The following is a 71,069-nucleotide window of genomic DNA, read 5'->3' as shown; positions in this document are numbered from 1 at the left end:
GCAGCAAGCCTGCTCCACGGACGTCCTGGGAGGGGACAGCACGAAGTGTGGCCCTCTGCCTTGAGCTCCGAGTTGCATGCCTGCTGACTGTACTAGCTCACCATCGTCCTCGAATGCTTCCATTTTGTCAGCTTGTTCAAGATCCGAAGCAGATTGATGCAAGAAAAGAGGTTCCTCCAGCAAAACTGGTTATTGTCACCTGCTTCCTGCAGGGAAAAGCCAGGAATGCCTGTAACTCTCACAGGTGCAGGGTGCTCAGTGGTTTCCAAGGCCCTCACACCTCTCTCGGAACTGCCAGCTCTCTCCTCGTCTATAGCAGCAGCCCTCGCCTCTCCTCAGCCCAGGGTACTTCCATCCCAGAGCCTGGCAGGGATAAGGGAGTCCCCTAGAATTTTTCTGCAGGAAACACGGAGCATGATTTGAGGGGGCTGTGCCATCAGCCTCCACACCCGGGGCACCCACACCCAGGCTCCCTCAGAGCTGTGCCCCACAGAGATCCAGTGTGGGAGAGGGAAACCACTCGACCAGGTGAGCTCTGGGTCAGCAGCCCCTGAACACCACACTCCTGATGAACTACTCCCTGTATCCAAATCTTGCCACTCTGCAAGGTCCCTCCTCCGGCCCTTCTGTGCAATTACACTGCTTTAAAAGCCAGCACCCAACGGGTGACCTCATCTGTGAGCCCCTCTATCTCTGTATCGGGGGAGGCAGGCCCTCCAACACCCCCCTCACGCCAAAGAACAGCATGACTCACCAGACTCTCAGCAGTCAGTTCCGGCAGCTCATGTACCACGCAGTGAGGGTAATCCAGGACAGAGATGCTGCAGGGAGAAAGAGAAGCCGGGCGACCACCGTGAGCAAAGCTAGGGGCTGGAGAGACAGCTGGGACGTGGCTGGCTCCCAGCCTTCCTCCTTACTTGCTGGGAGTGGAAGCAGGACCGCCTAGCCTGCATTCCCCTCATTTCCCCAGCTAGAGGATGATGAAATCCCCGTTTCAAGAGAACTTATATGGTCCCTCTATGACCAGAGACCAGCCTGTCATCTTGTAAGGTTCAGAGAGACTGCTTTCCCAACAGCAATGAGTCTGGGGCTGGGGCAGAAGATTTCTCTAGGCAATTAATGTATGCCAAGCCCCTAAAGGAGACGGCGTCTGGCCCACAGCTCACTCAGCGGTGTACCGTCAAATACAGCTGGTACCAGGCGATGGGGACAGGGGTAGAGTCAGCAGATGGGTCCTTATGGTGAACACGGCAGAGCTCCGTAGAGAACAGGAGGCCCGGCCAGTGTCCTCGAAGAAGCACACAACAGTGAGAGGGCCCAGGATGAGAACCCTCCCACCCAGGCACAGACTGAGTCACCTGTCACTAGACTAGCTGGACTCAGACCTGACACACTGGCATTTTCCAGAGCAGAGACCATGACTCGTCCATCTTTGTGTCCTGACGTCTGGCAGAGTGCTGGCTTGTAGGTGCTGAATGAGCTCAGGAGAGGCCAGCCGGGCCTCTGGCCATCCCTACCCCTTCCTGATCCCTCATCCTTATCACCTGTTCTTGGCGGTGATGTAGGACATAATGTTTTGATTGAAGAACTTTAGGATCAAAGGGATGCAATTGGCAAACACCAGGTGCTGGGCCATGTATTCAAACTGAAACCAACAGAAAAAAATAAGCATGCCCTTTAGGACCTCACCCTCCTCCCTCCAGTGATAAAAGGCCTTAGTTGGAGGACTGGATCTTAAAACATTCATGCAGAGCTCAAGGGGGTTTGAAGGGCAAGGCCTCCGTTCTTCGGGGCTGGAGGAGCAGCGCTGCCTGAGGCCCTGGCCCAGTGAACAGAAAGGAAGGCCCCGCAGGTACCTGGTAGACGTGGTTCAACTTAAAATGCTTGAGCAGCAACAGCAGGACAGCAGAAATGGCCTTAACAATGACCTCTTTGTGGCGGTTCACATCCACCCCCAGCTTCATGCTCTGCAACACGGTGGTGCTGGAAACACAATTTCCGGGTGAGCCACCAGCATGGGCAGCGCTACCCTTTGGGCACTCGCAGGAGAGATGGGATTCCTGAGCCTTCCCCAGGCAAAGCCTTCCACCTCACCACCCACCCTGTGGACATCTCTGCGATCAGGGCCAGGGCTCCTCCCACCCACCTCAACAAGCAATCCAGCTCAGCACAATTTGCTTCCTGGGGGGCCTCAAACACGTTCTTAGCCTATTGCCCTGCTTTTCCTCCCAAAATGAACTTCTCCTTTTCAAGATCTTCCTACACTTTTGCCATGAGATGAACTTGGGTTCCTCAAAGTGTATTCTGGGGAACGCTAGCACACTGAGATGTTTCAGGCTATGGAGAAAAAAGGGCTTTGGAGTCAGATAAATGGAAGAAGCACTGAGTTAAATCGGTTTCTTAATTCAGAACTTCTCACTGTAAATCTAAGAGGAGATTTAATATTTGACTCTGGGACCCTTCTTCCAAGGACCATCATGATGGCTTAGTGTTCTGGGACACTCCCTTTGGTAGTAGCCAATCCCTGCCTCCTCCCTCACACAGCTATCACTGCCAGACTCAAGGGGCCCAGCCCCCAAGCCCCCAGGGAGCCGGGCTCAGAGCTGGCACGCAGGAAGGAGGTCAGATCAAAGCCCAGGTCCTTCTCAAAGCAGAAAATGATCTTGTTTTGTACTCTTACATCAAAGCGATGAGGTCAGTGCCTCAGGGAAAAAGAACCCCTAAGGATTTCACTATCAGCCAGAGATATCCGCAAATACTCCACATGCCAAATCACCAGCCAATAGGAAAGAATCCTACACCCAGCTCAGGTTCAGCTGCTGGCTGGTAAACTGTCCAGAAGCTAAACCTACAGGTCCTGGGTGTGTTGCTCAGACAGCTTTCGAGGGAAGGTTTTAGGATATGTCGAACACAGCCTGATTCATTTCATAGAGGAGAAAACGACTTTTCCCTAGTTCACTCAGCGGCAAAGTCTACACTAGAATCCAGGCCAACCACACTAAGCCACTTCCCCAACCAGTAAAACCAAATATTTAATCCAATAGATACATTTTCTTTCTTCTAAGTCAGGAACACCCTAAACTTAACCTACAGAGAAGTTGAGCCAAAAAAAGAAAACAACTGAGCAAGAGTGGGACCGAGAAGAAACCGCTTCCCCTGGCTCCTCTACTTGGCGGCCCCTAGCCTGCTCCATTCACAGGAATACTACTCACGGCATCTCCTCAGGCAGGACGTCTGCTAAGATGTTGATTGAGTCTGTTTTGGCTTTCGAGGTGGGGGCGGCAGCCAGCAGGATCTTCAGCAGCGCGATCTGGGGAGCAGCAGACCGAAGGCCTGAGAAGTGGTCCTTCGGGAGGTGTTCGGGCAGGCGGCAGGAGGGGCTGACACCGGCAGGGCATCCTCTCAAGGCCAGTGTAGCAGGGAGGGCGGTCCCATGGCAGGTACTGATGGGCACTGGAGAGGTCCAGACCCAGAGCACTCACGAAGAGGAGGCGACACCTCAAGAGCAGGAGCACTCACCATGTACTGGGGCAGGCTGGGAAGCAAGCCTTGGTAAAGGGTTTCCGCGGGTACCTGCTCCACTTCCTCTTCTCCCTTGTAACACAGCAGGTACAAATACAAAACCCCAGTCCCGACTCTGCTCTCCTAAGCCAGCTTGCTAGCTGGCTGGAGGAGAATCTATTAAGTATTGATGTAAATGATGATGTCGGTAACAATGGCAAACCTTGAAGAATACACGTGCTACACGTGCCAGGTACCATACTTGTAATAACTCACTTTAACTTTACTACAGCTCTATGGAGGAGGGACTATCATCATTCCCATTCTACAGGCAAGGAAACTAAAGCACAGAGAGATTTGGTAACTTGCCTAAGTTGCCACCTACTGAGTGGTGGAGCCGGGAGTCAGAGGCAGGTGACTGTGCTCTTGACCCCCACCCTAGACATACGCCAGCCCTGGTGTGGGAGCGAGACTGGGAGTTTTTTGAAGATGGGGCCTGGAGCAGCTCGGTAGTCTGGGCCCAGCAGTGCCTGGGAGCTGCTGGCAGTCCAGTGGCTGAAGAAGGCCTCAGACTCACCCCCGAGAGAGGAGAGCGAAGGTACTCCTCCTCCATCTGTGCCTGTACCTCTGCAATCGACGTGTACTTGTGCTGGAGAGAAAGAGGGAACGCCTCTCAGTCTCTGGCCAGAGCCCTGCACCCTGGCAAAGACCCCAGGCAACTTTCCTCAAACCCGAGCTTCTCAAAGAGGGCTAAGTCACCACAAAGATCCCTAACTCAAATCCTGAAATATTTTCTAAGTGGGCACATACTTAAAACCAGTCTAAAAGCACACATTAGACACAAACTAAGGGAAAGGGGTTTTTCAGATAGCTATAAAGACAGAAGAAAAAACTATTAAAGGGAGAATCAAGTACTCAGGAGCAAGTACTCAAGTACTCAGAAGCTAGTACTCAAAAGCCTAGCCGCACAAGGCCCACTTCGTACTACAAATCTCAAACACACACTTCAAAAACATACCGACATTCACACGCCGACATGTTGTCAGGGAAGACATCCTTTCCCCACTCTTGATGCCTCCTCCCATGTGGAGAGACATGTGTGTGTAAAAACTCCTGGCCTCCCTGCTTCTTCCCACACGCTCTTTCCTCACTTTGCTGACTGGCAGGTATGGGAGGAGGAATAGGACTTTCTGAGCCCAACCTCCTTCTCTCTTCTCTTTAGAAAAAAAAAAAAAAAGCCTGGGCTCTCTTCTGCTCCTCAACCAGGCTTAGCGTAGTTCCAGCCCTGCCTGGCCCTGGCTGCCTAATTCTGGAAGTAAAGCATTGGGATGCATATCATTACCATGTTCTTATGGCTCACTCTCCAGTAGCTCTATCAGCAGTAAAGCTGGTGTTTTGATCTCCATCTGCCCACTTCTCGATCTTGAATGCTTTAGAACTAAGGCTAGGAAAACTCAGGCCCCTTAAAACTCCAACTATCAAACATATCTTTTTTTTTTTAATTTTTTTTAAATGTTTATTTATTATTGAGAGACAGAGAGAGACAGAGCATGAGCATGGGAGGGGCAGAGAGAGGCGGAGACACAGAATCCGAAGCAGGCTCCAGACTGAGCTGTCAGCACAGAGCCTGATGCGGGGTTGAACTCACAAACTGCGAGATCATGACCTGAGTCGAAGTTGGACGCTTAACCGACTGAGCCACCCAGGCGCCCCTCAAGTATATCTTTAATAATGGCCCAGTTCAGTCCCCAACAAGAACTCAGCTAAAATAAGTAAAACTTACAAAGAGCTGTGTTAAAGGTATGGCTGTGGTCCACCCATTCCCCCGCCCCAGGCTCCTTCAGGCAGACAACCATCTCAAAAGGTTTAGCCCAACAGGCTGTTCTCACTTTACTCACTTGGGACCAAAGTAGGCCAAAAGCTCACCCAAGGCCACCTACCTGTTTCAGAGTCTTAATGCTTTCGTGGATTGGCCTGGGCAGCCCCACCACTGTGTTCGTGTCACTGCAGAATAAAGAAAGCCCTGTGTTGAGCTGCGACATCAACTCGCCTTGATCCACAAACACCAGAGGCCAGGAGAGTGCACTCCCGCTACCTTCCTTCAAAAGGAACTCAGATCACACTCACCTGCCTAGAGTGTAACCAATAAACTTGCTACGGCTGGACTCGAGGAACATCTCAATGTCTTTCTCTCTGCCAAAGAGAACAAAGTTTTTATTAAAAGTTATTTCAAGGTGTCATGGTTAATAAAGCATAGAAGCTTCAGAAACTGCAAAGCCAGAAGAAAAGGTCTCCCACCACTTTTTTTTTAAGTTTTCATTTTTCAGAGAGAGAGACAGAACATGAGCAGGGGAGAGGCAGAGAGAGAGAGAGGGAGACACAGAATCCGAAGCAGGCTCCAGACTCTGAGCTGTCAGCACAGAGTCCGATGCGGGGCTTGAACCCATGAACCAAAAGATCATGACTTGAGCCGAAGTCAGACACTTAACTGACTAAGCCACCCAGGCGCCTCCACTGTTTTTCTTTTTAGTAAAAAAAAGAAAAAAGAAAATCTTCACACTGTCTTAATGTCCTTCATAACGTTGTTGGGTCAATAACCTGAAAGTGTATTATGTGTATGTAACCAGTTTACCTGTAAAATTAAGGTGACACATCAAACTTAAAGCACATGTCATTCAGATACCAATAACAAGTTTGTCAAAAGAATTTCTCAAATATGTAAAGTTTTTTACAACTGGATCTATACGCTTCTGATATTTTCATATGAATCCTGTTCTCCTGCCTCAGACAAGCAGCACATGTCACGTTTTCTGAAGACTTGCGTTGTAATCCCATCCACAGATCACTGAAAACTGGGGTTTCAGATGGAAAAAGTGACTTCTGCATTGCCCTTTCACATACTCACCTATTTCTTAAGTTGGTGACTTTTTAAACAGAAACCACTCATATCCAGGTACCTTCCCACCTGATTTATGCATACATATCTTAAACACCTTACCTAGGATTCTAAAGCTCTCCCTTAGTCTTTAATTTTTCTGTTAAAAACCACATACAACCCCAGGGTGAGTGGAGATGGGTTCAGTTAAGTGTCCTTGTTCTCATTTTTCCCTATTCCCCCTTCATTAATATGGCTAACCAAGAGCTAATTCATATTACTGATTCAAGAGCCATACACGGGTCTCTCTGCCCAAGGCTGGCACCCTGAGGCCTCTAGGCCAACACAAGGTACTTTAAGAGAGCTTCATCCCAGAGCCAAGATCAGCCTGGCCCTGCAGAGGACCTCGTGTGGTGACTCAGGCCTGGGGCAGGCTTAGGGGTGGAAGGCCTCTGGTTTCAAGAGCCAGGAGTGTTCCAGGTGTCTGAGGCTCACCTGACCTTGGGAGCCCATGGAAGCCCCTTTGGGCAGGTAAGCCTGTCAGTCTGAGGGTGCTGCAGTGGGGGAGGCATCACTTCATCCCGTTCAAGGGGGAATGTCTCCCCCTCCAAGCTGTTGTCATCATCATTCTCCTCTTCCTCTTCTCGAGAGTCATCAGCCTTGTAAGGATCCCGCTCGTTGAAGGCATCCAAGTTGTCCTGTTTTATCAGTGCCTGAAAACAGAGGGAAGGGGAATCGGACAAGTGCCAAGCAAGGAACCATAAGAGGGCAAGGAGGCTAGACAAGCCATAACACACAAAGGTGGAAGGCAGAGCCAAGGGCAGTGGAAAAACCAGAGAGGAAGTCAAGGTTGGGCCCAGAGGACAAATCCTCTCTTGCCGCAGTGCCTCAAGAGTGCCATGTGGTGAGTGTCCACTCAGAGACACAGCGTCCCCCAGCCTGGAGGCCTTCATTTGGATTAGCTGCTCAGAGAGGACTTCCAACAACCCCGCTCACCCAGGGATCAGGCTGCCACGCGATGTGCCCCTTCAGACCCTCAGGAGTCACCGGGGACACCGGTCACCCTCACCTTGTGCTCCCGACGGCCCCGCTTCTGCTGCTGCTCAATCAGGTCTGAGGCAGACGCCGGCGGGGAGGCGGCCCTCATGTTGCGGATCACCTTGATGCTGTCCTCAGGCAGCGGGGGAAGGCCCAGGACAGTGCGCTTCTCGGCCTTCATGCTCTGCAGCTCCTCGAAGCCGCCCAGTGTGCACTGCATCGCGGACGAGGGGCGGGGCCGGGGTCACACATCTACAAATGGGTCCCTCAGCCCCGCGTCAGGCTTGAAAGCATGCGTGACACCATGACCTGCATCAGTCTCTGAACCAGGGACTAAACCCACTCACATGAGAATTCAGCGACACCAACGTGGGAATGGAGAAAACAGACCAAGGGAAGGAGATATGCGGGCTGACTGAGCCGGCACACACGGGTTTAGCTCTGCACGTAGGATATATACTCTTCGTGCCAAAAAAGCAAACTCAGGAGCCTATCCTTTCAGGTTTCTAGAAAAGCCTGTGACTCACATGCTTCCAAAGCTGTACCTACCAGTCTTTCAAATTCAATTTGGGAATACATCATTAGATACTCCAACATCCCCCTAGAAGCCAAAACCCCAGTGGTATTCAGCTTTTGTCTCTGGCTTCAGCGAGGCTTTGTGAGGAACCAAGAGGATGTCTCACCAAAATATAATGTGCACACCACTCTAAAGAGATCCTAAACTCACGAGCCTGGCTCTGCAGAGTTGGCCTGCTCTGGAAAGAGGGAGGTGAGCCCCAGGGGGAGGAGGAGTCCCGACGGCAGCTCCACTCTCTGCTGAGGTCTCTCGTCCAGGTGGGAAAGGCGGCGAGCTCGGCTGCTGACAATGGCCCCAAGCCGAGGGTGCTGGCCATTCTTTCCCTAGCCAGAAACAGGCTCCACACCACACCCCGAGGAAGACGGCGCTAGCCCAGGGCTCGCTCTTGCTTCCTTCAAGTGACCTCTGACTGAGGGGACCCAGTTACACCAGCTCTGATTCTGCCTCCAATCACTTCACTGACTCCAGGTTCAGAAGCAGCATGTCTGGCGGGGGGAAGGTGTTTTATGACTCCAGGAGTCAGGGAGCCAACAATCTATTTTGACTCAAGGGCCAAGTCCTCTTTGCCTGCAGTGAGTCAAGCGTGCTATCTTGTTTTAAACCAAAGCAGTCAATTACATGTTAATTTATATACAGATTTTCATACAATTCAACATTTAAAAGGATATACAGTGAAGTCTCTCTCCCGCCCCAAGCCCTAGCAGCTGAGTTCCCCTTCAAGGGGGTACTCACCAACACTGTCTTCCAGAGAAGTAAGAGAACTTTCTTCATGGGGAAGTGAGGGGCATGACCGCTGCAAAATTTGGTCACCATCCCAAACAGCATGATGGCAAATGGTTCGTTGTTGTACAGGGGGGAACCTAGAGGCAACACAAAGTGATCAGGGCCACCAGCAGGAACAGGACCCTCCCATAGGCCAGCAGCCTCAGCTCCCGGGCAGAGCCTCAAGACGCCAGGATCTCCAGGGCCCTACCCAGCTCAGCCCTGAAGGTCTGTCGCATGGTCCTCCACTCGGCCTTATCGCCCTCACACTCCTGGTGAACGGTCTCCACAATCAGGTACATGATGTTGAGCAGTACCCTGGGAACAAAAGCCAGTCATAATGGTGAAGAATGGGGAATCAAGGGGCGTCCTGGCTTCCTCACATTCCAGCTGACATGAGGAAAGCTCGTGCACAAAGGCTAGTTGGTGGCGGACGGCTGTGACACGGGGAGAACTGAGAGTCTCACAGGGCCCCTCTTGGTGTGCCCTTCTCACCCAAGTGCTAAGGTTACAACCAGATCTTACCCTGCTTTGTATTCTGGCACTGAGCTAAGTGCTCACTCAAAGCAGGTGCTTAATAAATAAATGGTTGCTGAAAGCATTAATATGAACAAGAACGGCCATAAGCATTTACTGCCCTAAGCTTCCTGGAGCAGGAAAAACACAGAGGTGGGCACGAGCTGTGGAAGTAGCTGCCGGATCAGAAGAAGCAACGCAGGGTCAAGGCAACAAGAAGCAAGGGTTACCACACTGGCGCGGGAATCGGGAGCGAGCGGGCGGTGCCCCAACTACTGTGGGGAACACCACAAACAGCCAGTCTGAAAACTCCCAAACAGAGACAGATTCTAAGCCTCACGGAAATGGGAAGGTGATCTTACTGTTTAGCAGCCACTATTACTTCCCGTGCGGCCACAAAACGCCACAAAGGAGGTGGGGGTCGAGCTACCCACGGAAGGCGGAGCCCAAGGAACCACGTCATGTGTTTCACCAAACACAAAATAGCACACCGCCAAGGTCTCGGCAGCAGCGCGGGCGGGAGGCCGCCCCTCGCCACAGCTCTAGTAAGCAGCTTCACCCGACGTTTCCTTTAGGAGTCTCCTCCGAGCCCCCCCTAGGGAGGGCCCTCAGCAGGGCCGCCACGGGCCACACTGAGTCAGCATGTGCAGAAGGAGTGCACACGTGGCGAGGACACCTGAGGATGCCCTCCTGCCCCTGCTCCGATCTCATCCTCAGGGAGCCCAGGCTCGCTGCCTGCTCACCTCAGGTCTGTGCTGTCAGCCAGGGAGATGGCCGGCTTCCTCACCGCACTGCTGCAGGCGGCACTGTTGCTGCAGGAGAGATTGGGGAGTCAGGCCCTCCTCCAGGAAGGAAGATGAAAAGTTCCCCTGACAAGTGCTGGGGAACAAAACGTTTTATCGTGTGTTACGACTGCCCAAGAGGCCACAGTTCAACGTGACCAGAAGAGAGCTGGGACCGCCCCCCCCGCCCCGCCCCATGTGGCCCACTCGCCCTTCTCAAAAGCAGTTGGTTCTGCAAGCTCTGTCCCCTCATCCCCTGCCTCCCCTTCCCTACTCAAGCTCCCCAGAAGAACTCACTCTATCTCCATATTCAGAAGCTCCACCAAAGCATTGAACGTGCCCACCTCCAGGAGCAGAAAGATGTTGTAGCGCATCCAGGACTGCACCTCTGCCTCTGAGCTACACTCCCCAAAGGTGCCTGCGAACACGGGGCACAGCTGAGTCCCTCCCTGTATCCGACAGGGCGGTGCCGGGGTGCCTGGGGCCCACTCGGTACCTTGGGCAACGTAGAGGATTGCTCGAGCCACCTTGAGTCTTTTTTCCCTGGCAGTGACTTCCAAGCCATCCAGGAGCCTCATGGCATGCGTACGGTGCTGGTTGGTGTCCAGCTCGGTCCATTTCTTGTCTGTTACTGCAGGGCAAGAGACCACTTACACAGGAGCCCAGAAAAATCCTCGCAATGGAATGCGTACAATGTTAACTTCCCGAATTCAGGCCTGCCACAAGATCAGAAAACTCAGAAAGATAAGTTACTCTCTTACAGCAGCGTAGGGCCACACTGCTGCTCTATGCATCTGAGTTTTCAGACTGAAACACTGCTATTTTTGGTGCAATTTCAATCACATAAAAAGTTATTTCCCCCCAATACTCACACTCTGAAAAGCCACCACCAGAGCACCAGCAGGCCCACCCTGAAGGTCACATGTGGCTTTGAACAACTGTGGTTCAGCAGGTTTCTTAGGTCAGTCCAGGGTGACTCCAGTCACTCAGATGACTAAAAGAAACCCTGTGGCCCTCATGGTGCTGGGTCAAAGGAACCAAGAAGTGAGGGGAATCCTCTCACCATGGATCCGGAAGTCTTCCTCAAAGCATTTTCGATTCATCAGGAATTCCGGCCCTTCCGTGTAGCTGTAAAGCTCTGTCAAGAACAAAGCCCCATCAGCTCCATGTCCACGTTCTGTAGGGGCCTCATATGTAGCAGAGAACGTAAGGCATTTGTTTCTAAGCCCCATTCTGTCCCTCGGTCACAGTGACTCCGGGCCTGTCCAGTTACTAAGGGGGTCTTAGTGCTCTGACGGGCCCGACAGAGAGAGTGCCGACTTCCCCTGTAGCAGATAATCAGAGTGCCAGTTACGGACAAATCCAGGCATTTCCAGTCCAGTGCACATCGATCCTGCCACGCCACAGGCTGACTGCCACCATGGACACGTGTCTCTCCAGTGGCTACTATGAAGCAGCTCAGGCTAGCTCACGTTACACATGAGCGGCAGCGACAGATGTGCACAGATGCAGGCACGCTTGTCGGCACGCCCCATGACCTGCCGCCCTAAGAGACACCACCGCCAGGCAGGCAGCGGATGGCCGAGGAGCATGACCATCTGTGATTGGGCCATGGTCAACCGACCTGACCGCACAGAGGTGCTTTGCCAAAGTAAGGGGAAAGCCAAAGTTATGAGCTATACAAGGCTTGAATCCCATAATTAACGTTTTATCTATCTATCTATCTATCTATCTATCTATCTATCTCATTACTAGGCTAGCCAGGGGGGAAAATGAACTCCAAAATGACATTCACTCTTAATTGTATTAAAGACCAATATAGGAAAACACTCCCAAATAACATGAAGGTCTATGCTTTACCTGAGAGCTCTGCAGCCCACTTGTCCGTGTCAGCATATTCAAACTCGAGATCTGGAGACTCGGAGTAGCCCTTTTCAGAAAAGGAGAGTAACGCAAAAGACCATTGTGAGTATTTTCCAAAGGAAGAAACACATATGCGTCCAGAGACACTGCTGGGTTACAAGACACCACCGCCTCCACTCCTTTGAGGTTTTATCACATTTCGCCTCCTGGGCTAGCTCAGGCCTCCCGATTAAGACCTTGCACAGCACCTTCCACTTTTCCTTAGAGCGCTTACAACTGACCATTATATACCGGCACGTGTATTTGTTTTGTGGCTGCCCCTCCACGAGAGTGCAAGTTCCCTGAGAGCGAGAACTCTGTCCACCAGTCTGCTCACCAATGACTCCACAATGTCCAGCACACTACCTGGCCTGAATGAGGGCATGAATGACGAGTTTATAGTCAAATAAATTCTCATTACATGAGTGAACACAAAGCTTCTATGTGTTCTGTGCAGTGAATGTACCATTCCACATGGTGCTAAGATTCCGGAAGCCTCACTTCTTTCTGGCTAGTAGGCCATCAACAGCTCAGGACAAAATGCGTATTGACGCTCTCAGCTTTCCTGCCCTTCTCTCAAATTTCAGTGAGAACTGACAGACAGAGAAGGTAGCAGCCTAACAGAATGGTCTCCCTCCCACACACAGGAGAGAATCTGACAAAGAGAATCTTTTCACTGACAGGGATAGGTGATCACCGAGGAGGAGAAACACCATCTGGGAAGCCTGGTGCTCGAAAGATAGAAGAGGTGATGAACAGGTAGAGCCCTCAGGCTTAATTACAAGCTACTTGGGAAGACAAAGACCACCCACAAAGTGACATAACAAACCCACAGAAACTGGAAAAAAAAAAAATGAAGAACTCTACTCCATCAGAGGCAACAGAAGGTACACTTTCACAAGTTACTGAGCTTCAGTTTCTTCATTTATGGAATGGGAATGACAAAAATCTATCTTCAAGGTGTTTTTTTGTTTTTTTTTAATGTTTATTTTTGAAGGAGACAGACAGAGCATGAGTCAGGGAGGGGCAGAGAGAGAGGGAGACAACAGAGTCCAAAGCAGGCTCCAGGCTGTGAGCTGTTAGCACAGAGCCCGACGCGGGGCTCAAACCCACGAACCACGAGATCATGACCTGAACCGAAGTCGGACGCTTAATTGACTGAGCCACCCAGGCGCCCCAATCTTCAAAGTTGTTAAGGCCGAATCAAAATTATGTAGCACACATTGGGCGCTCATCAGGTGTCAACCTCCCTGTCCTCCAGGCATTGCTCAGGCTCCCAGCCCACAGATTCCAGCTGTGCCCCAAAGAGCTGAGTACAGCACCAGGATCTCTAAGAAAACGAACTGAAACAGGCCTCTCAGACTGAACGTGTTCACTGACTGGCCTTTCATGTGTTTAGTCTCTATGGAAATTAAAGGGTAGAAAGAGACATTTAAATGCACCGAAGGGTATTTATCTGATCATTTGTGGCTACTTAGGAAAACTTATCACTAGTTTTATTTATTTATTTTTATTTTTGAGAGCAAGCAAGGGAGAGGGGCAGAGAGAGAGAAAGAAAGAGAATCTTAAGCAGGCTCCACACTCACCATGGAGCTGGACATGGGGCTCAATCCCACAACCCTGGGATCATGACCTGAGCCAAAACCAAGAGTCATTGCTCAACCAGCAGTCACCCAGGCACCTCCACGGCTAGTTTTAAACTAAAACTCCTCTTCTTGGGACGCCTGGGTGGCTCTGTCGGTTAAGCGTCGACTTGGGCTCAGGTCATGATCTCGCGGTTCGTGAGTTCGAGCCTGGCTTCAGGCTCTGTGCTGACAGCTCAGAGCCTGGAGCCTGCTTCCGATTCGGTGTCTCCCTCTCTCTCTGATCCTTCCCCATTCGTGCTCTGTCTCTCAAAAGTAAACAAACATTAAACTAAAACTCCTCTTCTGATGAAGGCAGATTCACCCCCACCACTTTCATAATCCTGTATCACCCCACAATGCAAAGGCTTCTAAAAAGTCAGATTCATTGCTTTTTCAAATAATTCGCTTCAAACTTAAAGTACCTCTATTTTGGACTTGGCAAATTCTGACACATTTTACCAGAGGTTTGCACTCGCCAACAAAATACAAAAGCTTGAGAGGGACTGATTTCACCTATCTAAAGATGGTATCCTCCGCCTATGGTAGGACCTGGGACACTGCGCTTGGACAAGGAGGAATTCCCCATCACTAATAAGCGCCTCACTGCTGACCAGCCCGAGTTATCTCAGGTGGAGACCTCACGGTAAAAACTCTGGGAACGTGCTGATTAAGAAGCCCTAAAGTGCTGTGACGCGTGTGTCTTCATTCATGAAATCTACAATGGGAGGCAGTGGGAGGAATTCTTTAACTCCGGGTGAGGTGACTAGTCAGCTCCAGACTACGGTGTCTCCGGAACCAGAGGAACAGCCCACTAGCAAGAGAGGGAATGCTGAGCTCTAATGCATGTTTACAATGTATATTTATGACTGTTAACAGTTCAGCATCGGACGCATCAGGCACTGTCAAACTAGGGCCAGGACCTGTACTAGCTAAGGTCAGAGTGAATAGGCAATGTTACCCCTCCTACACTCAAAAACGCCGGGCGCGTAGTACCATTAGTGATAATTGGCTCCGTCCGGTTTTGAGCTCCCTTCCCAGCCCACACACGCCGCCCACCGCGCGCTGCAAAGCCCACAGGTCCAGCGGACAGAGATGATTAGGGGTCAGGATGCAGCCGCCCGCCCCCTGGAGCGCACGCAGACCACTGACTCCTCATCTCCGAACTGGGACCGGGAGCGGCTTCCCCAGGGGCTGGGGCCCCGAGGCCGCACCCTCAGCCCCCGCCCCAGAGGAACAAACGAGCAGTCGCCGGCTTCGGGAGGTTCTCCCAAGCGGCGGAGCTCGGGGATGGGACCCCGGCTTCACGCCCCCGGCTCCGGGGGTGCCAGCCTTGCTTCCTGCTCCTTTCTCTGTAAAATGACAACTCCTCCGCCGGGCCATGTCCAACCCTCTGGGAAGCCCAGCTGGAACCCGAAAGCAGCCCCGGGCCCCTCGCAACCGCCCGCCCGGTGCCGTCCTCGCCCCCCGAAGCTCCTGACCTCCGAGTCTTTGCGCTGGTTGCGGTTGAACTCCCGAGCTTTGCCCCCGGGCAGGAGGCCTCCGCCGGCCCGCGGGGCTCCGGGTGGAGGCTGCGCGGTTGCCGGTGGCGGAGGTGGTGGCGGCTGGGGCTGTTTGTTGTTCATGATCAGCGGGCCGGGGCCGCCGGCTGCCGGCTCCATCTTGGCTGCTCCACACCCCCGGCTCAATTCACGGACTGTAGGCGTGCTACAACTCTCGCGTGATTTCCCCCAGGAACCTTCCCCGATCGCCATATTAAGTGTGGCGGCAAGTGCTGGAAGCTATCTTGGCTGCCCAACATCTCGCGAGATTGCCTCTGCCGCGACTCTTCTCTCTCTCCAGTCTTTTTGGTTCTCACCTCTTTCAGTCCCGGTTTAGGTGCAGTTTTATCTGTGAGTACTCCCGTAGCTCCCTCGGTCAGTTTAGTTGCCCCTGCCCTTCTTTAACATAGCTTTGCACTTGTCACTGCTATAGCTCTGTTCCAAACGTTAGGAGATATAATAGTGAACAAAATGGACACGATCCCAGTTTTCACGGAGTTTACATTCACTTGGGGGAAATACGGGGAACAAATGAAAAAGTCAATAAAACAGATTTGTGATAAACATGCATTCATCATCATTCAATAAACACTAAATGCTTCCTGCACTTTCAGGCAGTGCTATAGAATGGGGAACAAATCAAGTTCCTGCTCGAATGGCACGTAACTTAGTACTTAGTGGGAGAGGTAAACAATGAGCACACCGATACGGCATTAGAGAAGTAAGTGCTGAGAAGAAACAAAAAGAAGTGTAACAGATTAGGAAGTGGCAGTGATGATGGGACGCATGGCTATATTAGGTTGGATGCCCCGGGAAAACAAGCCTGAGGGTGTGATTTTAAATGAGTTCTGAAGAAGCGCCATGGAGACAATTCAAGTGGAGGGACCGGCCAGCTACAGAGCCCCTGAGGTCAGTGTGGCAGGTGAGGGGATTAGGGAGAGGATAGGAGATGAGGGCCAGATACATGCAGAGCCATGAAGGGCATGAAAATTTTTTGAATTTTATTCTAAGTGAAAAGGAAAACCATCAGAGGATGTCAACCACGGAGGTGTATGGTCTGATGTTTAAAAGACCAGTCTGGCTGCTTTTTTGGAGAAGGGATTAGAGTTGAGAGTGGATGAGGGTAAACAGATTAGGAGATTATATAGATGAAAATGGGTAGGAGATTATATAGATGAAAATGATGGTGCTTGCACCAGAGTAGTTATGATATTTCTACATTGTGTGGGTAGATTGGACAGGATTTAGTGAAAGGCTGGAATCCTATCAGCAGGATACAGAGGAATAAAGGATGGGTCCTAGATTTTTGGTCTGAGAAACTAGGTGAGTGGTTGTATTGCTTATTAAAATAGGGAAGTCTGGGAGAAAGAAAAACAGGTTTAGGAGGAAGATCAAGATCTCAGTTTTGGACACGTCACATTTGAGATGCCCATTAAACATCTTAGAGGTGATGTGTCATAATTACCTGTTACCGTGTGGTAAAGTCCTTAAAGGCATTTTCTCCATCTTTCTCTCTCCAGAGCGCCACTTTTGCTGCTCCAGCTCGATTCCCAGAAAGTCCCTGTGATGCAGCTTTGGCGAAATTTCCACCAGGGTCCCAACTAGTAGGTGCTTTAGAAGTCTTTGCTGTAAAATAATGAATGAATCTAAAGCCACTCTGTTGCTTCTTCTTCCTGCTGATCTTCCTGTCCTTTGTCCCTGTTTCTTTTCATATCCAGTAACACACTTGGTAAATTAGCATTTCATCCAAGCTGGGCTGGGCCAAGGTGACAGGAAAAATGAAGGAATTTGCAGGAAAGGGACCCATGCAGTTCTTGGATAAAATCAGCAGATCCCACAAAACCCAACACATAACTGCTTTCTAGTTTTAGTAACTGGTTGGGCCAACGTCTAAGACTGGCCTACCACAAGCTCTATCTCCTTGGGGGGAAAAATAGGCCTTTAAACACCCTATATTGCTTCAGCTACATCCAGGACAGGGAAGGTTTAAGGTTTTAGTTCAGTTATTCCCCTTGTAGTAATAGGTCCTAAGGACACAAAGATTTAGACAAAGATATATGTATGATGAGATGTTCCAGACAGTGGTATTTTCAGCTGTGCAAAATTGGGGCCAACCTAATTTGAGAAATAGCCAATAAGAAAATGGGTAACTAGATAATGGAGCACTGACAAAACAGAATATACAGAAACCATTGATATTTGTGTTTAATAATTAAGAATTTTTAGAGACCCTTAGGAAAATGGTTCCTTCTCTCCTCATCTGTAAAATGATGATAATCCCCTGTTTTATGAGACTATGGATCAAATGAGCTAATTTATGTGAAATCATTTTGATCACTATAAAGCATTTTTTAAAAAAGAATTATTGGGGTGCCTGGGTGGCTCAGTCGGTTGAGCGTCCGACTTTGGCTCAGGTCATGATCTCACGGTTCGTGAGTTCAAGCCCCGCGTCGGGCTCTGTGCTGGCAGCTCAGAGCCTGGAGCCTGCTTCAAATTCTATGTCTTCCTCTCTCTCTCTGCTCCTCCCTGGCTCATGCTCTGTCTCTCTCTCCTTCAAAAATAAATAAAAACATTAAAAAAAAAAAAAAAGAATTATTGCCAAAAGGTGAAGCCTAGGTGAGAAGGCCCTTCCTCTACCATAAGTGGTTATGGTTCAAGAGACCGGAGGAAGTTAAATTTCATATCTGAGTCATTACAGCATGGCAGGGGCTGTACCAAGAAGACGGTGGTTGTCCCAGTTAGGCTCTGGAGTAGGAAGTTGACACATACTGTGTGCCTCCAGGGTGTCATCTACTGAGCAAGATGCTTCACCTCCGTCTATACCTAACTGCATGCTGGGAGGCAAAGTGAGCCTCTTTCTGGCAATTTCTGACTTAGCCCTGGTCAGGTTATTACCAGTCCATGAAATGCTGCATATTAAAGTCATGACTTGTGGGGCATCTATGGGCCAGGTCTTAACCTCTATCTAGTTGCAATGCCATATGGCGTTTTCTCCATTAATGACTATGAGAAGAAGAAAATATGGATAATGTGTTAGTTAGTTAGTTAGTTAGTGAATAGGGCAAATAACCTGAATCTTGTCTCTCAAAGGAATCAGCTGTCTGTCCCGGGACATATTAATTTATAACTTCCTAGCCTTCTTACATGCAGTATGGCTTAGTCAAAAGAGGACACAGAGATACATCCAGGGGAGCCTGGGTGGCTCAGTCTGTTAAGGGTCCGACTCTTGATTTCGGCTCAGGTCATGATCTCACAGTTGAATTTGTGCAATTAAGTCCCACATCAGGGCTGACAGTTCAGAGCCCACTTGGGATTCTGTCTCTCCCTCTCCTGCCCCTTCCTTGCTCATTCTCTTTCCCTCTCTCTCTCTCAAAATAGATAAATAAACTTAAAGAAAATTAAAACACACACACACACACACACACACACACACACACATCCAATGACTGCTTTGACATCTCACTTGGATAGCTAATAGGCATTTCAAACTTAACATGTTACAAACAGAACTCCCAATTGTCCCTCCCTTTACCCAAACCTGCTCTTCTCTTGCTTTTCCTCATCTGAATAGATGATATTACCAACCGCCCATTTTTCTCAAGCCAAAACTTAAGACACATCCTTAATTTCTCTCTCCTTCCCCCTTCCATCTAGTGGGGCAGTGACTTTCCCATCAAAACCTGTCGTGGCGCCTTCCCTGCCCTTCACGAACATCATTCCTCGTCTTCCCTGCTTCCCTCGCTGCTGTTGTTTTCCTGCTTCTCCCCACAGCCAGACTGAGCTTTTAGAACCACATATCAACTGGTGTAATTTCTTTGCTCTCACTCTGCCAAGGCTTCCCACCTCACTTAGATTTAAATTGTAACTCTCTACAAGGCCCACATGGGCCCAGCAGGGCCCTGCCTGCTTCTCTGACCTCAGCCCCTACCATGCTCCTCCTTTAGCCTCGGGGCCCTCCGCACTCTCTCTCTCTCTCTCTCTCTCTCCAGCCTGCCAAGTTTGCAGCCATCTCAAGGCCTTTGCACTAGCTGGTTTTTTGCAGTGAGGGGAGCAGGGAACTTGGGATGTTCTTTTCGTAGATAGTAACAATAACAACAGCAACTCTCTATATGTGTTTACTATATATATATGGCGGGCACCATGCCAAGGACTTAAACTCATTTAATCATGGTATTTCTCCCATTTTGCAGATGGAGAAGCCAAGAATTTGAAAGGTAAAGGGTTTGCTCAAGGTCACATAGTGTCTTAGGTCAGGTTCCCTGGAAAACAGGCTCTGAGGCAGAGATTTAGGAGGTATGTTGGGGACTGATCCTGGTAATAACGCCTGTACAAAGGTGGGAGAAACAGGACTTGGGAGCTGGAGGAGGGAGAAGTTCAACTGTGACACAGTTGTCACAGAGATCTCAGTGGATCCTTCAGGGTTATCCCATATTGGAGGCCAAAGGGCCAGGCCTTTATACTCCTGCATGGACAAATCCTTGGGCGGCAGACTGCCTGGGAAGGGGGTATATCCTTGGGCAAGGTAGCTCTCTTTACCAAAAGCAACAGCTGGAGAAGGACTTAGCTGCAAACTGCTAGCAGCCAACACTCTGTGCAATAGAAGCAGGAGAGCCCAGTCCTGGAAGGAGAATTTGAGCCATGCATCACAGCATCCAGGCCACATCAGGCATTAGTTTCTAGCTCTGTGCAGCAAATGACCCTAACATTTAAGGATCGAGACAGCAAACATTTATTATCTCATAGTTTCTATTGGTCAAAAATCTGGGGATGGCTTTGCTGAGTGCATTTCGCTCAAGGATGTTAAAGAAAAAAATATTCTGACACTTTGTTAACATAGTAAGGAAGACTTTAGTCAGTACCCTTGCAATAGGTGTCAAGGCTGTCAGTAGGTGAGAAAGATTGGGCTCAACTCCAAATCCAGCAAAGATAGCTGGGGATTTGTAGCCAACAAGTGGAATGAGGGGGTCAGTGGATGAAAAAAAGTTACCAAGAGGAGACAGCTAGGGCAGGGGGATTCTTGCTAAACTGACTCAAAAGGAATTCTTGCTGAAGGCAGGCCAAGGTGATCAGATATCAAGGATAGAGAATGAAGAATATGATCAGATATCAAGAGTGAGGAGATTCTTGCTAAACTGACTTAGTGGGATTCTTGTTACATTTTGGCTATGCAGGCCTGGCAAGGATCCCCCCTTACTCTCCCTCTCCCTCTGCACCTCTCCCCTGCTCTTTCTCTCTCTAAAGAAAAGAAAAGAAAAGAAAAGAAAAGAAAAGAAAAGAAAAAAGAAAAGAAAAAGGGCTCAGAGGAGCCTGACTCCAGTTTGGACAAGCAGAACGTCTTTTTGTCAAGGTCTGTCATGAGGTTACAGTCAAGCTATTGTCCAGGGCTGTGGTCTTATCTGACAGCTTGACCTGGGGAGGGGAGAGATGATGGGACATATTCAAATGATAGGCAAGTGTTAAAATCATAGGGGGTGCAGGGAAAGGCTTCTAGGAAGCACCAGGACTCGGTCTCCCCACCTAGAGCAGAGTTGCACTGGCAGAATCTGTCTGATGTAACTATTTTGGAACCCTGAAGTTTGTTGAAGGCTTTGCAACTTCCAGGGGAAGGGCTGGAGAGTAATTTATGATTAACTTTGATCAATTTCAGCTTTTAGTACACAATTTACCCATCCCCAGTGGCTTGTTACTATTCTCTCTTTTTTTTTTTCTATACGAGACTAATACATTTAAAAAATAATTGGAGGTGCCTAGGTGGCTCAGTGGGTTGAGTGTCTGTCTGGCTCTTGATTTCGGCTCAGGTCATGATCCCAGGGGCATGGGATTGAGGCTTGTGGCCAGCTCGCGCTGCTTAAGATTCTCTCTCTCCCTCCCTCTCCCCCTCTTGCAAGGGCTCCCTCTCTCTCTCAAAAAAATTAAAAAAAAAAATAATAAAGAAAAAAATTGTTAGCGTGAAAACCAGTATTACTGTATCTTTGGTTTGTAACTCCACACTTTGTGTTTTACATAATTTAGAAGAATAATGAATTTTAAAAAATTATTAGTCTGTTTTGGGGTATACAATGTATAAAGATGATATTTTCTAACATCAACAACCAAAAGGGGTGAGAACAGAGTGAAGGAGCAGAGTTTTTGTATATTATTGAAGGTATATGTTCAAATTAGAGCATTGTAAGTTTAGAATCTTCAGTGTAACCCCATGGTAACCACAAAGAAAATAGCTATATAATACATACGAAAGGAAATGAGAAAGGAATTTAAACAATTCACTACAAAAAAAAAAAATCAAACACAAAAGAAGACCGTAATGCAGGAAATGAGGGACTGTAAGGCATATAGAATACAAATAGCACAGTGACAGAAGTAAGTCCCCCTTAATACGTAATTACTTTAAGTGTACATAGATTTAACTCCCCAGTCAAAAGGCAGAGATTGGCAGAGTGGACAAACACATGACCTAACTATATGCTGTCTATAAGAGACTCACTTGAGATCCAAAGGCACATCTGCAGATGATGAAAGGAGTTGAAAGGAGAGGATGGAAAAAGATATTCCATATAAATAGTCACCAAAAGAGAGCAGGGATGGCCATACTAATATCAGACAGAATCGATTTTAAATAAAAAAAAAATTAGAAGAGACAAAGAAGGACATTATGTCTTAATAAAAGCCTCAATACAGCACGAAGCTATGATAATTACATTTATGCACCTGATGAAGACCATCAAGATATATAAAGCAAACACTGATAGAATTGAAGGGGGAAACGGACAGTTCTACGGTGACGGTTGGAGACTCCGATACCCCACTCACAATAATGGTTAGAACAACCAGACAGAAGATAATCAAGGAAACAGAGGGCTCAAACAACACAATAAGCCAACTAGATCTAACAGGCACACAGAACACTCTATCCAAGAAAGGGGAACCCTCTTGCACTGTTGGTGGGAATGCAAACCGGTACAGCCGCTCTGGAAAACAATGCGGAACTTCCTCAAAAAATTAAAACCAGAACTACCCTACGACCCAGCAATAGCACTATTAGGAATTTATCCCCAGGATATAGGAGTGCTGATTCATAGGGGCACATGTACCCCAATGTTTATTAGCAGCACTATCAACAATAGCAAAATTATGGAAAGAGCCCAAATGTCCATCAACTGATAAATGGATAAAAAAGATATGGTTTATATATACAATGGAATACTACTTGGCAATGAGAAAGAATGAAATCTTGTCATTTGCAACAATGTGGACAGAACTGGAGGGTATTATGCTATGTGAAATAAGTCAGTCAGAGAAAGATGTCATATGTTTTCACTCATATGTGGAATTTGAGAGGTTTAACAGAAGACCAAAGGGGAAGGGAAGGAAAATTAAGTTTCAAACAGAGAGGGAGGCAAACCATAAGAGACTCCTAAATACAGAGAACAAACTGAGGGTTGATGGGGGTGGGGGATTGGGGGGGGCGGGGAAAATGAGAGATGGGCATTGAGGGCATGTGTTGGGATGAGCACTGGGTGTTGTGTGTAAGTGATGAATCATGGGAATCTACTCCTGAAGCCAAGAGTGCACTGTATATACACTGTATGTTAGCTAACTTAACAACAAACTATTAAAAAAAAAAAAGAACAGGGGCGCCTGGGTGGCGCAGTCGGTTAAGCGTCCGACTTCAGCCAGGTCACGATCTCGCGGTCCGGGAGTTCGAGCCCCGCGTCAGGCTCTGGGCTGATGGCTCAGAGCCTGGAGCCTGTTTCCGATTCTGCGTCTCCCTCTCTCTCTGCCCCTCCCCCGTTCATGCTCTGTCTCTCTCTGTCCCAAAAATAAACGTTGAAAAAAAAAATTAAAAAAAAAAAAAAAGGACACTCTATCCAACAACAAAAGCATACACTTTAGTAAGCCCACAGCATAGATACGAAAAAGCCACAGGTGGTGGTTTGCTCCCCATTGTATGTGTGACAGAGAAAGACAGTTCCCTTCTTACCATACCTATTAGATTTGAGATAAAGTCACCTTTGCTTAAAAGAAAAGTTCACACTCAGCTATCCCCTATGTCGACAGATTTGCATGAAAGCAAGCTGTAGGAGCGAGTGCACCTCAGAGAAGGCTGTGCTCACTTAACCTTCAGTAGAGCAGTATGCTCATATTTATCCAGTTCAAGCTCTTTCTCCTTTCCCTGATGAGAAAACACCTCTAAGTGGCCCTGTGGAAGTAATTTGCCCAGATAGAAACACAAAGGCCAGAGAATCATTGAAGAGAATGGACCTTTCGTTTGGTGTTTATGCGCTGAAATGGTGGCGTCAGTAATGAACCTGAGTGTGAATTTCTGTGGTTTAAAAACAACCAAATCCAGAGCACAAGGGCTCCACGGGTCATCAGTAAATCTTTGGGGCCCCAAGAGTGGGTAACTTTGACCTGGTTTGGTTCTGGCTTTGGGAAGCAGAATTCTTTACGCCAGGAGGCAGCAGGTTCCCTGGGCTGTCAGGGCCGTTAGCAAAGACATGACATCTGCAGTTTGGGTCTTCATGCCCATGCTCTTTCCTCTGCTGAAACGATCTTCGCTAAGAAATAAGAACCATAGGGAAACTGCCTGAAAGTACCCTTGGGGAGTTTCCAGGTGACTCAGAAGAAAGGCCACAAGGGAGCCAGAAAGACTGGAGGTCAAATCCTAGGTCTACCTGTCAGTGGCACTGTGACCGGAGATACGTGGTTTCCTCATGGCTCTGAGTTTGTTTCAGCAGGTCTGGGGCAGGATCCTGGGATCCCTATTTTTCAAGCAATATTGCCTGGTGTTAAGCATAGACCCTGAAGCCGGACTGTCTGGGTTAATTCCAGCTTCACCAACTTGGGAGTTGTATACCCTCGGGCAAGTTACTCCACCTCCCTGTCTCAATTTCCCCATCTGTACTATGGAGATAATAGTAATATCTGTCTTATAGGGTTATTGTGAAGATCAAGTATGCTTATTGTGTAAAGCATTTAGAATGGAGCCAGTTAGAGCAAACACTATGTGTTACTATTCCATAGCCACAAACCTCATCCACAACTCCAAAATTAAAAAAAATTTTAAAAATCAGAAATTCCCCTCGAAGCTTGTCACAAATCAGTTTAGCAGCAAAACCTGATCTAAACGAATGGGAGGCTTTTGATAGTCTTTATCCCTTATTCTGTGAATATTAAAACATAATTGAGAAAATATCAACACATTTGATTATGGAATGTCACCCCCCCCATAGGTATTACATAATATACTGAGTATTTGTGTATTTCCTAAAAATATGAAATATTCTCAACTTCAAAACACAAGGTTTCAGAGAAGGGACTGTGGAGCTATATTTTATTATCATTTGCTGGCAGGAGACCATGTGTGACCACCAGAGACTGTGAGAAAAGTCGCCATCTGGTGGTTGCAATGGAGAACCACGTCACACGGAGGGCAGGATGGGCAGGGGAAAGCCTGAACATCAGAGACAAATAGACCCTCTGGCCCGCAATCTAGAACAATTCTTTCTAGAGGACGTTTTAAAATATGTTCAAGGGCTGCGGTACGGGCAGAGAAGACACCCCTGCCAAGAAAATGAATATTCAATTTATTAAAGCAACAAAAACATTACTTCAGCTTTTTCGAGTACAGCTTATAGATCTTATTTATAAATAGCAAATGTTAATTACTTTTAATTGAAAGAAATTTGAATACCCAATTTATTTATAAATTTAAACTCCTTTAAACATTTCCGATTTGAGTTTCTTTTTTTTGTTCGGTTTTGAGAGACAGTGCACACACACCGTTACACACCCTAATTGGAATCACAAATTACTTTCCCAGGTAATTTTTAAGTTGCTTTATCAGTCTGCTGAGATTTCCTAATACCATAGTGAATCCTGGCCAGGATGCAGGTGGATTTAGCATACACTACCTAGACTAGAATACTTTGTTCAATATCCTTTTTTTTCTAAGTTTATTTTTGAGAGAGAGAGAGAGCATGAGCAGGGGAGGGGCAGAGAGAGGGAGGAATAGAATCTAAAGCAGGCTCCAGGCTCTGAGCTGTCAGCACAGAGCCCTACATGGGGCTTGAACTCAAACCATGAGATCATGACTTGAGCTGAAACCAAGAGTTGGACGCTTAACCAACTGAGTCACTCAGGTGCCCCTCTCATTTTTTATTAAGCCATTCATTCATATCAGTATATAGACTCATAGTTTCCTATTTATTCAATGGTTTATAAGCCATTATTTTGGTGTCAGATTGTCTCAGATTTGCCCAGTGTGAATCCCTTAAAGCTGGCCTCTGTGTCTTTTTGACATGCCCCCATCATTTTTTTGAGTACTTCCTTTCTCTCTGGCTCACCTTGTGCTTTTCCTGCCCAGCCATGGAATCAGCCCTTTCTCCAGTCAGTCCTGGCTCCTTTAAGTGGAAAATGTAGTACCTGAATCTGGATGCTAGATGTGTGCACCACAATGGGGGAAGGAGACAGCTGCCAGGTTCACATATTAGACAGAGCTAGGGAATGTTTGTACACACACACACCTATATTTATCTTGGAATTCATGAATTCACAGCAATACCTCCTATTCAAACACACTAGAGTTCATCCTAGTCTTCTCTCTTTCCGATTGGTAACACCTTCTCCAAAAATGAGAAAAATTGGCTTCTATTATTCTTACTATGTTTGCTTATTTGATCAAGTCCCATGTTCCTATCCTACCTGCCATTGTCATCCTTCCTCTGTGTCAACGTCCCTCTCATCCCACTTAGGATAACTCCCTGCACTGGGCCTCACCCCAGCTCCCATATCCACATACCTGGCTACAAATCCATGTAGGTGCCTAGCTTGCTCTGCCCTACCGAATGGCAGAATTGTGGGTAAAGGAAAAAGGAAAGAGGAATCTGAGACTTACTGGAATTTTATGTAAACTCCACAAAAGAAGAAATCTGATTCTCACTGATGTATCTCAAGTATCTAAAACAGACTTTTGGCACATAGTAGGCGATAAGAAAACTTTGAAGAATCAGTTTTATGAAACTATAAGGTCAACAGTTCATTTAAATTCCTTATATTCAAATATTTAAGATATTTTCCCACCATAACAGATGACTTTTTATAATCTCAAGAGTTATCAAATAGATTCACAAGACGGTTAAAAGTTTAAATCACTAATTAGGCAATATGAAGTTTATCTTAAATTCGGATTTATGTGTATGGAATAAAGCTTCCAGAATTAAAAACACGTCATTTTTCTAGTCTGCATAGAAATCATCAACATTGTTTGGGGCCAATTTAACAAAACATAAAAGGTTTTGTGTTTTTTAAATTTTTTTTAATGTTTATTTATTTTTGAGAGACAGAGCACAAGTGGGGAGGGGCAGAGAGAGTGGGAGACACAGAATCCGGAGCAGGCTTCAGCTTCTGAGCTGCCAGCACAGAGCCCAATGCGGGGCTCGAACCCACGAACTGTGAGATCATGACCTGAGCTGAAGTCTGATGCTTAACTGAGTGAGCCACCCAGGCACCCCGGTATTATTTTTTTTTTTTTCAAAAAATTGTTTTAACGTTTATTTTTGAGAGACAGAACACAAGCAGGGAAGGGGCAGAGAGAGAGAGGGAGGGAAACACAGAATCCAAAGCAGGCTCCAGGCTCTGAGCTGTCAGCACAGAGCCCGACTTGGGACTTGGAACTCACAAACTGTGAGATCATGACCTGAGCTGAAGTCTGACGCTTAACTGAGTGAGCCACCCAGGCACCCTAGAAAAGGTATTACTTTTGAAAGATATTAATACATAGTCACATCAGAAGCCACAGAGGTAACTCTAGAGATGGCTACAGGTGTGGGAGGGGCTGAAGCTTTCCTAACTTCAGAGACTTTAAGGAAAAAAAAAAGGTACAGGGTCTTAAAGGGGAACTGCACAAATGAGGAACCCTGAAGCGTAAGCAGATTTGTCTTTTTTTTTAACTTTTTAAAGATTTTATTTTTAAGTAATCTCTACACCCAATGTGGGGCTCAAACTCACAACCCTGAGATCAAGAGTTGCACACTCCACTGACTGAGTCAGTCAGGTGCCCCACAGATTTGCTTCTTGATGGAGTTTACAATGAAAGTGCTTTGGCACAGAGCAGGCAAACAAAACTTAAGATATCACTACAGGGGCGTCTGGGTGGCTCAGTCGGTTGAGCTCTTGACTTTGGCTCAGGTTGTGATTCTGGGGTTGCGGGATTGAGCCCTGCGCCAGCCTCCATGTTGAGGGCGGAGCCTGAATGAGATTTTCTCTCCCTCTCTCTCATCTCTCTCTCTCTATACACACATATATATATGGAGATATTACTGAACTCTGCACCCAGCCTGCTCCTCTCCATATTAGGTCCTCAGAAAATCTCTATCAGAGACTGCTGACTGGCCCATGACTCATCCCACCCTCGAAAACAAATTCTAATGACGTTCTGTTGTTCAGTCAAGAATGACACAGAATTCCAATAAGGTCTTATCATTTTAATTGACTTTAATGATTATTGCTCATCTGCAAGGATTAATATTGCATTCATTAAAAATCATTCAATACAAAATAAACTTGTTCCTCCCAAGTTGCTCTCCACACGCTCCCTCTGATGCCAGACATTTTCCCAAAGTGTCCTTTGTTACATGGCTTGACAGAGATGGAACCCTTACCTATTATTCCTATGGACACAGAAATAGATGGGGAGCAGGGGGCAGGCCAGAGGGCTGCGGGACCTGGGCCCCTTCCCTCCAGCAGAGCTGATGCGATGGATACCACTGTTGGCCAGGTTACCTCCCCTAAAGGATGGGGTGTTCTGATTGGCTGGTTCAATGCCCTGGGGAAAAAGGGCTTGAACCATTAGCATCTACAGAAAAGAAAGCATGGTCACACTGAAAAGGAGTGGGAAGGGGCTGGGTGGGGGAGAACTAGGAGAGGAAAAGGAAAAACGTTTTGGCAAGACTCTGCTAGAAGGCTGCAGAGTGAAAGCTTTCCTTTCGTATGTTACTGTTTTTTAATGTCTATCTCTCTGATCAATGGCAACAGAGAAATGAACATTTCTAGTACCTAGCACTAATGCCTGACCCAACTTTGAAGGATCACCAGCTAGAACAAGTTGAGGATTTGGAATCCTGGATAATTATATACTTAAAGCTCATGAGCATAAAGCTCATTGGACCATGCAGAAATGCTGGTAAGCAGGGTGCATGGCATGGGAACACACCTCTCTAATCTTTGAGGGCCTCTCTAGGGATTCTTTCCAAGTATGGGCCAGGACGCACGGATTGCCTTCTCTGTGCACAAGCTGCCCTTTAAGATCTTGGTTCAAAAACTCTTTGTGAAATGTGTCAATTAAAAGTGGTACCACTTCCGTGAAACTAACATTATACAGGGGGCCTAAAAGTCCCGGACCAGTTACACGGAACTATATTTCCCTCACCCTGGCCCAATTTATCCTTCTTCCTCCCATCCACATCTACCTCCCTTTAAATATTTTAGGTTGCAAAAGCACAGCTGACCAGAAATTTGCTCTTAAAGGATAAATCCTAAAGATAGAGCTCAGTGTTTTAGGCTGAGTAATGGCTCAAGAAATTCGCCATCAGCACAAGCTGTATGGGGCAGAGCTGATAGAATTTGCCGTTATGGCCCCAGTTCATTGATGCTATAAACTATGGGCTTAGAAACAGAGGGACTTATCAAGAGTTTGAGATCAGCACTTCTCTAGACTCAACTGTGTACTCTCAGCTCCAAAGGTTCAAAAGAGAAACTGGTAACAACTAATCACCCAAGCAGTTCCTCAGTGTTAACACTAAACATTTTTTTTTTTTTTTTTTTTTTTTTTTTGTGTGTGTACAACAGAAATCAATGCTAAGGGACAAAATTCAACTGAATAGAGTGCAGTCTGGTTAAAAACCTGAAAAATGAGAAGGTCTGGTGGGAGTGGAGGAAGGGCTGTACTAAATCCAAGTGGACCAACTGGATCTTAACAATACACATCTCTGAACCAGACACACCACCTTCACACAGGAAACAGGGCTTGGAACATCTGGGGAAATGAACATGCGCCACCTACATCTAACCTACCTGGCTGGTGGGTACCATCCCTGCTCCTCTGAAGAAGTGAAAGAGCACTGATTTCAGCAGCTAAGAAATGGGCTCTTTTAAGGCAATTTAGACATTGCAGATTGTTCAACATGGAAGGTACCTTAGCATTTCCTGTTAATAAGGTACCCAATTAAGACTAAAGTCCCCAGAAATGGGAAAGGAAGAATCACCTTTCTGGGCTGGGAGAGTAAAATCCTTCTTTAGTGACTAGGGTGAGGAACCTTGAACCTCAGTTTCATCTAAAGAGCCATGAAGCAAGTTCCTGTGTGGTCTGCAGAACTTGGATAATGAGATGAAAAAACAAAAATGAAATTATAGAAAAAAAAAATCAACAGGAAAGGAATAAGAAGAAAATAAAAGTTATCTTAAAAAATATTTCTTTTAGAGTTGTGTGGTTCATGTGGACTGGTCCTTGGGAATATGGTCCATTAGTATCTGTAAATAAAGAGATTGGTTGGTTAGCACTTGTGTCTTCCACATTGAGAGATCCAAGAGAAAAATCTGAAACAGGGGACACTCCCCAGGGTCCTTCCCCAGCCCCAGCTGGGATCCCTAAAGCCGTTCCCCAGGGATCATTCTTCCCTGTGCTTCCACAGGGCTTATGACAGTGCCACCTCTGGTTTCATTTCCTGCTCCCTGAAAACATAAGCCAGTGGTTTTCAACCCCGACTGTATATTAGATTAATCTAGGGAGTTTTTATCAAATAAGTCTGGGCCCCAAGCCAGACAAAATGTATCAGACTGTCAGGGAGTGAGGCCCAAGCTTCCCAACTCTAGAAAACCCTTACTCCTTATATCTACCACTAGATAACACAATTTCTCTGCCTATCTTGTTAGGTCGGAGCAGAGTTCTTATACTCTTCAAAATCAGGCACAACACTTTATTTAAGAAAGCCAGCTAACCTGCTTGGTTTAATACTGCGTAAAAGAGCTTTTCACTTGGTTTTCCCAAGTTACCTGTAATAATTGGGTTTGAATGGCCCATTTTTGTTGAGTCCCAGATATTTTGCTTGGTCATCTGTCAGCTCTGTCAGGTGGGCATCAAATGATGGCAGGTGCAAGCTGGCAACATACTCATCTAGGAAGAACACAGTGATGGGGGAGCAGACCCCATTTCAACCTGCCTCTCAGAACATAACCTCCCCCTATTTTCATCTGAAGCTTTTTGAGAAAGAGGACAAGGAATGGAATAACTGCAAGCATCTACAACTCAAAATATTTGCTTAAAGAGCCCTCAAAGTTGCCTTTTTTGGCAGGGTACCCCCCCGAACATCCAGAGTGTGTTCAGAAAGGCATTTGCCAGGGTAACAAAATGGGGTGGGCTTGTACCTCTGCATCCTTCTCTGGCAAAGCTTCTGGCTTTACCCCAGTGGCCAACATGCTATGTATCACTCTCATCTTCCTGCAACAACTTCTTTAACTGAATTACACTCAAACTACAGAACAAAGTAGACACCGGTAGCTCAAAAGACCTTTGTGTCATTAAGATTTATTTAGAATAACATCCATAAGGGCCTTGAATTTTAGGATCATGGATTTCTAAGGCAGCTGGTGCAAATTTATTACTCTTCCCTGGATAAACTTCCTGGGCTTTTATGAATATGAATTAAAGAAAAAAACTCAATCTGTTGGAGGAGATGAGAGCGAGAGGTCTTTCAGCTTTAATCAAGGGGACAGGGGCTGATCAATTATAGATGGGAGGTGGGCATCACTATTCAAGAAGGGAAAGAATCAGAGAGGACGTGTTTTCCATATGAACGCAACACAGCTGTCCCCTAGAATCTCAGAGGTTGCATTATTTACACAGAGGATGGACAATAAAACCTAGATTTGTTTCTGTTTCTCTCATCTTGGTCCCAGGCTGAAGTCACTAGTGGTAGGAATTTTACTGAACTTCATAAGGCTACTCAGACTAAGAGCATCTACCCTAAACCACCATGCTAAACACTTAGGCTCGTTAGTTGTAATTCTTACTACAATTCTGCACTGTATGTATTACTCTCACTTTATTGATGAAGAAACTGAGGCCCGTAGCGATTAGAACTTGTCCCAAGGTCCAGAAACCATGAGAGGTTAGGATGGGGATTACAACTGTGACTCTAAATCTAATACTTTTCATGATAATCATTTCACCAAACCATTCAAGAGTCTGAAGATCGGTACAGGTTCCTACTGTTTCTCACTCACCCATCTTCTTAGGAAGCAGGTATACGTCTTGTTTGTATCGTCCCTCAGGTGCATTATAGAGTTCTATCAGTGCCAAAGCCTAGGTTGAGAGAAGAGGGTGAAAAAACACAGAAACACTTCTTAGACAGGGACACAAAAACAAAACTAGATGTAACAGGGTCTTGGGTAAGTACTACAGTGATGTATCATAGTGACAGCACCCAGGACTTGGCCTGTAATAACCACCACCATACATCGTAAAAGGATTTGCTGCTGTTTTTGTTTAGTTCCTAATAAAAGAACAGACTAAATACAACTAAGCCAGAACACTACATTCTCAGCTAACACAGCCAACTTAAAGGGACACAAACTCCAAGTCTGCCTGACTGAAGACTCTCTTCTACACTCGAGAAAGCCTGTCTTGCCCACCCACGACCTGAAACGTGTTGAAAAGAACATAGCAGGGCACACTCTCATCGGAACTATGCCCGAGGCCCCGTCCCACTAATCCCAGGGCAGGAGAAGCAGGCATTTAGTCACATACCTGTGTTGTGGCTGTGATTGACAGAACAAAGGTGGGAACTGTGGAGCAGCTCAAATTGAGCAGACGACCCTGGAAAGGTAAGAGAGCCCTGGGATGAGTTTTGCTCCCCTTCGGGTTTCAGATTCCAGGGTCATCCAAGTTAAGCAAATGCAACTCAGATGGTAGAGAAAGCATTACAGTTCCAGATCAGGACTCGAGATTTTATCTTATTTTCTTAAGTCCATTGGAGTAAGACAAATGAAGAATGAGCTGTGGTCAGGAAAGAGTATGTTACTTGGGAAAAGGTAGGTATTTTTTTGAGTGGTTCTATGTTAGGGACCAGAAAATGTACGAAGGAGATCTGTATCCAATGACAGAGTTCAGGGAAACATGGCATAACATTTCCTCCCTGCCCCTCCTCCTGCCGCAGATCTAACTACGGTGCCTGTGCCGCACTGCCAAAGCCCTTCCGAGTGCATACCTCTGCCAGGAGGACGACACGTTTGCCATCTGGCCAAATGACATGGTCCACCTGAGAACGCACTCGCTCCCATGTCAGCTCTGGAGTGCGGAGGCTGGTCTGAAAGGAAGACAGCACAGTTGACTGTGGCTCTAATGGAAGGAAGGGGAAAAAGGCCTTGCGGTCAATGAATGAGAGAAACCATACCACATCAATTTCCGTGTTGGAGTGGCCCATATTGCACACGATACAACTGTTTTTCATGCGGTCCAAGTGCTCCCGTGTCACTACATTCTTATTTCCTAAAAATAAAGGGAGAGCGGCTGAAGGAGATGTTGAGCAACAAAGGTACCAACCGGCTTTCAGTAGAAGATGGGAAAGAGGAGTTTCGCTGCATGAAAGGGCATGTATACTCTGTGAGAAAAGTGCTGCATAACTGCTCTTCAGGCTCACTGATTTGGTTTTAAGATTCAACTGTATAAAAAGCCATCAGGGAAAAAGTCTCTTTGTTCTGGAAAACACTGAGGTTCTGATCGCTTATTCTAGTTCTGAGACTTCTACTCCAAGCACAGGCCTCCCCTACTTTATGTGACGGTCAGACCATTTTCACGATCTGGCCTCAGAGTTACCACTCCTCCACGCACCTCAGAGCACGGACACTTACCCGTGCAAGTTATTACGACATCAACTTGCCGGATGACTTCATTTAGCTTTACAACCCTGAACCCATCCATGCTGGAAGAAAAGGAAGGAACATTATGAGCAAAGCAAGGAAGCAGTGGGACAGAAGCTGGTCACAAAATGAGACTGCTAAATTCCCTTGCAAAGTCAGGTCCAGGGCTACCTCACAGGATGATAAGTGACAAGCTGTGCTAAACTACAGACTGGCCTCTTCAGACTCCCCAAGACTCCATTCAGGAAGGGAAAATGCCAAGAAGCTCCCGGAGTGCCCTGGGATTACAATGGAGGGAACAGAGCCATCCTAGCCTTCTCTTCCTCTGAGAGATTTCTGCAAGGAATGGTTAATACGATCCATCATGAACTCTCAGAAGCACGAAGTACTGGGGTCAATCTAATCGTATCACCACTCTGTTCTTACCAGGCCTGCAGAGCACAGATGGGGTCGATTTCTGTGATGTAGACAATCGCTCCAAGGGCCTTGAGAGCAGCACAGCAGCCCTTTCCCACCTGCAGCACGTAAGAAAGAAGTTGGGGTGACAGGTCCATCACGGCATGGGTACTGGGGCAGGTAGGCTCTTCGGGAGATGGGGATGAACCTCCCTGAAATCACCATCTAGTAAGCCCTTGCGGGGATGCTCCAATCCAAGCAGAGCAGAAACAGATCCAGATTATGCTGTGACCCTTAGTCAGAGAGGTGATTTAGCGGACACTCACATTTCATAGCAAGGGCTGGGGCTTGGGATGGTAAAAGAAATCAGGAGATCAAATAGGTGTTACCATTAGGAAAACAAGACCAAGGAAGAGCAACTGTAACCTCTCCTATCTTAGTCCAGAAAAACTTGATTAACTCTCATCTAAGATGCATCTAACTCAAGGAAAGCCCAGCAGCTCGGGGAACTTCCGTGGGTCACAGATGACAACAAAATCTCCTTCACCTTTTCTAGTTTACAGATAATCAACTATGTATCACTTTGGGTCCCACCCTTCACTCCAATACCAGGGCACTTGTGTGGCTAAAATGCTACATATTCACTCAAATTAAGTCTCATAAAAAGTAACTGTTATGGGGGGGAGGGGGCGGGTGATGCCCACATTCCATTCTACAAGACAACGCGGTGAGATCTGAAGATTCGATTCATTTTGTGCATCTCTATTCCTAAGTCTGAATAAAACACTTTTGCTATTATTTTGAGATACGTTATCTAAAAGCATGTTTTAACCTCACAGCAGTGACCATCCTGACAGCACAAATCTCCTGCACTCAACATTTCTGGTAAGTCTACGAAAAGACACACTCAGGCCCAGCTATTTACCTCACCATAGCCACACACCACCACTTGTTTCCCACCAAACATCACATCTGTGGTCCTCTTCAGGCTGTGGAAAACAGACAAGGGCTCAACTTAAACATTATTAGCCCAAACACAGTCCCTCTGCACACAATTAAAAGAACTCTGGCTGGAAGCTGCCTGGGCTTGGTATGAAATGGACCCCTCTGACAAACCTTTAAAGCCAAAGGAAGACCACGGGACAAGACTGGAGTGGTATCAGATTAACACTGCAACCCAACCCAGATCTGTCCCCTGTAAGTCTGAGTATCTCTACATTTCAACTCACCCATCCAAAATGGACTCTCGGCAGCAGTACAAGTTATCAAACTTCTGTTTGGTAACAGAATCATTGACATTCATGGCCGGAACACAGAGCTTCCCAGCTTTGGAGAGCTGATATAGCCTAAAGGGAGAAGAAGCCACAAAAACAAACAAAAACAAAGTTAGCTGATGAAACAATATGCAGCAAAATCTGCCTAATTCTCTTCAAGCTTCATGCTGCCCTCCCCAAGGACATTAGTAACCAAGATCATTTCCTTGTCATCCCTCCTCGCACTTCTTTTCATTTTCTCTCCCCCTTAGCCCTCCCCCCCCTTTTTTTGGAAGGGAAAAAAACCCCTTTCCATTGAAGAAATTTACTTCTCTTCCATAAAAGGGGATGTATTTCCTTAGACCAGCATTTTCTCAATATATATAAAAAAACATGCCCACCCCTGATAAACAAAGATTATCAATGACTCTGCTTTGGTTCCCTCCATGTGCGTGTGTGAGCATGTGCGATGTGCTCCCAACTGAGAAACACTCTTTTAGATAGAGATCTTTTAGATTTTCCGACAAGCCAAGAATATTTTGCCCAGTTTTGCTTTTTGTAGTGTGTATAATGTATACTTTTACAATAGGATTTTTTTTTTATATTTCAAATAAAAAATTATAATACAATATTGAATACAGTTTTTCCAGATATATTCACTCCCTATACCTCCCAGCGTTGGCTGAGACTCACAGTGGGTTAAGTGGGAAAGAAAAATGTGTGAACGAGAACCTGAGATAACTTCCTCTTAGGGCCTCCTGGATTCTTCAAAAGGAAAACTCAGAAGTTTTATCTAATGAAGATACTCCCAATTTAGTTACAAGTCTGAAACACAGCCCTAAAGCCTGACAGAGACCAGAAGAATTTGCTGAGGCAAGAACACAAGGGGCAGCTACTCCAGAATCTGTTACCTGTGAACACCAGTCACGCTCTCTTCCACAATGCCTCGGATCTTCTTAAACACGTTTGGATACTTCTTATAAACCCAGTGGGTTAAGTCTCCCCCATCATCCAGGATCTATAGAACAGCCAGAAGACTTCTATGGGCATTCAGGCTGCTAGAGCTGGGGGGAACTTTGAACCCACTTTCTGTACTAGTAAGAGAGCCCTGTATGTTTTGGAAGAGCACTCCTCAGAGCTCCTTAGAGCAGGTTTAGACAGTGGAAACACAGTCAAATTTGTCGGTGTAAATGGTTAAAAGGATTCCTAAGTTTGTTCTTGGCTAGAGGGAAGAGTATTAGGCTAATCATAGACTCGTTTTTAGTCTAGAGTCTTGAAATATATAACTCCTTGGAATGCAAAAGGAGAGCTGGGGCAGGAAGGAAAGAAACCAGAATCCTATTCCAAAGAGGTACCACATTACTTCTTTCTATTTCTTTCTGCTGTGTTTGAGCCACACGTGTTCACTTTAGTCTTACCCTTCCCCCACCTTTCCATTCAGTACTCCGACCCATTCTGAATAGGTTATCAAGCAACAAAGTAAGTGCATGAAGAACAAACATCCAAAACATATTTAGGGAACCATGCTTTGAGGGAAAAAAGGAAACAAATCTGTGGTCAAAGTGTAGGATGAATATGTATCATTACCATGTTAGCTTGCCAACCATCCATGTTCACACAGCGGTCAATACACCACCAGAAGTCATCTTCCGACTCGCCCTTCCAAGCAAACACTGCAACTCCTGTAGGGATGGGAACAAATCAGCTGACTCCTCCTTCCGGGAGTTCCCTATACCAATACCACTTTCTGAGATCCACGTGAAGAGAAAAAGGCTACAGAACCTATGTTGGAAAGGAAACAACTTCGAAGGGGCAAAAAGTCAAAAGAGCACCTTTAGTTGAGGAATCGGTAATGAATTTAAGAGATTTTTGTTTTAAAAATATTTTAGAACCTTAAAATGTTATTCTCTTTGGCCAATTTCACACTTGGAACTCTGTCCTAAGGAGATAAAATGAAGTGGGAATTAAAATAAAGTTGTTCACTGGAACATTATTCGTATTAGCAAATATCTTAAAACAACCTAAATGTTTAACATGAGTATTGATAGTGAAGTAAAACCATGTGGCCATATGATTATTACAAATGATGCTGTCAAGTTTTCAGTGACATGGAAAACTACTTCTGAAAATGTTGTATTTTAGGTTATAAAATTGTATACGTACAGAGATTTATTTATCTCTGTAAAAAGTGAACTGAAAAAAGGAAAAAATGTGTCAAATATCCCTGTGTACTAGGATTATTATTATTATTATTTTGGAAACTCCTCTAAATTTTCTGCAATAAACACCAGAAAAAGGTAAACAAGGAAAACAGAACTATTATAAAATTGCTGAGGATCTCAAGGAGACAGGAGGTCCTTCAAGAAACTTCATGGTTCTGGAACGCCTGGGTGGCTCAGTTGGTTAAGCCTCCAACTTCGGCTCAGGTCATGATCTCATAGTTTGTGGCTTCGAGTTCCACATTGGGCCCTGTGCTGACAGCTCAGATCCTGGAGCCTGCTTTGCATTCTGTGTCTCCCTCTCTCTGCCCCTTCCCACTCATGCTCTGCCCTTCCCTCTCTCAAAAATAAATAAACATTAAAAAAAAAAATTTCATGGTGGTTTTCTTCTGAACATTTTAACAATAAAAATTGTTTTATGCTTAAATGAACTTACAAGCAGTCGACAATTTTTCAATGAACTACTAATACAGAAGGCACTCCTTAACTTGTGTTCTCTCAAAAGTGATGAGCCTTTGGTGAAAAAAGACCAGCTGAACTTGTATACCTCACACAGTTGAATACTCTTCTTTGTTCACTTAACATTACAATTAAGCATTTCCCCATGTAATTAAGATTCTTTTCAAGGGTTGGTCATTCTTAATGACCATATGATATTTCATCACGGATATGGACCTTCATTTTATTACCCATTTTCTTCCTGTCGATATTCTTAATACCCTCCAAATTTTACAGCCCCTGGACATACATGATACTGTAAGGACTATTTTAATACATAAATACTACATTTAGATAATTATTTTGAGGCAAAGGTGGTGAAAGAGCCGAACTTACCAGCCTCAGCCAGTGCTGCGGCCACTTCATTCTGAGTGGAGTAGATGTTGCAAGCAGACCAGCGGCACTGGGCCCCCAGGGCACAGAGTGTCTCAATCAACACCTATGCAGATAGGGAGCAAGAAAGGGTGAGAAAGAGGAGGGCCAGATAGGAGTGGCATGTGTGGGAACAGTACGGGCAACTCTGCAGCAACCTAGCCGCACTGTGACATTACAGAAGGTATAATCCAGCGAGGCAGCACACTGGCATCTAACTTCACCCAAAAGATGTGCTCCTAAAAGTCATTACATTTTCCTAACAATCATGTTTTTGCAACTCTAGATCTCCCGAAGTCAGGTTATGATTATACGTATGTATACAAAGACGAAAACCCCATTATTGGGTAACAGGAGGCCCCACCTGATGGTCATTTGCATTTTGAGACTGGATAGATAGGGAAGGAAAAGCAAGTAAAAAGAGTTTGTTTTTTTTCTCCTCATCACGAGTCCCTCCTTTTTCTCCCAGCAAACTCACCGCTGTCTGGGCTGTGATGTGTGTACAGCCCACTATTTTAGCACCAGCCAAGGGCTTCTCCCCCTGAGCACGTTTCCTGAGTGAAATCAGAGCAGACATGTCTGTGAAAGAACAGAGGATTTGAGCCAGGCCTGCACCAGCAATATCACCAATTCCTGCCCCAGCAACATCTAGGGCTGGTCTGTATCTGTTGAGATATCGCAAGATAAGGCAGAAAAACTCTAAGTATATTTCCTCGATGAATTGGCAGCTTCAACAGCAGAACAACAGTGGGGAGCTGCCAGCCAATCACCTGGAATTTCTTTTTCACTGTTTCAGCCTTGTGTACAGAGGGCTGAATGGAGAATGAAGTAACTTCTCAAATCTGATCCAAATGGAGGGTGAGTCTCCTCATTCATTTGGGAGGAGGGGGAAATGGTTATGGCAGTGGCTAATGGGCTCCTATATATAATCATCAGACCAGGAAGGAAGACTTCACCCTCAGCAGACGAGCACTTGTTTCTCTCTGCTACCGAAGCCCATTCTGTCAGTCTGTCTGGTTTCTGTACTACCCCCTCCCAGTACAGAGCATGCCTGTAGTGGGAAAGCAACAAGAGTAAAAAGACTGTACCAGGAATGGGGTCGGTGAGGAAACCAAATTTAACTGTCAGTCACTTTTACTCTAGCTCCAGCAGAGGGTGCTCAGGACCAGAGACCGAAGGAGACCCTAGGCGACCACATCCTTAGCTGAAAACCCTCCCACATTTGCCGCTTCTGGGAAATGTGGGTCTCTGAGATTGGCAGCTATGGTAGGATCCCGCAGAACTAACCACCGTGTAGTGTTCTGGGACTTGCTGACTCCACAGGCAGATCTCCGAATATGGTGTCATGGGGGAGGAAAACAGAAACTACACTGTGTAATTACTATGTGCTGAGAACAGGAAGCAAGGAGAACAAGAACCCTGAGGCTCCGGCTCCAACAGAGAGATCTGCTTGTACAAGAATCCGGAACACTGAACGTTCCCAGAGGATTTTTCAAGTTAATTTTCAAGTGTGAAGTTGTCTATGGATCCTGATGACCAGCAAATGGGTTGCTTCTGGTCCCCTACCACTCCCTTTCTTTACCTTGCTCAGCAATCTCAATCTCCCGGCGTCCAAATTCTGCCTGCTTGATGTTCTTCACACAGAAATTGCTGCTGCCCTTGGAGTTGGTTTGCTGCTTCTCTCGGGGGGAAACCTCATCATCAGAGCTATCTGTGTAGGACGCAGCTGGAGCCAGAAGAGAAAGAAACAAGGATAGGAGAACCTCAATAGCCCCCAACTCCACAAAGCACACTCCCCAAAGGACTCATTTAAGTGAAGTGAACTCTTAACTGCGGCCATCTTTTACGTCACCCTCAGCCCTACTCCTCCAGAATAACAGAGGAATGCGATTGTTGGGGATCTTTCAGTGTTGTGGCCCCTCTATCCACCCTGATGATACTGTGCCATTACTGCTTGTAACAAGAAGCTACTGATCCCAATTCTGCACCAGCCCTCGTGAATCCCAAGATAACAGGGGCACCTGGTCCCAACCTGGACTGGAATCAGACATGGCAAAAATGGAAGAATAACTTAGGGCATATAAGGAATGCAATTTCTGTAGATCACTGGTTTTCAAACTGAAGCATCTAAAGCACTCATCAGAATTACATGGAAGGTCAAAATACAAATGGCTAGGCCCCACCGCCAGAAATTCCCATTCAGTAGGTCTCAGATAGGACCCAAGAATTAGCATTTCTAACAAGTTCCCAGCTGTTGCTGACAGTGCTGTTCAGAAAACCACATTCACAGAACCACTAATACGGATGACAGCGACAAGAAAATCTTACAAGGGATTTTATACTAGGTTGTGCTCAAAGAATACAGAGAAGGAAAGAAAGGACTCAGAAGGTGAGCAGCTCTGGTTCTACTGTCAGCCCTAAGATCCCTCAAGATGTTCAACATTAAAAAAGCAGCTTCATATAAAGGCTAAAAATGTCCTTTCAGACAGATATGCAGGAAGGCATATAATAATCACTCCCCGACTGTTAAATCACCTCTTTCTTCTCTGAATCGAGTATTTCCTGATCTTGATCTCAGCCGGTATGTCAGGTCTCTCACTGTCTCCTACATACTACTTGCTAACACAAATACTCCTAAAGGTATCTGTTCCACTAGAGCAGTTTAACTGTATCACAAAGTTTTTAAAAATGCCCTGACAGGTTCCTGTTAACACATGGCCGTCAAGATCTTTGAGGACTTCGTTAAAGCTTTCTTCACTCACTCCTTTCTTTCTCTTTTAACTCAGCCTTTCACAATTAATTCTTTCTTAGCTGTGATCAGCCCGTTTATGACCCCAGTCTTTTGTACCTGTCACTCCAAGACACCTTTTGTTTATGACAGCCATTATATTTGGAACCTTTTCTTGTACACAGGCCCACAGCGACTCTGTATATTCATTTATTTCAGTACTTAACCCTGTGTACCACCCTTTGTTCTCATCTGCCTATCTTATTTACACTGGGTTATCAGCGGCACAGAACAAAAGGACAAGTTTTTAAAAATGTGTTTACTTGTTTGTTTTTTCACATTCCTTTTACCTTGAGCCCAGTCCTTAATGTTGATACCATAGGGGTGCCTGGGGGGCTCAGTCAGTTGAGCACTGGACTCTTGATTTCAGCTCAGGTCACGCTTCTCACAGTTCCTGAGATCAAGCCCCACATCAGGCTCTGTGCTGACAGAGTGGAGCCTGCTTGGGATTCTCTCTCTCTTTCTCTTTCTCTCTGCCCCTCCCCTGCTCATGCTCACATGCTCTCTCTCAAAATAAATAAATAAGCTTAAAAAAAATAACAATACCATACAAATAGTATTCTGGCAAAAGTCAACAAATGGGTTTTGGTACAAATCCTTTTGTAGACACTAACGGCAATCTATGACCTTGGGCAAGCCTCTGAACCTCTTGACGATGTTTCCTCAGTTGAAAAATGAGGTGGGCTTAGGTTGGATGTCCCTGTGGATCTTCCAGTACTCAAATCCTAAATTCTATATCTTTTTCCACATTAACTTTCTAGTAGCCCGTCTAAAGTTGAGAAGGGCACAATTAAAAAAAACAAAAGGCTACTTACATAGGGTTAAAATAGGATATGGGAACTAGAAAGAAACAGAACTAGAGACACATTATAGTAGTTTGAACCTTTCCTATTCGAAAGGTTAACAGGGGAGGACACTTCAACATAAAGGGTAACCTAGTGAATGAAAGGAGCCAAAATACTAGTTTTTATTGTCACAATTCAAGCAGTCTTGGAGCCGAGAAAGAAAAAGTCAGGTGGCAGGGTGTATCTTATACAACCAAATTAGAAATTATACTTCCAAAGTACACCTCTTTTTCAAGGCCAGTTCTGTCAGCCAAAATAGAATTGATTTTCTCCCTTTGTACGTGGGCAGATAAACGTGGGAATGGGAACTGGCCCAGTACTACCGACCAGGCACTGGCCACAGACCACACACAGACACGGCCACGCATGGGAAGAGAGTCTCCAGATGACAAAAGCCTCACCAGCTACAAGCCTGGCTGGGGACATTTCCAGTGTTCAACTGCTAATTATCAGCTTTTAGCACAAAGGTGGGAAGTCCTGACATGAGGTCCTTTCAGATTCTAGGTAAGTAAAGGGCAGGGGGTAGAGAACTAGCTTAAGACCGTGCAACAGAGAAGAAAGATCGGAGTGGACTCAGAGCCCGCACTTACCTGAACTGTAGCTGTCGGTGGAGGACTGGGAGATGGAGCGAGACAAAGACCGGCGGCCTGTCTTGGTGGGGAACTTGGTGAACTCTTGCATGTCATCGGCAAACTGGATTTGCTGTAGGAGGAAGACACACACTTGAAAACTTACAACAGGGATGCTATGAAATGTTCCATTTTTTAAGGCCATACATTTCCTTCCCTGAAACCTCAGGTGATCACGTGGCCCCTACCAAGCCAGCAACTCTCCCACCAGAATGAGGGCAGGCAGAAGCTACTTGCGGACTCCTCTCCAAATGCCAATTACTATCTCTTTCCAATTGTTTCAGAACCTTTTGTGGGGGGAGGGGGGCAGAGCTCAAGACCCAGCTTTTTGTACCATCTGTCCAAAATTCACAAGTCCCTCTTCTCACAATCCGTAAAGTTTTATTTCTTCTTACAACCTTGACACATCAAACCCTTCACTCTTCCTCCCAACTCTACCAAAAAACAGGCACCATTTCATAGTGCTTCTGCTCTTTTTCATTTTCCAGAATATAGTCTTGTAGCACATTCTTATCCTGAAATTAGCAGAGGTCTTGTTGTTTGAAAAATTACGGGGATGCCTTGAAATGGTGACGGTGGGTGCCAAGTCGGAGTCCAATCATACCCGTACCTCACAAAGCCAATATAGTGTCCTTAGAACCTGCTACGTCCAGTAAAATGCTGGAATACACTAAAGAAAGCCAAATTAAAAAAATATATGCACACCATAGTAAAATCCAACTAATCAGGACTAATTTAAAGGAAGGAGAAAAGAAATGACTTGGTAAACTCTGTATTCAAAACTTCCTTAAATGAAATACACCAGAACTAGGTAACTGTCTGAAAGATATTTGGAAAACTGGCTTTAAAAAATAGCAAATACAATTAATATTATTTATAGTCAAATTAGCGGATGTTTCTAAAGTATATGAAAACGTTTTCCTCCATTAAATGACTTAAACTTTCCTCCTGAACTCTTATTTAAATTCTGATAAACCCTTCAAGATATAAGAAATAAACTTCAGCCTCCTGAAAAACAGAATGGTTTGAGACTCTGAATTAAGATTCTCCTCTCCTCACAACCTGACTAAATCTGAAAGGTTCCCATGGAGAATCCATTAAGCTAAGTCTTTAGCAGATATCTTTGGAAATGTAAAAGCTATTACAGATTAAAATCTTCTCTCCATAATGCTAGCAACATGGTTATAGCCACTTTGAAGCCAGGAATAGTAAACTCCCCATTTGTTACAGCTGCAAAACATTCCTCTCCTCTGTCACATGTACCTTTGAGATAGGGTAGCATCAGCTGGCAGTAGAAGAATCAGGCTTAAATGTGCAACACAGCAAAATAAATAAGTAAATAAAAGAGACTCGGGCTAAACAACATATATATGGCACTAGAACTTGACTAACAAATATCTTTGTACATCTGAAGCAGCTTTTTCAGTTTAGATGCTAAAACTTTATAGCTTAAATGCCAAAAGCACTAGTTCCTTTCGGGAGGGGCGGGGGGAACCACCTACTCCGTTGAAGTGGCCACAGGTCAGCATCTGCCCTTCTCGATAGGATTTTCCACTGCATGTTCACATGACTTCTGCAGTCAGCAAAGCTAGTTTTACTGAAGAGATTAATCCAAGACCAAGGTAATGACTTTCAACCCAATATGTAGTTCTTTTGGTGGCAGAAAAAATAGAGTCAAGATACCATCAATGGCTTTTAACACTCTCCAAAGGCAGCCCTTCCTCCAACAGCCTTCTTGTTCCTGGCATGGGCAGTCTAGTCGGAAGCTAGTCTTCTCTCTTGGCTGTTATGATTCCCTCCTCTGTTCATCTTTTTTCAAAAGGCTCTGGGCATATTCCCAAACACCACCTACCTGGCGGTGGAGGAGGGAAATGCAGTAACATTTGCAGTTTCTTAAATAAAAAAATAGAGAGGTGGCTGTGGCAAGATAGAACTGTGTTTCTTCAGCAACCTAAGAAGTGACTTAACAGTCATAATCCCACCTTGTATTAATGAAGCTCGTCAGTAGCCTAAAGCTTAGCAAAATCTTACCCATCTAAAAATATTAGACTGTGTTGCAAGCAGCTTACCAATCAGCGCTGTGCCCCATCTCTCAAATCATTAATATGGTGCCTATTTGAAGTGGGCAGCATGTTAATTCAAGCCATGACATGGATGGATGGCTGTCTAGTCTCACAACTCTTTGACACTTTCACTGCTTGTAAATAAGGTAGTCCAGCTCTACAAAGATGCGTGATAACCTGTCTTCTCTCCCACCACCAAACTGCGCAAAGAGATCTGCCCTGCCAGTTCCCACCAGGCCTGCTTGCCCCCCTGGATGTCTTTACAGCTAGTACCCGTCTTCCTTCCGAAGTACTTCCTGGAGTGCCGCTCACCTTCACATTATAAACAAAGACACTGCTGTCAAAAGCAATTTTGGGTATCACAGTTTTCCCTCTAATGAAAACAGATCTCTGTAACAGCCTTCTAATTGGGATGGATTCACTGCATTTACACCCAATACGATCACTTAAGTAAAAACAAAACCCAAAGATGGATTGTTCTGTTTACATTATTTCCTATTGTCATGATTTCTTCCAAACATAATTTTTAGTTGGTATACTTCAGTGTTTCTTCAAAGCTGTATCTATAAGGAAGGCTAGGTCTAAATATGATGCAGAATGGGAAAGAGGGGAGGAGGAAAAAGAGATACAGTAATTGGAAATCCAAAAAGTATCTGATCATCAAAAAGTCCTACATTAAAGAACTATTTGTGTTTGAAGGCTCACCACCCTGTAAACAGCCTTACCCACAACAAGCATGCCAGTATTTCATTCTTGAACTAATATTACATCTGAGAAAGGCTAGAAGGTCAGATTGACCCATTCTCCAAATAGCACATCCAAATACAGAAGTCTACTTGCTGTGCCTTAAAAACTCAATTAAATATCAGGCCAATTTAGTGTGCTATTTCAGAGCACCTTTTCAAAGGGCTCAGTGGGTACAATGGCTGACTCCCTTCAACATGACACTGAAAATGATAAAGAGAAGCTCTACCAAAGAAACAATTTGGGATATGGTACATTCACCACCTAGTGGTTAAGTATGGTGACAAAGTGAGCTGAAAGAATTGCTGTATGTAATTTATCAAGAAAAAGGGATCACAGGCAATCCAAAAGTTATAAGCCTCCAAGGAAGAAAAATTGTTGTATACTACTCAATTTATCCCAACTGATATTTCTTACCATAAGAAGCCGAAAAGCATAAACATTTCTTCCATCTATTCAAGTGTCAAATAGCTTAGCCACACTTTTGTCTCCGGTCCAACCCAATTTTGCTGTCTAGCTCCTGAATCACAGGAAATTAAAAGCCATAGGAATTCCACTATGACACTATGGCCAATGGATGGAGATCAGGAGAATAATCATTATTACATCCTTTTAATCAACACATTTGGCAGGTACCAACTAAGTACCCAGTGGTATTTCAGGAAAGATCTATGAGATGAAATATGCACAATCTGTAGATGTGTTTTGACCGACAGGGTAATGATAACACAAATGGCTGTGAGAGAATTTTACTGCTTCTTAAGAAAGATACTAGATATTGTGGTCTTAACAGCCTTATCTGGATATTGTTTAGCTTAGGCCTCCAAAAATCAGAGGTTAGACGAGACATCTTATTAAACGTATTATTTCACATGCTTATCTAACAGCTTGTCATTTCCTCAGAAAGGTTTCCTCCTAGGGGTGAAGGACTAGACTCAAAGGTAAACAGCAATTATTAGGAAAACAAATCATTAAGAAAGCATAGCTTAGAAGTGAGTAAAGGGATCAGTCTGTCTCAACTGCTGAGGAATATCTGAAGAAGGGCCAGTCAGTACCCCTCCTCCTGGTACACTACTGATTTTCTGAGACATCCCCAAATTTATATAATCTGTTCCAGTGTCTCTTCTAGCATGTTGTGTGTGCAGATTTTTCTGTTTTGAAGTTATGGTCAGCATATTTCTTAGCAACTGAGCAAAAAGATGACTATTAATGAAGCTAGCAATTTTAACAAGTCAATTACTAAGCAATGTATGATGACACCTTCCAGGATTCCTACATCTCTTCCAATCCCTCTTTCACACATCTTCTGGCTAATGTATTCCTTCTCCTACAGATTCTACCCTCATCTGGTCTTTATTCAGAGGAAAGGAAGAGGGTATGGCTGTCAGCCTAAACTAAATAGGTACAAGACTTTTCTCCTTGATACTTACCACTGATCAGTCTGATTCCATTTCAGATGAATCAAAAGAAACAGTTATCAATAAACACCAGCTTTTAAGTACAAGAACTACAGAAGTCTGCACATCTTTCAAACCTCCAATTAGGTAAAAGAAATTTCCCAAAGAAGAAGGGTATCCTCTTCCCAACACTTTGCTCTCAGGTACACCACCAGAAAACAATTTATCTCAAGGGAATCAATCTCAGGCCACAGAGTCAAATCCACAGCCACCTTCAGTCACTTCCATTCCCCAGCGCAGAAACCAGTCTTCTGAGACTCAGCAGGTTTTGGCTGCTCCCTGTCCTCCTTCCCTGTCTCAAGTTTCTTAAGTTCTCAGTTTCCCCAGATGGGGCCTGAGCTTCTGGAGGGGGAGGGAATGGCAAGCTGACTAATCACAGCACGTATCTCCCTCCACCACTCCACTCCTCTCTGGGTAACAGGAGGGTAACAGGATATAATGTGAGTGTGTGCATGCACGCACACACACGCACACTACTAGAATCCAATTCCAGAAGAAATACTCCTTTCAAAAATGGGAATCAAGGGGCGCCTGGGTGGCGCAGTCGGTTAAGCGTCTGACTTCAGCCAGGTCACGATCTCGCGGTCCGTGAGTTCGAGCCCCGCGTCAGGCTCTGGGCTGATGGCTCAGAGCCTGGAGCCTGTTTCTGATTCTGTGTCTCCCTCTCTCTCTGCCCCTCCCCCGTTCATGCTCTGTCTCTCTCTGTCCCAAAAATAAATAAACATTGAAAAAAAAATTTTTAAATAAAAAAAAAATGGGAATCAAGTTAATCTTTCATCAATGTTGGTGGGAGGAAGGGGTGAGGCAATACCAGGGTTCATAATGCCAAGTCACTTAGCTGGTGAGGAAGGAACATAAAGTTTGAATACCTCTGCAAAGAGCAGTTTTATCCTTATCAGCTACTCTCTACCCCACCTCCCACCCTTCATATGAGACAACATACCTCACTGGCTTTGCTAATTATCTCCTGAGGTGCTCTAATGAAAATAAGTGATCTAGGCCTCCAACTGCCAACTAGAGGTAAAATTAAGAGGTTAAAAAGTGGCAACAAATAGGACAGGGAAGGACTTCCTAACCTTTTGAAAACTGCAATTTACACTAGATACACATCCCGACTATGTTTCAATGCCTATTTAGCTATCTGCCCATCCAACTGCCTGGCCTGTCCATACTTTCCTCATCCTCAATCTGCTACAAATAGTATATGAAAACATGCTTGTTGTTCTTTTTCTCTTAACATTCAATTATCATCAACTCTAGCATATTTTTAATTTTTAAAATATTTATTTTTAATATTTATTTTTGAGAGATAGCCAGACACAGAATCCAAAGCAGGCTCAAGGCTCTGAGCTGTCAGCACAGGGCCTGATGCGGGGCTCGAAACCATGGACCGTGAGATCATGACCTAAGCCAAAGTCGGACGCTTAACTGACTAAGCCATCCAGGCGCACCAGTGTTTGTTTTTGAGACAGAGAGCGTGCATGTGTGTGTGGGGGGGGGGGGGGGGGGGGCGGGCAGAGAGAGAGAGGGAGACAGAGAATCTGAAGCAGATTTCATGCCGTCAGCTCAAAGCCCAACCTGGGGCTGGAATCCCCAAACCATGAGTTCATGACCCGAGCCAAAGTCGGATGCTCAACTGAGCCACCCAGGTCCCCCATTTATTTATGTAGAGGTGACTGAAGAAATCTAGGTTCCTGGAACATACCCATGACTTTAGTGATACACCAAAGTTCCCTTCCAACTCCCTCTGCACCCCCACTGTTTCATTTTCCCAACTTTATTATGATCATTTTCTACATACAAAAACTTAACAAGAGTAGTATAATGAACACCTTTATACCCTCCATCTACACTGAATCTATTTTCCACATTAGGTTTCTTTCGCTGCATATATACACATGTATACATGCACACTTTCAAGTGGTCCTGCCAAAAAAAAAAGGTTGCAAATATGAAAATTCACCAATAAATTCTACAGAATGAATTTTCTAAGGATATTCCCCTACAGAACCACAATATCATACTTAAGAATATTAACAATAATCCTGTATTATCCAGTCTGTATTCAAACTCCTCTAATCATCTCAAGAATTTCTTTCAAAAAGATGTAGTATATGCACAATGGAATATTACATGGCCATAAAAAATGAAATGACATTTGCAGCAACCAAAGGCTATAATGCTAAGTGAAGTAAGTCCATCAGAGAAAAACAAATACCATATGATATCCTTGTATGTGGAATTTAAAAAACAAGCAAAGAGAAAAAAGAAACAAAAAACAGACTCCTAAGGACAGAAAACAAACCTAGTGGTTACCAGAATGGAGGTGGGTGGGGGATGGGTGAAGCAGATATAGGAGATTAAGAGTAGACTTATCTTGATGAGCATTGAGTAATGTGTAGAATTGTTTAATCACTATATAGTACATCTGAAACTAATGTAACACTGTGTTAATTATACTTGAGTAATTTTAAAAAAAGAGTGTCTTTCATAGTTATAGACCTAAATGCCTCCCCAATTCTTCCAACCCAGGACAGAACCAAGGTTCACTAAATGCATTTGGTTGTTAGGTTCCTTCAGTGCCTGGTTATCTATCTAGAATAGTTCTCCTGTGTTTCTTTTCCCCCCCTGCAATATTGACGTTTCCTGGACAGGTCCAGGCCAGTTGCCTTTTGGAATCTCCCACTTTTCAGATTACTTTTTCCTATAAATTGGAAGTTCAGCTTTGAGGTTTGATTAGAAAGAGATTAAGATTTTGGCAAGAATACTTCATAGATAATGTTGTATACTTTACTTTGCATTGTACTAGGTAGCATATCATGTTAGGTCATTCCATTATTAGTGACACTAAACTGAACCCTGGGTTAAAGTGAGATCATCAGTCTCTGAAAGGTGTATTTTCTCTTTTGCAAGTAAAGGTTAAATTGTGGGGTGATATCTGTCAGCTTGTGAATATCCTGTTCCCTAGTGACTTTACCATCTGTTCATAATCCTTGCCTGAACCAATTATATTGTGGTGGGGGTGGGGGGATGTTATAGAATAATGTTTTTTTCCCTTACCATTCTTATCACATATATTAGCTGGCATTACTTTTTGTAAGGAGAAACTTTTCTTCTCCCTCTTTCATTTTTTTTCCTTACTTGTCTTTCATATTTTTATTTATTCAATCTGTTACACTCAATAACACAATGAGTACACTGAATGCTCCAATTGTCTCAAACTGGGCCAGTGGGAGTCTCCTTCAAGCTGATTCTTCTGTTTAAGTGCTTCCTTCCTTTCTGGTATAAGAAGATATACCAGGCTCACCTTGTTCTTTCTCTGCTTCAGATCTGTAATCAACGATTTCTCCATTTCTCCAAGCTCTGGTTTCTTTCAGTGGGGAATGGTATTTAGAAAATAATATCTGAGTATAAAATGTGCTAATTGTTAATAGAAGTGTCAGTGCTCCTAAGTGCTTGCAGGGGATAGAGAAATAAATCTTTTTGTTTACTCATGAGTTTATATTGATATTTCCATTTCAAATTTAACATTTTTTAAACTTTTAATTTTCCTATTTGTATTTCTTTTCTCTTATTATTGTTTTTTTTTTTAAGTTTATTTAGTAAGAGAAAGAGGGAAGGAGCAGATAGGGAGAGAGACAGAGAATCCCAGGCAGGCTCTGTGCTGACAGCGCAGAGCCTGATGCGGGATCCCATGAACCAGGAGATCACAACCTGAACCAAAATCAAGAGTCAGACATTCAACCGACTGAGCCACCCAGGTACCCTCTGTCTTAGGTTGACAATGCTGGTCTCTAATAGCAATGATACGCTTACTTGTTTTATTCTAGAATACAAATAAAACAATTTCAAAATTACAAGACTAATGTTACTAACAATATTCTACGCAGTGAAGTGTCAATATTTCACTGAAGTTCCTTTTGTCCTTAGAAAATATCTCATGAAGGATATATAGGTGAAGTATGGTTTTCTGAGTGGTTAATATCAATTTGATATGTAGCTAGATTCATTTGTTTCTGTTTACAAGCAATTTTAAGGTTTCCTTTCTCTTTAATTTTTTGACACATAAGGCATATGTCTCAAAAGTTTTAAAGGTATATTCAGAGAAGTCTCACTGCCATTTCTATCTCCCCAACCTTCCTCCCTCCTCACCATTTTCATTAATTTCTGGTTTATGTTCATTAATACAGGTAAAAAAAATAGCAAGTATACACTTATACTTGTATTTTCCCTGTCTTTCTTACTCAAAAAATAGACTGCTAAAATATTCTGCACCTTGTTTTTTTCACTTAGCAATCACTTTGTATTGGTTCAGAGTGTAAAAATCAATAATTCTTAAGTGCTGGGAAAGACTGAGCCAGGTTACTACTGTTCACCTTATATGTTTGTCATAAAAAGTCATTAGACTTAATTCACAGTCCTCTCTAAAGCCTATCTTGACTTTAAATAAAACTCACAAGAAGTTAAACTGGCAAACCTCACTGCAAGGTATGCTGGGATGTTCTTTAAGATGAAAATTTGCCAACTGCTTACAAATAGGCAAATGTGTATTCTTCAAATTAATTTCTATCAGAGAAAAGTTAACAGTGAAAGCAAGCAATCGATCATTGGACAGGTGTAGAAGATGGAGTTTCTGACATTTTGGAAGGTGGCCACACAGACTGAATAAATGCCATCTGTATAATTTCTTAGCCTGCCAAGAAGAAACAAGATTGGAGACATATAAAAACAATTTCTTCCTTCAATTCCTTCCTTCAGTTTGGAAGTTTAGCTTAAATGAGGTTGAAAGCCAATTACATCTTAGAAATTCAAACCCTCTACACATATTTGCTTGAGTGAATGGGAAGGCTATATCCACTGAGGGGTGAAAGACATGAAAATCTTTGCCAAATAGTTTATGGCAAAAGAGCTACAAGCAGCTCCAAAAAAGTGGCAGCTGAGTGGACCTGCGTGTGCTTTCTAAACCCTAGGTTAATACCCAACAAAGGTTAATGAGACAGAAACCGTATCAGTTGTTTTTTGTTACCATCTACTGCTTCCCATAAAGTATAGGCTCAAGGGAAGAAAACGCCATCAAAACTCAACACCAAATAAAATAATAATCAGACTTTAAAGACTGAATATTGAATAGTTAACTATGTAGTAACAGGTATTGTTTCCAAATGTGGGTGGGTCAATGGGATCCTTCAGAATCTGCCCTGTAGACAGATGGAATAGTTTTGATTTCAAAAAACAAGGTAAAAATCACTTTAAAGATCAGCTGTAGGCGGCTTTAGTTTCCACAGCTCTTAAAAACACAAAATAGCAAACATCTAGGAGATTAGAAACATAATTCAAGGACAAGAATCTGACAATCAGTCACATCAAATACAATCACACTGTATTTTCCATTCTAGAAAGGTAATATTTGCCATCCCTTCCTGACTTTCTAATTTGAGATGTATATATTCAATTTTAGATAAAAGTCTCAGCATGAAATCATGACCTTAGATAGTCTGTAAGAAAAAAGGTAGTTGATGGGGCACCTGGGTGTCTCAGTTGGTTAAGTGTAGAACCTGCTTGGGATTCTGTCTCCCTCTCTGCCCCTCCGAAGTCTGTCTCTCTCAAAAATAAACGAAAGAAAAGAAAGAAAAGAAAGAAAGAAAAGAAAGAAAAGAAAGAAAGAAAGAAAGAAAGAAAGAAAGAAAGAAAGAAAGAAAGAAAGAAAAAAAGAAAGAAAGAAAGAAGTTGAAAGGAATTGGTGGTTGCAATGTGCCTGGGGCTATTTAACAATAAGAACCACCTATTGCTCCAGGATGAATACAGTGCAATTCCCCAAACTCTCTAGCTCCCCAACCAGAACACAGAAGTGAGTTTTCCTGACCTGTGACTTTCTGAACAGCCATTTTCTAATGAGGAAAAGTGGACAGATGCACAAGGATAAAGATCTCTTCCTTTAGGCTGTACTGCAAACCAAAAGTCAAAATCAAATTTGGTATAGGAAGAGTTATCCTTCAAATGTGATCAATAAGCAACACTGTGAGAACATCACTGATCTAAATATTTTTCAAACCATTCTTGTTTAAATTCTGGCATATAAAGAACAAGTAAAACCACTGCAAGCATTACATCAGGACTTTTACCTAAAGCTGATTATAGATTTGAAATCCACACTTACTGGTATCAAAAAACCAAGGTCCTGAATGCCTAAATTTCTATGACATTCTAGTTTTGCACTCTGCTTCAACATCAGTGGCCCACAGATATGATTTCTTTACAGAAGATTTGTATTTTCAGAACATGTTGGAATCTTTCGAGTGAGAGATCTACTCTTCACAGATGAAAAAACAGAACAAGGGTTGGGGTTAAGTGACTTGCTGAAGGCAAATGTGTTAACAAATTGAGATTTAGAAAAAGAAAAAAAAAAAAATCCCTACAAGCCCAGTACCATTATATTATCCTTCTTCTAGAATAGGCTGGGGGAAACAGCAGCTCTCCCCTTTATTTTCAAGAGGTCAGTTAAAGGATAGTCCACTATTGCAATGAAGCTTTCTGAGCTTCCATATGAAGACTTGTGAGCTCTAGGGAAGGAAGAGAATTCTCTCCATTCCAAAATCTACATTGATTTTGGGAAAAGTGAAATGATGCAGAGAAATGTAGTATTTTAAAGCTGCCAATGAATTGCTTTAAGAGGTGCTGCTCCTTGGACGTGGAAAGGGTGAGGAGAGAGTAAGAGCCCAAACGTGGAGGCAAAAAGCTCCGGTCTAGCATACACTTCCACCATCTTCTGAGGATGGAATGGGGAGGAGGAGAACGTACGGGCAATCTAATCCAGACCACTAGGATGAAAGAAATGACCCCAGAACTTCCTACTGTAGGCATCAAAAGCAACTTAGAAATTCCACCTGTTATTTATTTATTCAACAGGTTTTCAATCTGGTATGATTAAAACTGATCAATGATTTGGTTTTTTTCATCATCTGGGAAACCTATTATTATTATTATTATTTTCAACATTTATTTATTTTTGAGAGACAGAGAGAAAGCATGAGCCGGGGAGGGGCAGAGAGAGAGGGAGACACAGAATCTGAAGCAGGCTCCAGGCTCTGAGCTGTCAGCACAGAGCCTGACATGGGGCTCCAACCCACGAACCGTGAAATCATGATCTGAGCTGAAGTCCGATGCTTAACCAACTGAGCCACCCAGGTGCCCTGAAACCTGCTATTTTCATTTAAAATGACCATATTTTAAAACATACAACAAAGAATATATTTTAAATGTGCTTTTTTTTTTTTAATTTTTTTTTTTCAACGTTTATTTATTTTTGGGACAGAGAGAGACAGAGCATGAACGGGGGAGGGGCAGAGAGAGAGGGAGACACAGAATCGGAAACAGGCTCCAGGCTCCGAGCCATCAGCCCAGAGCCTGACGCGGGGCTCGAACTCACGGACCGCGAGATCGTGACCTGGCTGAAGTCGGACGCTTAACCGACCGCGCCACCCAGGCGCCCCTTAAATGTGCTTTTTAAGGTAACTTATTTATGTTGTGCACAATGGTAATGGGGGAACTTTTCTTTCACACAACAGTACAATCTATATAACTAACTGTATAGCTTTGTATGGTGAACAGAACCTTAAAACAGACCTAAACAGTCCCAGGAAGTGAGGCCTGAAATTCCTTTGATCACTCAAAGGGCTTCTTTAAAAATAGAAAGTAAACATAATTGGTGGTATGATTATATTCCCCCTAGATTAGGGAGTTTTGGTTTAATGCATCACTGAGCAAACAATGAGATGTCCTTATATTAATAGCAGGTTAGAAACTTTAACAGCAGAACAGTTTTTCCATATGCTGGACAACTGGAGCAGTTACAACTGGAATCATCTAGAGCCTCCAGGCTCCTTTGGGGAGGACTATGGGCTCTGAGTGTATAGAAGTTTGGCCTGGGTGGCTCATTTGGTTAAGCATCCAACTCTTGATTTCACCTTAGATCATGATCTCACATTCCTGAGACTGATCCCCATGTTGGGCTCTGCACTGAGTGTGGAGCCTGCTTAAAATTCTCTCCCCCTCTGTCCCTCTCCTCAGCTCACATTCTCTCTAAAAAAAAAAAAAAAAAAAAAGTTTGGCCTGGAAGACCTTGAATACAGCACAATTTCAGCATCCCTCAGTGTGGGTCTGGAAAGTTCCCCTTAGACGTCAGGCAGAGTGACAAGAATTCCCCGTAATAGACCACCCTTAAAGAGGTCTTGATCTGTAGTTACACTAAAGGTCAGATTTTAGGGAGGTAAAGGCAGAATTGGCACAGGACTCAGTGTGTTCATTGTGCTCCAATCTCTATTATCTGGCCGGGTTATTTCTACATAATTCTTTCTCCCAGTGTCCCAAACAAAATTTCACTCATGTTTCTGCAGCACATGTTGTACTATACATTATACTAACCCTGAAGCACAGTTTAGCCATTCGCTCAAGTCAAACACCAACTTTTCCAAGGATAGAGACATATTAATATTGGGATACATGAAGCAAAGCCTTATCTGCCCTCTCCTTTTATCTTGAGTTCTGTTTGATAATAAAACAATAGTGACAGACCCTTTAGAACTAAAATGTAATCTTTTTTTTTTCTTTCTTGGTCTGGGTCTCAAATCCACTCTCTTTGGTTTCAGGCTATCTGGCTTACCAGCTCAGTCAATTGTCTTTCTGAGTTCTGCCCTCTTTTTTTTTCCTATCATCTTTCTCCAGTCTTTACTCCTTGGGTATTTCCTCAGCCCCTCATTTATCAACTCCTTCTGTAATGTTGTGTTTTGAAGCCAGGATTTCACTATAATGCCCTCTCATGATCTTTATAATTTTACTGTCACTCTTAGTCTAGGAATTGATAGTATAAATCATGTTAAGGAAATTCTCATATTCTGACCTGATTTTTAACCTATTGAGTCCAACAAGCTCAGCCAACCAGAAACTAGGGGTGGGAATGGGAACAGAGAGTCAAAATCATTCTTAACATTCAAAGAGAGCACAGACTAAGAAATGTGACTGGTGTAGTGGAGGCCTAGCAATTCTTATTCTTTTTTTGAGATGCTCTCAAGTTCTTTGCAAAGGACCTTGGCTGTACAGATGAAGAAACTACAACCCAATGTGGCTAGGAGATAATAGTCCCAAATACACAACTCATGGCCTGGCTTTACCCCAATCACCACATTCTCAATTCTGGACAAGCATTCTAGGTTTTTAGCCTGGGTTCACGGACAGGCCTCAGGCTGCCAACTCCCCTTATATGCAAATTGGTGTGTGTATGTGTGTGTGTGTGTGTGTCTGTGTTTCGGGAACATGAACACAACTCTGACAGGGCTCCAAACTCCAAATGATTAAGAACCACTGTACAAGACTTATATGACCCAAATAATAACCTCACAAGAATGTAAACTCCACAGGATATGGATCTTTGTCTTGTTCACTGATTAATCCTAAGTGCCCAGTATAGGTCCCGGGAGACAGTAGTAGGTGCTTAACCCTGAGCTAATAGAGCTACATAATTTCTGGTCATAGCTTACTCTGAATACTTTGGAAAAGAAGAGTAACCATAGGCTATTTTCAGGACCTCTCACATGGGGCACAAGATTTTTTCTCATGGCCAAAGTCGTCCGAGATAGATGGTAGCTACATTACCATTCCAATATCAGATATCATAACAATTTTGGCCAGCCTTGTTAGATAACCTAAGTGGTTCTAAATATGGGATCTTTTAGGCTTCAGCAGTTTCGAAAAGCACATATTATCCTATTCTCCACTTGCCCCTTACCATCAACCCTTCCCCATTCTGACTAAGTAGGTCTAGGTTAGGGCCCTGAAATAAATGTTTTAAAAAAGTTCCGTAGGTGACTGATTCCTTCCATTCTTTCTATTCCATGAGAAGTACTCATCTGAAACAATCTAAGCAGGATCTGAAAAAGCAAACACAAGCACACGGAGTTTACCAGGCTCTTGATAAAGCAACTGAAGGCACACAGGGAACAAATGGGTTAGACACATCGTGTTCAGAGAGAAAACAAATAAGGCAAAGAAAGTAGAAAATCTGCCTTTGTAATACCAACTCCATCTGTCAGGTACAGCCAATCCATCAAATGGATCCACAGGGTTTAGGAGCACATGACAAAGAGCTCGTCTCAGGAAAAGAGACTATATTTTTACAATGGCTTGGTCCAAAATCAGTAAAAATTGGCAAGGTGCTCTCATTCCAAACATGCCCAGCGTTCAGCTAATCCTCTCCCTGTGGAGTCAGAAAAGAATGTGCAGAATTCTGAACCCTCTATTTCTCAAATAGGAGGGGTTCCTTCTTCTGAATGCGAGGGTTGAAACTAATCCCATCAACTCTCCACTCCGAATTACAAACTGGGTAGAGGAATGAGATGCCTCCCTACACGGGTGTTCTCCTTCTAACCTTTATGATCTGTAAATATCCTATACCCCATCTCACAGAAGCCATGCCTTTGCTGACCTCAATTCATTCTCAACTGGCAAATAAGAACAGAAACCACCCCCAGAGTAATGTTTCCCTCTGGGAAACCCTGGGGAAGGGTGCAGTAGGGTCAGTGCCTCCAGCATGCATTTTCCCTGGACTTACAATACAGCTTATTACATTTAGAACATCATGTTCTCAACCAGCTTGGTCTCTTTTCTGTTACAAACCTGAAGTAAACAGATTCTACAGCAGCTACAAGTCTGTTACCAAGGCCACTGTATTGATCAGTGTAATTAACATTCACAATTCATCTAGTCCAGCATGACAAGCCAGCTGGGCTACTCTCCGTAAGAACTGAACATTGGGAATCTTCCTGTCTTGCTTGCTAAGGAGTCTGGTGCTCCCGAAGCTGGGCACTAAAAACTTAAGTACTGAATTAGAAGCAGGATACTACCTGGCTACCCACAGGAAACTGAATTAGTTACCAGAATAACTGAACACATCTGCCTTCTCTACAAAGCACCTACTTCTACTTCCAAAACTACAAAATTCTGAAGGTCTCCCTTTCCCCTGAATTCTGCTTACATCACATACTTAGGGAAACAAAACACAAAATCCTCAATGCCAACTAGGGCCTGATTCCTGGTTAGGACAAGCATTGGCCCAGTTCCCAGAAGCCTGTAACTCTAAAGGAGGTGAATTTCAAAGACAAGGGCATATATAGTTTTTGAACATGGAGCTTAGCTTTTGGTTCAGAAGGGGCAGCTAGGGTTGCAGAATGAGAAGAATCAGAAGTTTGCCCATCATTGCTGGGCAGCACTGTTGTTTATTACTTTCAGGAATCCAACACCAATTCCAAAATGAAACTGTTCAACTCACTGCTGGCCCTCAAATCTCAAACACCCTAAAGGTGAGCCTCTGTTCCTTAAATCAAGAGCATGTGTAAACCAGAACACCACTTTCAACTTAGGGCAGTGTCCCTACTGCTAAGGGTTTAAAACCGGGTGGGACATCAAATTGCCTTCCTATTACAAGTAAGAATATCCCTAGGCTTCTAACCTACTGCCTTGTGATTCTCAAGCAACTGGGCCAAGAAGCTAGAGGCCTTGTATCTCAACAGTCTCCTCCCTTAGTTCCTGATTCTAGCATTATAAAGGGATCTACTAAGCTGTTGGAAATTCTTATCAATGTCTCACCTGCAGTTCTCTGTATTCCCATTATCACCCATGTGAGAGGGATCTAAGTTAGAAAAACAACCCTTGCCAACTGAAGGGGACGGTGAGCCAAAGCCACGAAGTGAGCCCAACTCACTTTCTCCTAGAGAAATCATCTCACGATATTTTACTCACTAAACAATTGGCAGTACTTATACGCCAAGCACATGGTCCTTGCCCTCAATGTCTGGTCTAGAGAAATCAAATGAAAAGTATGATTCAGATATCAAGCCAGTTCTGAAAATAGTTTTGAGAAGTACTACACTGAAGCCTGTTTTTGAGACATACAGGGGAGCCAGTTATTTTATTTAGTTTTGATAGTGCAGCATGTGAGTTCCCTACTCTGAACAGTTCAGCTCTGAAGCTTTACAGGCACTCACAGCTCATATGAAGGGCAGTGGGTATGAGGTAGTACAAGAATCCCCAAAAGTTGCTGACATGCTGGTTTCAGTATGCCTAAGTTCTTGAGTTGAACCCTCAAGGCACTGATAATGAGGCTCTTGGGAAGCCAAGGAGCATCCCAAAGAGGCGGATGACAAAGAACACCAACAACCTCAGTTTCGTTCCAAGGACAAACTGCAAGCTGGAAACAATCCGCAGTTTCTGGATCTGTAAAGGAAAGAGATACTATGGCTTAGAGACCTCCTCCTCTAAATCAGGGTTTTTAACCCAGGATCCATGGATGAGTTTCAGGGAGTACCACAAGCCCTCTGAAAAGTATAACAAGTTTTTGTGCCCCTGAATTTTCCTAAAGAACTATAATTTTCATAAGATTCTTAAAGGGATCTGTGACTCAAAAGATTAAGAACCATTGTTCTAGAGTCTCTAATCCAGTGAATATCTCAGGAGCATCCCTCAAACAGGCAAAATAGAAACCTATTTCAGTTCTCTACCTTCTACAGACTTGTCTACTTACTGACCTCTCTTCTAAAATTAGAAACAGAGATGAGAGTGTGTACTTTAAAAATTCAAGGCAAAGAGCTCTTTTATACATCTCCAAAATAAAGCCAACCATCATGAGAGCCCAAATGAATCTTCCTTAAGACCTATGAGGAAGAGGACAGGGTGGAGGTGGTCCAAAAGGGCAGAGCAGAACCACTGTCCACTACTTACTTTCCTGACAAGTCCCTTTTTTTTAATTTCAGGATCCTATGATCATAATGAAAACAAGTCACAGCCCAAAAGCCTGGACTCGAGGTCAAGCCAGTCCTGGGAGAAGGGAATAAAGTAATTCCCCTTATGATCATGGAAACCTGTGTCCCAAAAATTCATCTTAATTGGTAAGTACTGTAAGAGCTGAAAACACTTATTAAAAACAGAACTTCCAAAATCCTGACATTACTCAAAACACGGTAATATGGACAGCTTCATTCAGGAGGCCAAAATGAAACATGGTTACAGTCCTCTCCTCCAGGCCTTTCACCCCTACACTCTGTCACTCACCAATCCACCATCTGGCTCACAGAGCCACGCACCAGTGAGGATCAGCACATTAGCATTCTCCTTGGCACCCTGAGCACATAGCATGTTCAGGGGGATTCCACGGATGGCACTGTGCACACACTCTTCAGGAAAGAAGAGAAAAATATATAAACAGGGCTCGCAGTTCTTCAGATTGTAAAGAACTAGGCCTGAGGCAGGGCCAAGACCAACGCATGCAGCAGTGAGCAGTCCCAAGCCCCTCCCGTTTAAGCCTCACTCTAGCATACAACTGCGCACAGGGTGTCCATTTTAGAAGTGAACTGGTTTGGGCTGGTAAAGAACATTTTAAGCCCATTAAGCCCTACAGGCTAAGTACAGAGGCATGTCAGCTGAGGCACTGGGACTTCTGTGGCAAGAAAGCAGGAGCATGCAGGGCCAGTCCTAGATTTGTGTTTCTTCAAAGTCTTTTCCTCATCTCCACTACGGTATTCCATATACTACCTTTTACCCGTAGCTCATTATATTTTTTCTCTTTGTGGCCAGTTTGGGTAGTAAATGATTAAGCCCCATTGTATATTGCTAAGTAGTACCAGCCATTATACACGTTGTGAGATTAAGGCACCGGACTGAAGCCTTTAGAAAAACTGAACAGAGATAGGAAAAAAATGAAACCAGTCTGAGTGTCAACAAAGGCATGAGGGTTCCACCCTAGTTCTGTAATTGCCTTGGAGCAAAGGCCACACACTTCTGCCGGAGAAAATCAGTTAAATGTAATTAGGAGCAGGCTGTTTAGGGCAAAGAGAAACAGTACCTGGGGGAAGGAGGTGGAATACACTGGGGAGTGATCTGAAGGTGACCACATAAAAAGATAGTCATACCTCAAAAGAGTCTTTGGAATTGTTTCATGTAATTCAAGGATTCTAGTTTGGGAAGACTCCCAGATAATTACAGTTTGAGGATATAAACTCGTGGACTCAGCTGGCCCACTGTCTGATAGGTGCCCACCTTCCACAGGTACATCGTGTGATGTGGGGGGGTGGACAAGGGAGGGGTGGTGGTCAGGCAGAGCACGTCCATCCCATTTCTAGTACGAACTCGAAGTTCTCCCGTTGTCTACGTCCTTCTTGGAAATCAAATATTTTAGTGTTCAGCAGGTTTAAGCTCTACATTTTTCTCAGGGAAAACATTTTTCTCAGGGAAAATTTCTTTCCTGGTGAGAAGCCACTCCAATAGAAACATCTTTGTTTTGGCTCTTTAAGACTATTTCAAAATTCCATATAAACCAGGGTACTTTTCAGAGTTTATGGAGGTAGTCACTGAACAGCATGTTGGGATAACACATAAACTGGAACTGCAAGAAGCAAACCAGAAATATGGTCACTCTAGTTATAAAGGAACAAAAACACTAAGTAAATTTAATAAATTTACTAAATGCTAATCCCCTCAACAATCCTGTAGTACTATCATTACTTCTCATTTTACAGACAAGAAAACGGAGGCTCAGATGGGTTAAGTCACTTGTCCAAAAATCACAGTTATCAAATGAGAGGAACTGAAGGTAAACCTGACTCCAAAAATCAAGTGCCTAACGTACACGGTACTACTCAGTTAGCCAAGCAACAGCGGGGATAGCTAGTGAAATACCTGAGCGGGTCAAAGGGAAATACAGAATCGGAAGAGAAAAGGTGAACACACCTCAAAGTGAAGTTTAAACTGCTTATCATATGCAAGATACTGACACTATTGACAAGGGTCGGAAGGAAAATTTGTGGTAAGAATCAGTCTTTAACTTTGGGTTCTTTCTTAGATTTCAGGTTGGAAAAAACTCTGGCCTATGCAAATGTATTGTTCTTCATACCTGATGAGGATGCTTCTGACCTACCACAACATGACGTGTTCTGAATTCTACGCAGTATAATGAGGGTAGCCTTTCTTTATAAAATTTTAATATTCAAATTCCCAAACTTGAGAAACTGGTAAGTATACATGATTCTCCTTTACTGGCCAGTTCCTTTAATTAACAGTCCCAAGAGAGCATTAAAGTACTTGTTTACAGATCATAATTACTTGAGGTGGAAGAATAAATTTATCAAGAGTCATAGGCAACTAGAAATCTACATGATTCTATATCAAAATATCCTTTATGAATAACCTTACAAGAATACAGTGGGCAACATACACTGGATCCAAATAATATCCTCCTGATAAGACACACAATGGTAATCTTGCCAGCAAGGGATCTAGACAATGAACAAATTTATCTCTGTTACAACATAAAAGTGCAAAAGAACTAGAACAAAGTAATATGGCAACTAGTGTCTAATTAAACAAATAAGAAAAAGAGAGATAATCAGTAATTGTGGAGAAATCCAAACTAGATCTTCTTATATACATCCCTGACTCCTGTTTGAAGACCGCCACTAAAACAGCTGTTCTAAAGAGAACTGAGAGATACTTAAAAAAAAAATTTTTTTTAATGTTTATTTATTTTTGAGAGAAAGAGAGAGAGACACACAGAGTGTGAGCAGGGGAGGGGCAGAGAGAGAGGGAGACACAGCATCCGAAGCGGACTCCAGGCTCCGAGCTGTCAGCGCAGAGCCCGATGCGGGCTCCGACCCGCAAACTGTGAGATCATGACCTGAGCCAAAGTCAGACGCTTAACGGACTGAGCTACCCAGTCCGAGAACTGAGAGATGCTAACGACGTAGAAAAGATAAGAAACATCCACCTATCAAACCTCAGTGAATCTAAGAAGTATCGGTGCAAATTCTATAAAACTGCACCAAGAATTAGTCATAACATAATCCTTCCTGATGAGAAGAGGGGCATCCTGCTGCATTCCACCCAACACATGAACAGCTAAGCAGTACTCACTAAAGCTCTACTCGGTGTGCTTTCCTAAGTCTTAGCCCACCTTTTTGATGAGCTGGTGCTATACATGCCTTACTCAAATAAAGAATATCCTACAAGCAAAAGTAGCTGTTTTGTCTCTCTTTTCCTCTACTGTGCTGGCGGTAAAAGTCTGTCTGCATAGATCTTAGGTACAACACCTAAGTACCACTCTGGAGAGACCCCCCCCCCCCCCCCCCCCCCCCCCAAGTAATAAATGTTTAGAAGTGCAGAGAACAGCAAATGCTTTGATAAGGCTTCCAGAGAAACTTATTTATCTTACAAAGTTTCATCAACAAGCTGGAGATCTGAGTTTACTCTAAGAAAAAAAAAAAAGTCAACTTGACACAATGTTAATTTCCAAAGGTCCAAGGACAGCCATCACCCCTGCAACAGAAAGTAGCAGAAAGAGGGAAAAATACCCAGTGACTATGGGGAACTAGCTGACTTACCTGGGTCGACTGATAACCACCAACATTAAAGAAGAATCCTCTTTAGCTGTGGTACAATGTACACTACCCTTACAACTCAGGGACCCCTTTTATCACCCAAATATTCCTGGCAGTACAATCTGAAATCAACAGGAACAGTTGTGAACAAGCCTTACTATAGCTGTTAATACCATCCCATGAAAGTTTCTTTTAGAACTTTATGTGTCAGCAAAAGCTGTCTTCCCAAGAAAATGGTGTGTATTATTTCCCATGTCTGCTAGCGTGATTCCCTCTATCCTCTGGCTCCTAGGAAGCTTGGAGTTGCATGTGATGATCAGGTTCATCAACGGTCTTAGACCTCAGGGTTAAAGGTATTTTTTTTCCTTTGTATAGTTTTGACTTTCTATCTAAATTGTGTATGTCTTGCGTTATAAGTCATCTCAAATGCTCACTAAAAACAGGCAGTGTAAGAATACTAATAGACTTCCTTAAAACCACTTTTGCTATCTTAGCTCCTAACATGCACCTATCTCCACCTATTCCAAATAAAAAGCACTTATTGGTAGATGAGGAAACTGAGGCACAGAAGCTCACTTACTTAAGGTGGTAGCCACTTAGTTGACTTTTTGACACCCAGATCAAGCCTTGAATCAAACCAACAAGTCCTATTAACTTCACAGTACTGTGCTAGACCCTAGGGCACACAAAACTAAGTTACGATTACAGTTGAAGAATTTCAATTTATCTATGCTTTGAATTGACGGACAATTTGTCCCCAAAGTGAACAAACTTTCACCAGTTACACTGGAATCTGATCTGAGGACCATCAAGGTCACCCTAACGTAACCTGTAGCCTGACTAGCACCTCACTTCCTGAGGGGCCTCAGGGCTTGGAATGACCTAAGGATTACTTGGTCTAGAGCCACGCTGGAGTCCTCACAGGCTAAGGACGGCACCTTTTGAAGAGGCCTTTTTCTTGTACCATTCAGTACACGGCTGAGCTACATCTTTCCCCCTCTCTTCTCATGCTTTCTCACATTATCAATACATGGCAGAGGTACAAAAGTGACTTAAGTCATAACGTCCAATTCAGTAGTTGTGAAAAAACAGATCACCTGGGACTTGCTGTGTGACCTTGACTAGTCCTCAACCAACTCATTAACTAAATAAATGCCTTCTATTATCACTAGGGAAAGGGTAATTAGTCATCATAAATCACTTTAATACAAAGTGCTGTGTAAATGCTAAACAATAAAGCTCAGAAAGAGTAAGATTAATAAGAAACATGGGGTACATTTACTAGCAAATGGAAACTTCTAACAGGGTCTTCCCACATTCCTGGCAGAGACTGCTTCTTTCAGCTAACGGAATATGAGTCTTTAAAATCATTAGCATTTGTCCTGACTATAATATACATTTAACAGTATTTCTCCTGGGAAGCAAAGAGGAAAAGGGATATTTATTCCTGGTAGGCGGTCATACAGACATCTCAATTACTAGTTGGCAGGTGGGCAATTAATACTTGAGTACCTACTATGTGCTAGGTACAGAGCTGAGTACAGTAGGTACAATGGTGAACAAGAGTCCCTCCCTGCCTTTATGGAGTTTACAACCCACAAAACAAACTTTGTCTTACTAATAGTGGCACTCGCAAGGATACCGGCTTACTAAAATTAAGGCAAGAAAGAATAAAAACGCTTAATCTCTGAAGCAATTAGACCAAAGAGGATAGGCTAATGGGGAGAGGAAGAGTTCAGGGAATTAGGGTATCAGGGCTTTCCCCTAACCCATCATAGGTACTACCCTCAACCATTCTTAGAAAAGCTGTGACTGTCTCCTCAAATAGTGCAGATTAGAGTTACTGCCCCCAACAAAGCAGTCAGCTGAAGTGACAGCACGAAAAGTAAGGTTAATCAGACTTCACAGAATCAAAGGACCTTCTACCACCTTTTTAAGGCATCTATTGGTAAGTTTCTGAATTTTACGGGAAAACAGACCCACACGGCACACAACGGTGAACTGTCGTTTCAACCCTGCATTTGCCTCCTGGAGTGGTAGATTGATCTCCTTTAAAAACAAAGTCATCTTGCCCACTATGACAGCTTGACTAATTCAGGTGTAGGAGCCTCAAGGACTCTTATCTAGTCCTGCAAACCTTGCTGTATTCAGCTTACACGAGCACTGCACCCCGTCAAACGCTGCAGGCCCGGACAGCCTTGAAATACTGTCTTTAAAGGAGGGCAATATGTATCCAGCTTCTCACTGGTTTCAAGAAAGGTCACCTCTCTGCAAAGGTTCTCCGGTCTGTTAACTGGGTGCCAGGTATGTGGAAAGTCAAGATGTGGGTGGCAGCAAATGCTCACAAGGCACTCGGGATCCCAATTCCACCGTTCGGAGAGCTAGTGAGACTAAAATCTCCAAAGCCTGCTATTTAATCTTTCAGGACAAGAGAATTAGAAGGGTGTCCTCTGAGCTCAACCCCGCAGCACAATAGACTAAACTTGTTCTGCCTTAGTTGAGTGCAGTACAGAATGAGCAATCCTTCCTTACCACCCACCCCTCCAACCCACCCAAGCTCCCTTCCCAAGGGATGCCTAAGTGATCTATTCACATGACTACCATCAACCTGTATCCATGGCAGTGTCTGCTGTCACCAACCCCCAAACGTTAGTATCTTACATACGTCCAAGCAACCGGATGACCACAGAAGGTGAAAACCACAGTGTCCTTTCCAATCTCACACTGCCCTCGCTGCTTTCACCTGCATAAACGAGCTAGCCCCACGTATTTCTTCCTCTTGCCTCCGAGCTAGCACGCAGTTGTCGGATAAACCAGCCGCTGCTCCCAAAGATTTGCCCAAAGCGGCTCTGCCAGATTTATCCACTCACCTGAGGGGAGAGGTTCGGTTCAGCCCCAGCCCCTGGGGCTGGTCACAGGGGTCGTGAGTTGGCTCACCCCAATCCGGCCCCCACTCCCGTCTTCGAAAGGCCCTGCCTGCATCCCGGAAAAGTCAGCCTCAAATTTAAGGCCCGGCCCTGGCGGATTTCAGAAAGATCCCGGAGGACTAGGGCCGAGGGACAAAGGAAAGTGAGGTCAGGGGCGGCCTTTCCAGCTCGGGATAGGCCTGGGGCCACTCACTCGCCACCCTTCACACCGCCTCAGTCGCCCGGACCTCCTCAAACCTGGCCCCTGAAGTCCCGAACTCGCTGGATCCCGGGCCGCGGGCAAGCTCGCGCCCCTTCCGCGAGGCCCCAGCCCAGGCCCCCACCGCCACCCAGAGCCCCCGCACCTTCTTGGGCGCCTTGGTGACGGTGGCCATGAAGGAGTACTTCTCAGCGTCCTCAATCTCCTTGGCCTGCTTCAGCTCCTCCCCGACCCCGGGCAGCGGCATCGCGTCAGGCATCGACATCCCCCGGCCGGCCCGGCCCGCGGCCGACCCGCCGCCCCCGCCTCTTTCCCTCACGGGCGCCCGCCCGCCCGCCCGCGCGGCGCCCTCCGACACGCGTTCGCCCACCCTCCCGCCCGGGCCGCGCGGAGCTGCGTCCGGTGCTAAAGTGCTGTGGCCAGCGCCTCGTCCGCTCGGCAGTCTATACCAGCCGGACAGCGACGGCAGCGACAGGAGCACCAGGAGCAGCAGCGCCGAGCTCCGACCGGCCCGCGCCGCCACCTCCGCCGCACGCAAACACGCACGCAAAGTAAGGGTAGAGGGTGGTGACGCCACGTCAAGTACTGGCAGCTCCGAGTTGGGGAGAGAAGAGGCGGGGAAAAACGGCGTCCTGTCATGACGTCACCACGCTGGACCCGGCCGCAGAAGCCACGCCTTCTTCTTCCTGCCTCGCCGAAGTTCCCAGAGGGAGTCAGACCCTTTCCGCCGCCAGGTGGCGACATCAGCCCTGTAAGACGCGCGTGGTTTCCGCAAGAATGCCTCGGACCTGGGAGGGAGTCTCTGGGCTGTGGGGTTCCCCCCAAGGCCTCACTCAGGAAGGTGTAAGGGGGATGTTTGGAAGCAAAGCCCAGAGCCCCACACGACACGTCCTATAGCCAGTACTAGGAAATATGCGGGGCCCGAGACAGCCCACCGACGGCCCCAGGCCTTTTGGACCAGCAGCCCCCTCCCCTCCTGCTCACCGCCCCCCCCCCCCCCCCCCCCCGCACAGACTCAGAGAGCAGTGTGGTTTCCGCATAACCTTTTGTGACCTCCTCCACCACCGTCTCCGCTGGGTCTTGCCTGTTTACAAGACCTTCAGGTCGCGGAGCTGATGTTATCTGGCCCCTGGGATAGGGGTAAGGGAGCCGAGAGAAGGAGGGGGGATTTGGGGGTGGGACAGATAAGTCCCTGGCTTGAATGGTTTTCCTGCTCATCCCTAGAACCATTAGATTTTGCCAGTTCCCAGTGGCACCCAGGGCATTCGCATGCTGTTACTGGTCCCTACCATGTGCTCTGTGCTAAGGCCCTGGATGGAAAAGGTGTGCGCGATACATTTTATGTTTTGCAAGTCTTATTAGACCAGCTGGAGAGGCAAAGCCTGTTTGTAACCTAATGTCAGCTGAGGTAGCATGTCTTTTGAGAGTGAAATGACACTGGCTAAACGCCCGCCCGTGTCCTGTGGAAAGTCCAGTGCCCTCCCCAGGATTTCTGTAAATTAGTAGGGGGACTTAGATTTTCATGGTTACCTCTGGCTCTAGTTTTCTGCCTCATCTGAAGTGTTACTCACTATTCTGGTGTTGTGACTGTTTCTTCAGTTCCTGCTGTCAATTCAAATACGGAACACGGCCCCTTCTCCTTTCAACCCCCACCCCTATTCCAAAACAACTGCAAAAATAATGCTGTAACATGTAGCAGAACTTTTAATGAAGGTTTGTGGGCCACAGGGGAGAGATTACATCACCTAGCAAACAATTTAAAATCACATTTCTGAAATGTTCTGTAAAGTTATTTTGGCGATCTCGTCACCTGGGGTTTCTCACTGGCCACACCACCCCACAGAGCTGCCCTAGCCCACTGCTGCCTAATGTGGCTTCCTTGTTACTCCCTTCCGTCCCCCCACCTCCCTCTCTCCTCCTTGATTGACTCTGGAAGGCCAGATTCCTCTCTACTGTGATGAGTAATTCAGGTCCCCCCCAGTGCCCTTTTCTGAAATTTCCCCTGCCCCACCAAGCCCACCTTTTTCTATCCAGAAGCCCACCAGGTCTCTGACAGGTTCAACTCTTTTAAGAAAGAAGTTGTGGTTTGGAATGACATCTTTTCCACTGGTTTGTGTTCAGGAGTGGGAAGAGTGTAAAATACTTGCCTCTGGGGCCCCAGAAGTCTTAGTCAGAGAAGCCCATGTTCCAACCACCCCGCCCCATGGGGCCATCTGTTTGAATGAGGCCGCGGAAGTGCCTGAAAGGATGCATACTTCTGCATATCCTCATCTTAACTGCCCACTTTTTCAATCCCCCAACTTCCTTCTTGGGGGTATTCCTGTATCAGAAGGGACAGAGAGTAGGGGACCACGATACCAGATTTATCCACAGCGTGCCAGACTGGTATCTTTCTCCTTATGTCCCAGCTGGGGCCAGGAGCCATACCTGCCCACCCAGGAGTCTTTGGATATATGGCCTAAAGTAGCTTTCATCCTGTGGCTTTGCCCAAACTGTTGTCAGAGTCCAGGGATCAGAGCTGCCTGTTCAGAGAACAGAGGGAGAGCCAGTTGGAACAGAGGTGAAAACTCCACATCCCCAGAATAGGAAAACATGTGACTTAGGATAGCTTATTTAAAAAAAAAACAAAAAACCAAAAAAACATAGATGTGCCTTTTGGATTTGATGTGTAAAAAAACCCCATTGTCTGAGAGCTTTGTCTCTCAGATCCCAAGTTCTGCCATGCATGTTAGCAACCAAACTGCCAACTTCCTGGAGACGGGAGTTCAGCCCTTCTTTGAGTCCTCCTGAATCAGGGTAACAGGTGTCAACACCTCGCTCACAGAATTGGCCGTTGCTGCTGCTGAGGATGCTGAAGACAGGAACAGGCCTAGAAGAAGCAGTTCCTTTGCCATTTGAACGAGGAAGGAGGCTGACTCCACTTACCTGAGTGCCTGGCCCAAGGGGGGTGTGGGGTGGTCCACCTACGGGAATTGGGTGCTTAGGCGAGAAGTCAGGATGGACAGTACTCCTTGCCCTGGAAAAGGCAGCAGGCCTATGTGGTTCATGTCAGGCCAGGGTCCAGGGCCTTCCTGGAAATTAGCCTGCTGCAGAGGACATGATTGGCTGCCACTGCCCCCACCATATGTGGGCTGGAACCCAGAGGACTCACCCAGCCAGAGAGTGTGATGACATAACATGGGTGAGAGCTGTTGTGTGCTGCCCCCCCCCTCCTAGATGGCCTCACATGGCCCAGCTAGGGAGGTTGCCTCTTATGGATGTCAAGAAATGACCTGTCCTGGGGGCACCTGGGTGGCTCTGTCAGTTATGCTTTGGACTTCGACTCAGGTCATGATCTTGCGGTCCATGAGTTTGAACCCCGCGTCGGGCTCTGTGCTGACAGCTCAGAGCCTGGAGCCTACTTTGGATGCTGTGTCTCCCTCTCCGTCTTTGCCCCTCTCCCTCTTGTTCTCTCTCTCTCTCTCTCTCTCTCTTTCAAAAATAAGTAAACATTAAATTTTTTTTTAATAAAAAAAAAAAAGAATTGACCTGTCCTCAGCCCACCCAGCCACCTAACTGACTCAGCAGCTCTGAGCAAGGTCAGGTGGGTAGGTCAGGGCTCACTCCCCTGAACGGCACAACCCACACCCAACGAGCAGGCGCCAACATTTGAGAACAGTAGAGACCCAAGGATGGGTGCACCTGTTATGTGTGGTGGAGGGAAGCTGCCAAAGAGCCTAAGGACCAGAAGGGACCCTGCCCTAGAAAGGAGTAGCCTGGGGGTAGAGATGAATTGGGGGATGCCATCACCAGAAATGTGGTGGCATTGGGGTGTCACACATGGGCTGAGTCTTGTCAGTCAAATTCACTCTTCTGTCTACCCCAAAACTTCCTCTCCACATTCATTCATTTTTTTTTTTTAATTCATAAAATATACACTGAATGAGAAAGATGTGTCAGGAGCCACACTAGATATTGGGGCTACAGAGACAAAAGAAGTACTGATCTCTACCAGGGGACAGATGGCGGGGGTGTGTGGGGGGGTATGGGGGGTCAGGGGTGGGGACAAGCAGGAATGGTTTTGTAGAGGCAGCTGCTACTTGAGCTGACTCTTGACATATAAGCAGCCGGACAAGGTAGGGAAGGGATAGCATGAGAAGAGGCAGGGCAATGAAGTAACTTGGTATGTATTACGGGAACTGTAACTATTTCAGCACAGGTGGGGCACAGCGTGCAAAATGGGGCAGAGTGACAGCTGAAGTTGGAGCCAGATGGTGCAGAGCCTGGCAAGCCGTGGGTGGATGGCAGGGATGTCCACCAGGATGGGGAACATGGTAGGAAAAGCAGGTCTGGGTGGAGGGGCTGCTGACATAAGGAGTCTGCTTCAGACATACCGGCTTTGATATGTCTGTGCAGCGCACTGTCCCGGAGTCCCAGGGGAGCCTAGGCTGGTGCCTTTCACACCTGCCTGTTCCCTGCCAGGCTGGCATCCCCACCAAAGCAAGGCCAGGCTCCCCCTGGAAGCCTCTCATCTTCTATAGGCCAGGTGGCGCTTTAACCCTCCTAAATGAAAGTGCAGAAAAATTGCAGGAGATCTCAGATGACAACAGAAGCAGGTAAGCAAGGCTCAGTGGCTCCACGTTCAACAGATCCGCTCCAACTTCTTTCTGTCCCAAGGCTTCCATGTTGCACAACTCTGGGAGGCGCCATTAATGTTGTAATTGACGTGAAGGGGGCCCTTGGAGCAGGACTCCAGATTGCTTACGTGTCCTCCTGGCCCTGAGGGACTCCCAGAGATGAGGCTCCCAGGTGCACCTCTATATCTCTGAGCACTGGCTCCCACCCAGCTCCTTCACCCCACATGGCCAGTCTCCTCCCCCTGCCACCCTCTTTAACTCTAGCCTTTTGGGGAAGAAGGATAGTCCCCTGGGGGCCTTCTGCTTCTCTGCTTATTATGATCCTATTTTTTTAAATTATTTTTTTTAAGTAGGCTCCATGCCTAACGTGGGGCTCGAACCCATGACCCTGAGATTAAGTCGTATGCTCTACCAGCTGAGCCAGCCAGGCACCCCTGTTACGATCCTATTCATTATTTATTATTGTTTTGAACATTGTAGGAAAGAAAAACCTGTGAAGATAAAAAATCTCTTCATGTCTTTCTACGTTCACTTCTGGTTCTTGGCAATTCACAGAAGCTCGACTCTTACATACCTGTGCTCAGTAGATGCATGTTGCTTTGTGTCCTCCTGCTCT

General features: G+C 45.2%; 2 protein-coding genes across 3 annotated transcripts in view; both read right to left on the bottom strand.

The window, feature by feature from the left end:
• Positions 1–15,270, bottom strand: part of STRIP1 (striatin interacting protein 1) — an 18,286-nt gene extending 3,016 nt beyond the window's left edge. Inside the window, exons 1-19 of the mRNA XM_030325110.1 lie at positions 15,057–15,270; positions 11,912–11,981; positions 11,115–11,189; positions 10,548–10,682; positions 10,349–10,469; positions 10,013–10,081; positions 8,965–9,071; positions 8,724–8,851; positions 7,446–7,628; positions 6,872–7,089; positions 5,629–5,694; positions 5,442–5,505; positions 4,079–4,150; positions 3,520–3,594; positions 3,213–3,310; positions 1,857–1,983; positions 1,545–1,645; positions 755–821; positions 102–206 (exon numbers count right to left, since the gene is read on the bottom strand). Coding sequence (XP_030180970.1) covers positions 102–206; positions 755–821; positions 1,545–1,645; positions 1,857–1,983; positions 3,213–3,310; positions 3,520–3,594; positions 4,079–4,150; positions 5,442–5,505; positions 5,629–5,694; positions 6,872–7,089; positions 7,446–7,628; positions 8,724–8,851; positions 8,965–9,071; positions 10,013–10,081; positions 10,349–10,469; positions 10,548–10,682; positions 11,115–11,189; positions 11,912–11,981; positions 15,057–15,236 — 2,061 coding nt within the window. The 5' untranslated portion in view covers positions 15,237–15,270. The remainder of the gene's footprint in view (positions 1–101; positions 207–754; positions 822–1,544; positions 1,646–1,856; positions 1,984–3,212; positions 3,311–3,519; positions 3,595–4,078; positions 4,151–5,441; positions 5,506–5,628; positions 5,695–6,871; positions 7,090–7,445; positions 7,629–8,723; positions 8,852–8,964; positions 9,072–10,012; positions 10,082–10,348; positions 10,470–10,547; positions 10,683–11,114; positions 11,190–11,911; positions 11,982–15,056) is intronic.
• A 12,310-nt stretch (positions 15,271–27,580) lies between these two features.
• Positions 27,581–66,134, bottom strand: AHCYL1 (adenosylhomocysteinase like 1). 2 transcript variants are annotated; one of them, XM_030325097.1, is made up of 17 exons: positions 65,983–66,133; positions 41,994–42,105; positions 39,353–39,496; positions 38,249–38,349; positions 37,735–37,837; positions 36,269–36,363; positions 35,593–35,699; positions 34,658–34,774; positions 34,354–34,417; positions 33,459–33,547; positions 33,024–33,094; positions 32,567–32,661; positions 32,381–32,479; positions 31,921–31,989; positions 31,398–31,476; positions 30,168–30,288; positions 27,581–29,645 (listed from the first exon to the last, which is right to left on the bottom strand). In XM_030325097.1, exons 1-17 carry the CDS (start codon positions 66,100–66,102, stop codon positions 29,639–29,641), a joined length of 1,593 nt encoding a protein of 530 aa, XP_030180957.1. In that variant the 5' UTR covers positions 66,103–66,133; the 3' UTR covers positions 27,581–29,638. The 2 variants fall into 2 exon arrangements, with proteins under 2 accessions (XP_030180957.1, XP_030180958.1); XM_030325098.1 differs by lacking the exon at positions 27,581–29,645 and having other exon boundaries at positions 30,164–30,288; positions 65,983–66,134.
• Between the last annotated feature and the right edge of the window lie 4,935 nt (positions 66,135–71,069).

This window comes from Lynx canadensis, chromosome C1 (genome assembly GCF_007474595.2).
Source record: "Lynx canadensis isolate LIC74 chromosome C1, mLynCan4.pri.v2, whole genome shotgun sequence".
Classification (NCBI taxonomy): domain Eukaryota; kingdom Metazoa; phylum Chordata; class Mammalia; order Carnivora; family Felidae; genus Lynx; species Lynx canadensis.
The sequence above is the reverse complement of the archived record's forward strand: the minus strand, read 5'-3'. Positions and strand labels throughout refer to the sequence as shown.

Excerpts from the sequence above, each read along its gene's own strand:
- AHCYL1 (XM_030325097.1), bottom strand. The coding sequence starts at position 66,102 with ATGTCGATGCCTGACGCGATGCCGCTGCCCGGGGTCGGGGAGGAGCTG. Across the intron at positions 38,350-39,352 it reads GATTGAGATTGCTGAGCAAG|ACATGTCTGCTCTGATTTCA; the intron begins GTAAAGAAAGGG and ends GTTCTTTCACAG. Across the intron at positions 37,838-38,248 it reads ACATCACAGCCCAGACAGCG|GTGTTGATTGAGACACTCTG; the intron begins GTGAGTTTGCTG and ends CTATCTGCATAG.